We start from the raw sequence: 72,089 nt of genomic DNA on the forward strand, positions 1-72,089 counted from the left end.
GTAAATTAGCCTGAGGCTAACTCTGGTACGATGCATTAAATGGCAACATTTATGTTTTAATTGTACATGGTCCCTTATAAAATAAACTGAAACTGAAAACTGAAACTAAACAGTGTGTATTCTTCTTTGAAGATAGTGTTCCTCCCAAACTTCCGCTTCAAAGACTCTGCCCTTTGCGCTGCCATCAGCCGGTTGTTGGGCATTTTGGGATCCCCTTTAAATGGCAGCGGCAACTGATAGTGTCCATCTTGTAGTTTTATGGAGGTGTTCATTATTCCCAGAAATCTCAGATCCCCTTGAGACATTTCTTCCTTCTCATATGCACTCTCAGGAAAGTCATGGTTGAATTGCTGAACCAGAAGGTCACATACAGTTTCCACAGAAATCCGATGGCTGTAAACATATGGTTTACCTTGCTTATTGAGACATGTGTACTCATCATGGAGACCACTGACAACCCAGCCCAGCAGGGTTTTGGTTGCAAAAGGCCCATTGCCATTGCTATTTATCACCCTCCATGGCTCCATGAGTTTGGGCACATTAGTACCAATCAAAAGATTAATGTCAGCATCAATGCTTGGCAGAAATACATCTTTCAAGTGTGGCCATTTCTCCAAATTCTTCTGCCTTGGGATATGGTCTTTGACTGGAATTTCTTTCTGTGGGTAAACATTAGGAAATCCATAGAAGTTTCCCCCCTTCCAAACTGCTTACTTCTAAGCCACTGATGACGATGCTGTCAGTGGGTTTCTCTTGACCCATGGTTCGCAAAAGGATCCTATGATGTCTTTCTCTTGCATTCAGTCGTCTTCGGAGACTCTCGGTGCAAAATGTGGCGGAACTTCCTGGATCAAGGAATGCATATGTCTGGACAACATGATTGGAGTTACTCAGCTTTACTTGAACAGGTATGATAGCCAGTGTGCAATGATCGTCACTAGATCCAATGCCTTCCTTTTCCAGTGAGACCAATCCACTATTTATTGACCTTCCAGATCCACTGGAGTTCCCTTTGTGGTCTGTGACTCCATCATCTGTCTTCTGAATATGCAGGATGTCTGGATGTTTTTTAGAACACATAGTACAAGTAAGGCACCATTTACAATCTTTACTCATGTGGCCCTTTACCAAGCAGCCAAAACAGACACCTTTCTTCTTCAACATTTCAACACGTTCTTCATGCGTCTTAGAAAGCAACTCTTCACATGAAGTCAAGACCTGTGTTCCGTTACAAATTGCACAAGAGCTTGCAACATGAGATTTGCCGTTAGCAGATTGTTGTTTGGGGACATCACTCTCAGGAGGGTGTGACGACCATACGGTCTATGGTGACGACTGCGAGTGTTCCTGGGCGCAGCTGCACTGATTGCCTGATTGCCACCTAGCGGGATGAGCTCACCTGCACCCTTATTTATTGGACTTCCCTCAGTTGTTAGTGGCCCCGTGAGCATTAGGCTTCACGTTGGCCACTTGTTGTGTGTGTTTGGTTTTCTGTGATTGTGAACTTGCAAGTGCTTTATTAAAAGACCTATGGTATTTTGAATTCGGTTTTGGGGTATTTTTCTTGGTGTTGTTACGTCTTTGAGCCGCACGTAACACATGGGGGCTCGTCTATTAGCGATTAGTTGAATTGGTTGTTTTGTATCTGGTTTGCATTTGGTTTAGTCAGTGTGGAGGATAGTGAGTGCAGTGTGCGGGATTGTCCATTGTTGGAGATTTAGTCTTATCAGGTGAGTAAGCAGTGCTCAAATGAATGTGATTTAACCCTGGGTAGGTTTAGCGGCGTGTTTCATTTTGAGACATGTCGGGTTGTTTTTATAATACTGTTGTGGTGAAGGCGAGTAGAGCATTTCTCGGGAGCACTTCCATGGAATCGCAAGCTGTTGCTGATTGCCAGTCGCAGCCGGCGTTCTGCTCGTAATGGTGCATAAGTACCCCTCGCTTGTAACCGCATGAAGATTAGGTATAGCATAAGTAGGGTTTTGGGTTGTAGTTAGTTGGGGTGATCACTTATTTGTGCTTGTTTATGCTTTTACTTTCTCCAACATGAATGTCAGTACATTTGTTGAGATGCCGTGTGAGTCGTATTTGGACAGTTGCACTAAAGAAACACTGTTGCAAATTGCCTCCCATTACAAGATTCCTATTTCAGACACGGACCGTAAATTAAAAGATAGCATTAGGCTGTCGCTGAAAGGGGCCTTGCTTGACAAAGGAATTTTGCTTCAGGAATCTGGCCCAAAGTTCGCTCCGGGGACACCTGGAGGTGAAATATTGACGTTCGAACAGAGGAAAGAATTGCTGTTGTTGGAGATAGAACAGGAAAAATTGAGACAAGCTTCAGAAACTAACCGTATTTGTTAGGACTTGGACTGTTTTGGCCTCTAGAGGCCGCTGTTATTTCCTTTTCGTGTCATATTTATTTTGGCCTCTAGAGGCCGCCACTGTTCCTGTGTTTTGTGTTTTTTTTTGTTAATTGCCTGTTAGTCCTAATTATCTTCACCTGTGTCCTTAATTAGTTTGTGTATTTATACCCCTGAGTTCAGTCCTCTTGTCACGGAGTCTTTGTGCTGTTATGTTTATCTCCAGTTTCCTTTGTACTGTGTTTTGTGGATCTTCTGAGCTTTTGCATTTTTGCCTTTTTCTTTTTGAATTATACTCTTTGTTTTTGTTTTGCCCTGGATTGTATATAGTGTACATAGTATAAATAAACCTTTTGTTACTTTTTCTACTTCCGCCTCACGCCTCTGCATTTGAGTCATTCCCCTGGTGGCCTAGTGGGGGTTTGCTGGATCATCACACCAACGAACCAGGTTCGAATCCCAGCAAAACCCTAACAGTATTGCTTTAGAAAAGGCGAAGTTAGACCTGTAATATCGAAAGCTTGATTTAATTAAGGATGGTAAATCGGATGTAGAGGATTCAAAGGAGGTGTCATCTAGTTTGCGGTTGGTTCCTCAGTTTAATGATAAGGACCCTGATGTATTCTTTGTTTGAATGTGTTGCGGACACCAGGAAGTGGTCTGATGAGCACAGGTGTTTGTTGCTACAGTGTGTGTTACAGGGGAAAGCACAGGAGGCTTACTCCTCTTTGTCCTCGGAGAATGCAAGAGACTATTCTAAGGTTAAAGCTGCTTTTTTGTGGGCATACGAGCTTGTGCCTGAGGCGTATCGCCTGAGATTTCGGCAAGCAAGGAAAGAAGTAGGACAAACGCATCTGGAGTTTGCGAGAGATTTGCGCAAGCATTTCACTCGATGGTGCTCTGCCGGTGACATTAAAACGTTTGACGATTTGTCTGATTTGATGATAGTTGAACAGTTTAAATCCTCTGTGCCTGAACGTGTAGCTACCTTCATCTCTGAGCATAAAGCTAAAACTCCTGAAAAGGCGGCGGAACTGGCTGATGAATTTACATTAACGCATAAAAGTAGTTCTTATGATGTTGGTAAGCCTGGGTTAAGTGCAGCCCAGGGGGCAAGTAGACCATTGCCGGGGCCTTTGACGTCATTGCCAAGTCAGGCCACGGACTTAGTATGCAATTACTGTCGCGAAATTGGGCACTGGATGGTGGATTGTCCTGCCTTAAAAAATAGACCACCGCGCTCGACTTATAAGTACGTTAAACCAAATGCATTAGCTAGGTCTTTGCATTCTACTGAGTTGTGTGTACGGAGCTCGGGGGGGGGGGGTGACAGAGATTTTGCAAAAGATTGTTTAATGTCCTATTTGCCCTTTATTACTGATGGCTGTGTTTCTTTCCCAGGTCAGAACAGTGTTCCGGTGAAAATTCTGCGGGACACAGGTGCTGTAGATTCATTTATTTTAGTCTGTGCTACCTTTCTCTGAGCAGTCATACACTGGTGATAATGTTTTAATTCGTGGAATTGGTTTGAATACTGTTTCTGTTCCCCTTCACAGAATTAATATTCAGTCTGATTTTGTGCAGGGGGAAATTGACCTCGGGGTTTGTCCAGCCCTCCCTGTGGATGGAGTCCATATTATTTTAGGCAATGCAATTGCAGGGCACCGTGTTTGGGGTGACGCTCCTTCACCCATTGTGTCTGATTCCCCTGGTGCACCTGTTTGTGCTCCTAGTAATGAGGGGGAGAGCCCAGCCTGTGCAATGACAAGGTCGATGGGCAGCACTGATCATCATGTGGTGCCGACTGCTGTGCATAGGGAAAGTTTGGGGTCTGTGCTGGGTGTTCCTGATTTGTTTAACCTGCCCTTTCCGTTGTCAGGGGAGGAGTTGCGCAATGCACAGGCTGGTGATCCAGGGTTGGCTGATTTGTTTAAGAACATTTTGTCCCCCACAGATGCATTGGGAGCAGCGAGGAGGTGCTTCCTGGATAATGGGGTTCTCTTCTGTAAGTGGGTACCGCAAGGGGAGGTGTTTGTGGGGGATGCCTATGTCCAGGTGGTAGTTCCTGCTCAATTCCGAAATTCTGTATTGCAGGTTGTGCATGACCAGTGCGGTCATGGGGGCATGAAGATGTATGATCGAGTTCTTAGAACTTTTTTTTGGCTGCGCGTAAAAAGGGATGCATCCGAGTATATAAAGACATGCCATACCTGTCAGATCACTAGTAAGCCAAATCAAACGCTCAAACCCGTGCCTTTGCACCCAATTGTAGCTGTTGGGGAACCTTTTGCACACATTGTTATTGATTGTGTAGGCCCACTGCCTAGGTCGAAGAATGGTAGTAATTATATTTTTACATTAATGTGCTTGAACACTCGTTATCCTTTCGCTTTTCCTTTGCGCACTATCTCCACGAAATTGGTACTACAGGCTTTAATTCAGTTTGTCTGTTTTTGGCATTCCAAGATTTGTGCAAAGCGACCGCAGGTCTAATTTTACCTCCCGTGTGTTTGCTGATGTCCTAAAACAACTGCGCATAGAACACCTTACATCCACAGCATATCATGCACAGTCGCAGGGTTCCATTGAAAGATTCCATCAGTCTATGAAATCTCTCCTCCGCGCTTACTGCATGCAGCTGGATGCAGATTGGGAGGAGTCACTACCGTGGCTCACGCTGGCTGCTCGCGAAGTTGTGCAGGAGAGCACTGGGTTCAGCCCGAATGATTTGGTGTTCGGTCACAAGGTGTGGGGACTTTTGTCAGTTTTGGGGGATGTAGGTAAACCTGTTGTACTGCCCACCAATGTTGAAGGTTATGTGCTTGGGTCTAAGGACAGGTTGTCCAGGGTTCGGGATATAGCAAGAACAAATCTGGAGAGCGCACAGAAGAAAATGAAAAGCTTGTATGATCGAGCCATAGAGCATCGCTCTTTTGAAGCTGGGGATCAAGTGCTGGTGCTTCGTCAGTTAGTGGGGTCACCATTTGAGTCTAAATTTGATGGTCCATATTCAGTTATTCGTAAGGTTTCTGACGAGAATTATTTGGTGTCCACCCCATCTCGTAGAAAAAAAATCTACGTTGTATCATGTAAATTTGATGAAGCCCTATTATGAGTCTATGTGCACCAAGCTAGTCTTAACCTCTGCTCCTGTTTTTGCTGGAGAAACGGGTGATGAAATTGTCGATCCAAATGATGGCATTCTTCGTAGGCGTTTGAAGAACTCTGAGTGCTTGTCGCAGTTGGAAGGGATATTTTCGTACATACCTGAACCCCAATGGGGGGGGAGTTAATCCATCTGATACGTAAATATCCCGACCTGTTTGGAGACACTCCGTCTCAAACCACCTGGATACAGCATGATATTGATGTTACTGATTCTGCCCCTATTAGACAACGCTTTTATAGAGTGTCACCAGAAAAACGCAAAGTCTTGGAAACTGAAATTAAATACCTGATTGATAATAACCTTGTTGTACCTTCCTTTTCAGAGTGGGCGTCTCCATGCATCCTGGTATAGAAGCCTGACAAAACGATTAGATTCTGCACAGACTTTAGAAAAGTGAATAGTGTCACCAAAGGGGATAGTTTTCCTTTGCCTTGTATTGAGGATTGTGTGGATTCGGTGGGCTCTGCCAGGTTTGTAACAAAACTTGATCTCTTGAAGGGATATTGGCAGGGGCCGTTAACACCAAGGGCCAGGGAAATATCATCCTTTATTACCCCGTTTGGATTATATTCTTACACCGTTATGAGCTTCGGTCTGAGAAATGCGCCCGCCACGTTTCAGCAGCTTATGAATCGGGTAATTTCGGGGTTAGAGGGCTGTGCCGTTTATTTGGACAATTTAATTTTGGTCAGTGACACTTGGGAGCAGGGCCGTGCAAAGACCTTTGGAGGGGCACGGGCTCAACATTCAAAAAAGGGCACTTCGAACAAATTTTTCACACAAGTTAACTTTATTCAAAACTAAATTTCAGTTGCAACTGAACATTCTGTGTGTCTTGATAGAATATGTTGTGGACGTCGTCATTCAGCCTTAAGTTTTCGAAGCTGCTAGAATGTTATTAACGCTGTCGTTCAAACTAAAGTTTCCGAATCTGCCACGTTAATGAAATGGATGGAGCAAGCATTTTAAATATAGCCTAGGCGGCTTCATTAAATGATAAACAACCCTACGCATTTACTATTGTGTTCTAAGCTGCACAATATTGCATGTTCAGATAAGAAATGAAAGGAGACTTTCAGTGTGACCTTACCATGCCGTTCCTCGCACTGTCTCCCACTGTCAACCGCCTGCATGCGCTTTCTGCACGGAGGTTCACTGAATGCATGACGTCACGGATTGATGCCTGCATTTACATAGAAAAACGTTATTTTATAAATCTATAATTTCATATATTATTGTCAAATTGTAGAGAATATTGATGTTGGAGCTAACTTATCTTTTACAAATATTAAAAAAAAAAAGTCCCTATGAAAAGGGCACTTTGGACAGCAAACAGAAAAGGGGCAGGGGCTAGAGCACCTGTAGCACCGGTTCATTGCACATGGGTGCTTGGGAGTCACATCTGCAGAGGCTCAAATCAATGTTTGATCGCTTGATCGAGGCGCAGTTGACGGTGAACCTATCCAAATGTGAATTTGACAGAGGGACCGTGATTTACCTCGGCAAAGTTGTTGGTAGGGGTGAAGTGTGCCCTATTGATGCTAAAATTATGGCTATTCAACAGTACCCACCCCCAACTACAAAAAAAAGATTTGTGGAGATTTTTGGGCTTAGTGGGGTTTTACAGATGTTTTTGTAAGAATTTTGCCACCATGGTAGCACCATTGACTAATCTTTTGAGGGAGAGAGAAAAATGTGTGGACTCCTGGCTGTCAAATGGCTTTTGAAAATGTCAAGTCAATTCTGTGTTCTGCTCCTGTTCTGTCTGCCCCACGTTTTGATAAGCCTTTTGCATTACAGGTTGATGCCAGCAACATCGGAGCAGGCGCTGTTCTGATGCAGGAAAGTGTGGGGAAAAAAAAGGGCTCTGCATTTTTTGAAAAGGGGGGCGTGTGACAACCATACGGTCTATGGTGACGACTGCGAGTGTTCCTGGGCGCGGCTGCACTGATTGCCTGATTGCCACCTGGCAGGATGAGCTCACCTGCACCCTTATTTATTGGACTTCCCTCAGTTGTTAGTGGCCCCGTGAGCATTAGGCTTCATGTTGGCCACTTGTGTGCATTTGGTTTTCTGTGATTGTGAACTTGCAAGTGCTTTATTAAAAGACCTATGGTATTTTGAATTCGGTTTTGGGGTATTTTTTTTGGTGTTGTTACGTCTTTGAGCCGCATGTAACAGAGGGGCAGATGCATTTGTCACAGCAGTTACAAAACTACTTTTGCCTTTAAATGAAAGCTTGGAATCTGATGGAGGTTTGGGCTGCAAGAGCTTCTTTGTGGGAAGTGGCTGTTGAATGTCACCAAAGAGGGGATCTTGCATGATCCTAGCTTGCTTCTCAATGAAGGTAATAAGGTCAGAGAAATTAGCCTGTGTCTTTGTTCCAGGATGTCAAATGCGATTGACTGCCATCTTTCCCTCAGCTTAAGAGGAAGCTTTGAAACAAGAAGCCTCAGGTTGGAGGGTAGACTAAGCTCCTCCATGTCTTGCAGACTTCGAGACAGGTTGCAGCATGCTCGAAGGAAGAGTGCATAACTGGACAATGCTTTTCCATCTTCTGCCTTAATGTTACTCCAGCTCAAGGCTTTCTCCATGTATGCATTAGTGAGCTTTATCTTGTCACCAAAATGGTACTCCAGCAATCGTTTAGCCTCTGCATACCCATCATCTGCACCGACTAGTGGCCTAGTGGTAGCGTGTCCGCCTCTCGATCGGGAAATCGTGAGTTCTATTCACGGTCGGGTCATACCAAAGACCATCATAAAAATGGTACCTACTACCATCTGGCAAGGCACGCTGCAATATAGATGTGCAGGGGGAGTTAAACTCTTGTGGTTACCAGAGGACTAGCCCCCCACTGTAACCCTAGCTATGTAATAGGCGAGAGGCCGAGGGCTATGGAAACGGAGATCGGCGCCGCCCGATGCGCCACCATACAGAGTTGGGCCTGGTTAGTACTTGAGTGGGAGACTGCCTAGGAATACCAGGTACTGTAAGGCGTGGGAAGGACTTTAACTTTTTTTTTTAATATCCATCATCTGCACTCATGTGCAAATAGCTTCTCACTAGTTCCTTCGATTGGCTGGAAGTGGATTGCTCCAAGTAATATAAGCGGTCTTGATTACTTATGGCCTTATTTTCAATTCCATGCATGAATGCCTGCATAAAAGGCCTAAAGTTCCCCATCAAAAACAGGTATATCCCTAGTGGGAAGCAAAGATAGCCCCTGTTGCTGAATAAAGAGGTTTGCAATGTCACTTAAACCGCTATTCATATTTGGCTGTGCAGAGTGTGTGGTTGGATTAGCTGCTGCAATCATGAGGGCAGGGGTGGCTACTGCCGCAGTGGGAGCAGAGGTAGCTGCTACCATGATGAGTGGAGGTAGCAGCTGTAGGCTGAGACTGATTAGAAGGTGTTTGAAAGGAGAGTTGGGTTTGTCTTTGTGCTGTAAGCATCTGCAGAGGAGTCTTGGGGACCGTTTGTATATTTGCATATTCAATTGAAGTCTCTGGATCCAAATAAGTTTCCTTTACATTTTTTTTCCTTGTGCCTCCAGGTACAAATTCATGGCATTCATGGGTTCTGATCGACCAACAGAGCCTGCTTTTGTTTCCATTTGTTTTTCATAACTCTCCAGAACTTTCACCTTTGCATTTGCTGCAGCAATGTCAGTTTCCAGGGCACTCTGCTCCATTTCACTTTGCAGTTGCATCCTTTGCAGCTCAAGAGCATGTTTCTTCTTAAGTCCAGCAGCACGTTCAAGAAGAGCTGCCTTTTCTGCTTTAGCCTTTGCACGTGCTGATGACAGTGATGATGCACTAGATTTGGAAGAACTCCCAGAACTCCTTGACTTTCTAGATGTATTGGAAACACTGTCCAAAGGGGTAATAACAGGTAATGGCTGAGAAAGACTACCTTTAAATGTCTGCGCATTTTCAAGAAAAGATAAGAAGGACTTCCTTTTTGGTTCATACCATTTGACATGGTCATCTTGCCTTTCATCCTCAGTCAACACATCTTGCACAAGCAAATGAGCTTTGCCAAATTCATTCAGTGCATCAATAAGATCTTGAATGCCTTTGTCCATATCAGCAACACTGCCTTTGTCCATAAGTTCCTTTAACTAATTTTGTTTCCATGTACAAAAACTCAGTTTTCCCTTTCGGGTTGCAATGCGCTGACTCAACTGCTTTTCAGCCACGATTTGCCCATTAGCATCGTCTATAGGAAAATCAGCAACTTCAAGTTCAGGCGACTTGGATTGAGCCATGAGTTGAGCATTAGCGTCCTCTGTTGGTGAATCAGCAACTTCAACTTCAGGTGACTCGGATTGAGACATCTTCAAGCAATTTCACCAAAAGAGCTTATTTCAAATAAAGTGACATCAACACAGAAATTCAGTTTAAATTCAAGGATGTGTTCCAAAATCCAGTATATCCAAAGTGCATGCTATACACAGTCCAAACAAATCCAAATTCCATTGTCAAACAAATCCCATTTCAAGTTGAGTTTCCATGTTTTAAACACTTCATGAAAAGTTTTTTACTGTTTGTGAGTGTCAGTTTCAATTCAGTTCAAATTCAAAAGGTAGATGTTGTATAGTTGTTGTCACACACTTATCTTAAAACACTGTGTTCAGCTGTTGTTCATACCTTGTTCAAGATGGTGGAAGATGTTCAAGATGGAGGCAAACAGGTAAGCAGGTCACAAGCAGGTAAGTAGCAAGCAGGCAGAGAGGCAATGGCAGGCAAGCAAGCAAGGAGAAGGGGACAATGGCAGGTAGGCAAGCAGGTGGCACACAGTGAAGTAAATCCAAATTGTTTGTAATTCCAAATAAGGCTAGGTAATCCAAATATAATGGTTCAAAATAAAGGGTTCAAAGAAGTAAAACTATAGTACTTGTTTTCCAAGTTCAATGTTTCTAAATCCCAAAAGATACAGGCTTAAAGCAGTAAAAAAAAAAAAAATCTCACTACAACATCTTCCTTTGTCTAACTAAGACTGACTACCAAGTGGGAGGCAGCCATTTTTACCTGGTCAGGTGACCAAAGGCTATGTCAAAATAAAAGTCCATGGCCCAAGGCCAGCAAATCTTAACCAAAGTAAGAGTCTAAACCAGGGGTGCCCAAATTGATCCATAAAGGGCCATGTGGCTGCAGGTTTTCATTCCAGCCATGCAGCAGCACACCTGATTTGGCTTATTCAATCAACTGACACACCCACCCTTTAATCAAGGGTGGGTGTGGCTGCAAGTATTTGACTGTGTGAAGACAGTTCAGTTGATTGAATGAGCCAAATCAGGTGTGCTGCTGCATGGCTGGAATGAAAACCTGCAGCCACATGGCCCTTTATGGATCAATTTGGGCACCCCTGGTCTAAACTAAGGAAACTAAATTTGGCTCCAACACTCTCTCTCTGCACCGGTGTTCCGGAGATCACTCACCTGAGGGGGGGGGGAGACACAGACAAGGAAGTAGGAAACGGTAGGGCACCGCAGGTGTGGCGGGCCGGCTGGGGTGGAGCCAGCCCCCGCCTCCGTGGTGGGGGAATGGGGCAAGGACAAGGAACAGAGGGAGAGAGAGAAGCGAGGGGAGAAGGGGAGACACGCTGTCCTGCCATCGGAACGGCCGCCATATGGTCCTCCGCCAGCTTGATGGCCTGATACAGCGACGCTGGGCGATGGCACTGGGCCCACTCCACTGTTCCTTTCTAACGGCCAGCTGACCTCCTCCAGGCGCAGCACGCGGAAGTGCTGCCGTTGTTATTCCGGGGTGCGACCCACACGTTGGAGGACAGCCCTGCGGAGGTCCGCATAGACCAGCCGGCTGTCAGCAGGGAGCTGTAGTGTGGCCAGCTGCACCTCGCCCATTAGCAGGGGGAGGAGGCGTGCTGCGCGCTGTTCCACTGGCCAACCCCACACCTCTGCTGCCTGCTCAAAAAGAGCGAGGAAGGCTTCGGGGTCGTCATGCGGACCCATCTTCGTTAGGGTGAGGTGGGGAGGGTCTGCAGCAGTGGTGGACCCCGCCGACGCGAGCCGGTACCAGAATGCCTGGCGATCTTCCTGTTGCACCAGCACCAGGGCTTCGAACCGTTGTTCCTGCTCCTTCCGGAGGGTGATCAGCACCTGGTGTTGGCTCTGTTGGGCCATGGCGAGGGCATGGACCAGGTCCTTGAAGGGGGAGGACTCCATGTGGCCGTTCCCTTCTGCACTCATTCCTGGGTTTCAGCACCACTGTGGTATCTGACCAGGTGGGTGGAGCACAGAAGCACGGCAGGCTAGAACTGAGTTCACAAAAACTCTTTTTATTCTTAGCTTTTCAGCTTTCCCACACTCTCCCAGCCACACATGTGCACACACACAAGTGTTCTGGTTGGGGAGAGGGCTCCCTTTCTCTGCTCTCTCTCTCCTTTTAAAGGGCACGGTCACTGGGGAAGACACACAAACACAGGTTAATTCCCATCAGGTGCAATGATTCCACCACTTACCTTCCCTGACTCTGCCCTCCATTCACAGACCAACACTTGGCCACGCTCCCGCTGTCACAATGTGTTAAACAAAAAAAAGTTTGATATTTTAAATCCTTCAAAGTCTCCAGTGTTACATCACCTTTTCTTTTAACAACACTCAGCAAGTGTTTGGAAACTGAGGACATGAATTGTTGAAAGTGAAATTTGTTCCCATCCTTGCTTGATATATGACTTCAGTCATTCAGCAGTGTGGGGTCACTGTTGAAGTATTTTTTGCTTCATAACCCACCACACATTTTCAATGACAGGCAGACAGGCCAGTTTAGCACCTATGCTTTTTAACTATGAAGTCACACTGCTGTAACACATGCAGAATTTGGCTTGGCATTGTCTTTCTGGAATAAAAAGATGTCATCTGGATGGCAGCATATGTATGTACCTTTCAGCATTAATGGAGCCTTCACAGGTGGGCAAGTTCCACCTGCCATGGACTCTAACACACCCATTACAGATGCTAGCTTTTGAACTTTGTGCTGGTAACAATCTAGATGTTCCTGTTCCTCTTTCACCCTGAGGACACAATGTCCATGTTTTCCAAAAACAATCTGAAATGTGGACTCGTCAGACCACAGCACACTATTCCACTTTGCGTCAGTCCGTCTCAGATAGAAAGCTACCTATAGGAGAAATGTCAGCCATTCTGAAGCTGAAAAAAGAGTGAAAATCCATCAAAACCATTGCACAAGCATTGGGCTTAACCCACCTGAGCAAGATTTCTGAAGAGAAGTTCTAAATATAGATGCTGCAAAAAAGTTCTTGTGCAAATTATAAGAACTTGGGGGGGATCCCCAGAAGTGAGCTAATAAAAGTGGGGCTTACAGTATTTGAAATAATCTCTCTTGACTGAGTGAAACAGCTAAAAGCTGGAATTGGCCAAACAAGGCTCATGTGTGCACACAGTATAGAATATAATCAGCCTGATCAATGGCGTGAACAGACAGTCCATCCATCCATTATCTGTAGCTGCTTATCCTGTACAGGGTTGCAGGAAAGCTGGAGCCTATCTCAGCTGACTATGGGCAAGAGGCAGGGTACACCCTGGACAAGTCGTCAGGTCATCACAGGGCTAACACGTAGAGACAAACAACCATTCACACTCACATTCACACCTAGGGTCAATTTAGAGACACCAATTAGCCTAGCCTGCATGTCTTTGGACTGTGGGGGAAACCGGAGCACTCAGAGGAAACCCATGCAGACTCAGGGAGAACATGCAAACTCCACATAAAAAGGCCCTCGTTGGCTGCTGGGCTCAAACCCTGGACCTTCTTGCTGTGAGGCAATACTGCCAACCACTACACCACCATGCCACTGTGAAGAGACAGTGATGTGGTTTATTGCTATGAAAAAAGCAACACCTCTGCAATTACCAAAGCTCAAGAAGCAGCATGGCAGAAAATATACATCTGAATAAATGTGTAAGTACATATAACTAAAACAAACAAATAAATAGCATAAAAAGAATTTTGTCAGGGTGCAGGCACTTATGGATGCAGTTGCAGGGGAGAGTGGGTGTATTGCAAACTGGCAGACAAATCCAAATCATGCACATATGGTGGTGTAGAGGACAGGCTAAGGGTCAGTCGATCAGCAAACAGAGTGTCAAAGGAGTAGCTAATGTTCAGAGTTTGAAATGTAAACAGGAAGCAAGGGTCAAAGTCACTAAAGTCAGGAATGAGGAACAATGGCTTGGTATACTCAGGAACATGTATACATAATGATACTTTGCACTGGTAGTTTGTGAAAGCGATCATTAAGTAGCAGTGGTTGAGGTGAAATGGGAAACAGCTGTGGTGATGGTTAGAACTTGGGAGAGGGAGGGTGCTGTGGTGCTTGGGAATTGTAGTCCATGGTGGCCATGTTTGGACGCCACTATGAACTCTGATTGCTGGCACTATCAGTGACAGAACCCCCCGAGGCATTCATTCTGGGAGCGCTTTTCTTTCTGGGATATCCTCTTTTCCTGGGTGCTGCTTTCTCAGGATGTTTGGCATGGAATTCTTGGATTAAGAGTGGATCCAGGATGTCCTTTGCAGGCACCCAGCTGTGTTCCTCTGGACTGTACCCCTCCCAGTCCACTAGATACTCCAGGTTGCCCTCCCATGACAGGAATTAAGGATTTTGTGTACCTGGCAAATTGGTTGTCCTTTCAGTTCTTGAAGTAAAGAATGTTCAATAGAGGGTGTATTGGTGATGAGGGGTTCCTGAATGGCAGGTTTAAGACATGATGTGTGGATTGTGGGTGACAGGCAGCAATGTTGTGGGAGTTCTAGTCTGTAAGATATGTCATTGATTCAGCAGAGGAGTTTGAAGGGGCCTATGTACCTGACATTGAGTTTCTGACATGCATTGGGGTCCTGTAGGTCCTTGGTGGATACCCAGACTCTGTCTCCTGGTGAGTACATGGGTGTCTCCCCTTTGTGCTTGCCGGCATAGAGTTTGTATCTGCTGCCCACTTGTTCTAGCTGCTGGTGGACACTCTCCCATACTTGCTTACTCCTTTGAAACCACAAGTCCACTGCCAGAATGTGTGTGGATGAATCGTCCCACAGGAATAACGGGCTGGGACCCAAGAATGCTTTTTTGTTTATTTGTCAGGGACCACATACAACAGACATTAAACTCAAATATATGACAAAAGCTGTATTGTACCAGAGTATAGCTTTTAGCTAATTTCCATCCATAGCCCCTGCAGCAGGTAGACACAAGAACAATAGGTAGGGTAGGGCAGGTAGGCACATTGAAAAGGTGTGAGCTGTGTGGCTGAGTGTTTAATGGAGTTTTGAGCATATTTTGCCAAGGGGAGGAAGTGTGATCAGTCTTTGGGGGTTTCCAGACAGAACATCCTCAGGAAGCACCCAATTTCCTGATTGGCACATTCCACTTGCCCATTAGACTGTGGATGGTGTCCCGAAGTTAGACTTGCCAACACCCCTGGTTTGTCCATGAACTTAGCCCATAACCTGGAAGTGAATTGGCATCCCTGATTGCTTACTATATTTTCAGGGATCCCATAGTACCTGAAGATGTGAGAGAAGATGAGTTCAGCTGTTTCAAAGGCAGTGGGCAAGCCGAGCAAGGGAATGAGTTTCAGTGCTTTGGAAAATCAATCAATGGCCACCATGATAACTGTATGATTCTGTGACTTGGGTAGATCTGTGATAAAGTCTATGGCCAGATGGGACAAGGGTTTTTGGGGTGTAGACAGTGGCATGAGTTTACCCGCAGGCAGAGTTCGAGGCACCTTAGCTTGTGCACAGGTGGAACAGAAGGATACAAACTTGTTTATGTCTGACATCATGTTCTCCCACCAATACTTTGTCCTGATAAGCTGGTAATTGTGTTGGCTGTTGGGGTGTACCATGGCAGGAGATGAGTGTGCCCAGGTAATGAGTCAGCCTCGGAACCATGGTGGGACGAATATGAGGCTGGGAGAACATGCTTCTGGAGGGTTGTGTGGCTGGGCTTGTGTTAGTTCTTTGTCTATTTCCCATGAAATAGCATTAACAAAGCACTTGGGCAGCAGGATATGAGTGGGTTCCTGGTTAATGGGTGTGGAGGTGGGAATTCTGGACAGTACATCTGCTTTAGTGTTTCTGGGACAGTATGAGATGGTGAACTGGAAGCATGTAAAGAAGAGTGCCCACAGTGCCTGATGTGGATTCAGCCATTTAGCTGTCTTTAGGTATGCAAGATTCTTGTGGTTAGTGAGAATAATGAACTGATGTATGGCCCCCTTGAGTCAATGCCTTCACTCCTCTAGGGCTAGCTTAATGGTGAGAAGCTCCCGGTTACCGATATCATAGTTCTGTTTGGCTGATGAGAGTTTCTTAGAAAAGAAGGCCATGGGGTGTCAAGTCAAGTCATGTTTATTTTTATAGCGCTTTGAACAATAGACATTGTCGCAAAGCAGCTTTACAGAATTTTAGTGACTTGAAACATGAGCTAATTTTATCCTTAATCTATCCTTAGTCTATCCCCAACGAACTGTGGTTATGGTGGATTGGTATTTTCACAGGCTATGCGCTTCCTGGTTCCTGAGTTGCTATGCACTTCCTGGTTCCTGAGTTGTTTGCGATGAGTCCTTTTTTTCCCATGAGCATTGGCATTAATTACTAATCTTTTCAAAAAAATATTTCTACAAATAATTTTCCAGTATTATCTTCATTTTTATTGTACTGTCGCTTTCCTTTTTCCGTTTTTTTTCTTTTTTTGGAAGAACGCTGAGACCGGAAGCTTTTGTTTTCTTTTTTTTTCCTCCTGCGTAAAGACCACAAGCGGAGGCCATCCACATCGGATCTGCTTTAATATCAACAGATCGTCGATGAAGGTACGTGAATCCTTTCATCATGGCACACCTTCAGCCTGTTCAGTGTGCTGAGTGCAGGATGTTTAGTCATTCTTCCTCCGTCGCTAGCAATAGCTTTATTTGTGATAAGTGCAGATTAGTTAGCTCTCTGACGGAGAAGATTACAGTGCTAGAAGCGTGTATCCAGGCTTTAGAGAAGGTCAGTGAGCGTGAGAACAGTGTAGTTTCTGTAGAGGAAAGTCTGGATGCCCTAAGTGGAGTTAGTTATCCCCCAACTCCGGCATTAGAGCCCTTACAGCGGGGTGAATGGGTGACGGCTTGGCGGCATAAGCGTAGAGCCAAAGCCAAACCAGCAGCTTTAGTCAGGTGTATACCAGGAGCCAGGGTGCTGGACATAGCAGGTAATCTTAGGGTCCTAGGCAAGCACAGGTTCTCAAAGATAGTTATCCATGTAGGAGCTAATGATGTACGCCTTCGACAGTCTGAGGTTACTAAGAGTAACTTTGTAGAGGTGTTTAAATTAGCGAAGGCGATGTCCGATGCTGTAGTATGCTCTGGCCCCATCCCAATGCGACGTGGCGATATAGCTTACAGCAGGTTATGGTCACTGAACTGCTGGCTGTCCAGGTGGTGCTCTGAAAACAGTGTGGGCTTTATAGATAATTGGGCTAATTTTGAGGGCACTGCTGGCCTGTTAGGGCGGGACGGTATCCATCCCACTCAGGAAGGTGCTGCTCTCATTTCCTGCAGCATAGGTCACAGTCTCAGAACAGGCCTAGTTAATTTCTGACAATCCAGAGCCAAGGCCAGGGAGCAGACGAACAGGCTAAACCGACTGTCTGCTAGCTGCACAGAGTCGTCACTCAGGGTCCACTACATCGAGACTGTGTCTGTTCCCCGAGCTCAACAAAAAGGTAGAAATATTCAGAGAGTTTGTTCCAGTAACCTAATCAATATAAAATTAGATCATACTGACTGTACAGCTGCTGCCAGCACCTTTGATCTAAAGGTGGGGCTATTAAATATTAGCTCTCTTACATCTAAAGCGCTAATGGTTAATGAACTCATTACTGATCAGGAGTTTAATGTACTGTGTTTAACTGAAACATGGATTAAGCCAAATGAATATATAGCATTAAATGAAACGAGTCCTCCTGGATACAGTTATATACACCAGCCTCGTCTAACTGGCAGAGGAGGAGGTGTCGTGGTTATTTATAATGATTATCTAGGTGTAACACAAAAACCTGGTTATAAATTTAATACATTTGAAGTTCTTCATACTCATATAATGTATGTAGCCTCGAAAAATAAGTCTACCCAGTTAATTCCATTGCTTATTATTTACAGGCCCCCGGGGCCATATTCTGAGTTTCTTTCTGAATTTGCAGATTTTTTCTCAGATCTGGTTATTTCCTTAGACAAAGCTTTAGTTGTCTGAGATTTTAATATTCACTTCGATAACCCAGAAGACCCTTTAAAAACAGCGTTTGTATCCATTTTAGATTCACTAGGAGTTAATGAGAACATCATAGGACCGACCCATAATGGTGGTCACACCCTCGATCTAATACTAACATTCGGGTTAAACGTAGACAATATACAGTACTCATACTTCCACAGTCTGAAGTTATCTCAGATCATTATCTCATCTCATTCAAACTATGTCTGAGTAATAATATATGCACCTCACCATGCTACTGTATTAAACGTACATTCACATCAACTACTGCACAGAGCTTTATAAATGATCTACCAGAGTTATCAACTTTGATTGGGTCACTGTCAGCCCCTGCAGAACTTGATCAGGCAACTGAATGCTTAGAGTCAACATTCCGGCATACTTTAGATAATGTAGTTCCTCTTAAAAGGAAAATGGTCAGAGACAAAAAATTAGCACCCTGGTATAATGATGACACTCGCACATTAAAACAGACCACTCGAAAATTGGAACGTAAATGGCATCAAACAAAATTGGTAGTGTTCAAATTAGCATGGAAGGAGAGCTTCCTGAAGTACAGAAAAGCTCTTAGTGCTGCGAGATCAACATATCTCTCCTCCCTAATAGAAGATAACAAAAATAATCCTAGATTCCTATTTAATACTGTAGCAAAATTAACCAGGAATAAGTCCACTATAGACACATGCACACCTGCAGTATGTAGTAGCAACGATTTCATGAATTTTTTTAATGACAAAATTGAGAATATCCGACAAAAAATTCAAACTACTAATTTAAGGTCAGACAATGTAAGTGACCCTGTAGTTAACAATATAACTGTATCAGATCAGCAATTAGAATGTTTTACTCCCCTAAAAGAAACTGAATTACTTTCATTAATCTCAGCATCAAAAGCCTCAACTTGTGTACTAGATCCCTTACCGACACATCTATTCAAACAGATAATACCTGAAGTAATTGAACCGCTTCTAAAAATAATAAATTCTTCTCTTACGATTGGCTATGTATCCAAATCCTTTAAACTAGCAGTTATCAAACCCCTGATTAAAAAACCTGACCTTGATCCCTGTCAGCTGTCCAATTATAGGCCAATATCAAACCTCCCCTTTATCTCCAAGATCCTTGAAAAAGCTGTGGCACAGCAGTTATGCTCATATTTACATAGGAATAACATCCATGAAATGTATCAGTCAGGATTTAGACCTCATCATAGCACAGAGACAGCACTGGTTAAAGTAGTAAACGACCTACTGTTGGCGTCTGATCAGGGCTGTGTCTCGCTACTTGTGTTGCTTGACCTTAGTGCAGCATTTGATACCTCTCGATTACGTTCATTATGTCTTATATTAGATATGGTTAGTTTTTACTTTTTTATCAGACATCTAGTTTTAGGTTTGTTTACCTGACATGTTTCGATGTATGTAACTGTCGTCTTCCTCAGAGTGTCACCGGATGTTGTTGGTGACGCATCTTATCAGCTGATGTTTCCGAAGGTGTGACCTTCCTGTCTAGTTTGACAGGTCGGTCACGCCTTCTACTGTCTGTTCATCCCCTGCAAAATGGCACTCCAGGTATGGGAGAGCATGTATGCTCCCTCATCCCGGTTGATGGTCCTCGGCACAACAGGAAAATTACAAGTCAGCCATAACAGATCACTGCAAAAGAGAAAATCACATTATGGACTGGGGGAATGCCAGAGTCATCCGCACAGAAGATAATAAACATCAGCGCTGGATCAGGGAGGCCATGGAGATCTGTAAGCGAAACCCGAGGACCATCAACCGGGATGAAGGAGCATACATGCTCTCCCATACCTGGAGTGCCATCTTGCAGGGGACGAATCAATCTCAGGACTGACATGTAACTCAGAGGGACAGACGGGGGGAAGGGGAGAAAGAAAGAGAGAGAGAGAGAGAGAGAGAGAGAGGAAAAAAAACACAGGTTGTTGGGTATGCCCAGTGTCACCTGATGAGTAGGAACAGTATACATTTTGTGCTGAGTGGAAGCAGGGACTCTGGCAAAGCTAACTATGACAGCATACAGTGCCTTGAAAAAGTATTCATACCCCTTGAACTTTTTCACATTTTTCCACCTTACAACCACGAACTTAAAGGTTTTTTATTGAGATTTTATGTGATAGACCAACACAGAGTAGCGCATAATTGTGAAGTGAAATGAAAATGATAAATGGTCTTCAAAATTTTAAACAAATAAAAATCTGAAAAATGCGATGTGCATTAGTATTCAGCCCCCCTGCATCAATACTTTGTAGCGCCACCTTTTGCTGCAATTACAGCTGGAAGTCTTTTGTGGTATGTCTCTACCAGCTTTGCACATCTAGACACTGAAATTTTTGCCCATTCTTCTTTGCAAAATAGCTCAAGCTCAGCCAGATTGGATGGAGAGCGTCTGTGAACAGCAATTTTCAAGTCTTGCCACAGATGCTCAATGGGATTTAGGTCTGGACTTTGACTGGGCCATTCTAACACATGAATATTCTTTGATCTAAACCATTCCATTGTAGCTCTGGCTGTATGTTTAGGGTCATTGTCTTGCTGGAAGGTGAATCTCCTTCCCAGTCTCGAGTCTTTTGCAGCCTCCAACAGGTTTTCTTCCAGGATTGCCCTGTATTTAGCTCCATCCATCTTCCCATCAACTCTGACCAGCTTCCCTGTCCCTGCTGAAGAAAAGCATCCCCATAGCATGATGCTGCCACCACCATGTTTCACAGTGGGGATGGTGTGTGCAGGGTGGTGAGCAGTGTTAGTTTTCTGCCACACATAGCGCTTTGCATTTAGGCCAAAAAGTTCAACTTTGGTCTCATCTGACCAAAGCACCTTCTTCCACATGTTTGCTGTGTCCCCTACATGGCTTCTGGCAAACTGCAAATGGGACTTCTTATGCCTGTCTTTCAACAATGGCTTCCTTCTTGCCACTCTTCCAAAAAGGTCAGATTTGTGGAGTGTACGACTTATAGTTGTCCTGTGCACAGATTCTCCCACCTGAGCTGTGGATTTCTGCAGCTCCTCCAGAGTGATCATGGGCCAGGCTGCTTCTCTGACCAGTGCTCTCCTTGCTCGCTCTGTCAGTTTAGGTGGACGACCATGTCTTGGTAGGTTTGCAGTTGTCTCATCTCATCTCATTATCTGTAGCCGCTTTATCCTTCTACAGGGTCGCAGGCAAGCTGGAGCCTATCCCAGCTGACTACGGGCGAAAGGCGGGGTACACCCTGGACAAGTCGCCAGGTCATCACAGGGCTGACACATAGACACAGACAACCATTCACACTCACACCTACGGTCAATTTTAGAGTCACCAGTTAACCTAACCTGCATGTCTTTGGACTGTGGGGGAAACCGGAGCACCCGGAGGAAACCCACGCGGACACGGGGAGAACATGCAAACTCCACACAGAAAGGCCCTCGCCGGCCCCGGGGCTCGAACCCAGGACCTTCTTGCTGTGAGGCGACAGCGCTAACCACTACACCACCGTGCCGCCCGGTTTGCAGTTGTGCCATACTTTTTCCATTTTTGAATGATGGATTGAACAGTGCTTCTTGAGAAGTTCAGAGCTTGGGATTTTTTTTTATAACCTAACCCTGCTTTACAATTCTCCAGAACTTTATCCCTGACCTGTCTGGTGAGTTCTTTGGTCTTCATGATGCTGTTTGTTCTTCAGTGTTCTCTAACAAACCACTGAGGCCTTCACAGAACAAGTGTATTTATGCTGAGAGTAAATTACACACAGTAGGACTCTATTAACTAATTAGACGACTTCTGAAGGCAATTGATTGCACTGGATTGTATTTAGAGGTATCAGAGTGCAGGGGGCTAAATACTACACATCTTTCATTTTTCACATCTGCACATCACATTTTTCAGATTTTTATTTGTTTAAAATTTTGAAGACCATTTATCATTTTTGTTTCACTTCACAATTATGTGCTACTCTGTGTTGGTCTATCACATAAAATCTCAATAAAAAACCTTTAAGTTTGTGGTTGTAAGGTGGAAAAATGTGAAAAAGTTCAAGGGGTATGAATAGTTTTTCAAGGCACTGTAACTAAAAGGGGAGAGCCAGAAGGTAACACAGGCATGAGGGAGCCCCGGGAGATAAAGCAGCAGCCACTACACCGTCAACAAACTCAAGTGAGCAAGTGAATGGGGAGTTGACAGCATCCATACATCCCAGTTTACCAAAACACACTATGCCTGAGGACCCTCCAGATCTACACCTTTACCTCATAAAATTAACAAAAGGCTTGATTAAACAGATCTGTTTTCAGCCAAGACTTAAACACTGAGACTGACTGAGTCCTGAACACTACTTAGAAGGCTGTTCCATAACTGTGAGGCTTTGTAAGAAAAGGTTCTGCCCCCTAATGCAGCCTTCACTATACGAAGTACCAGCAGATAGCCTGTACCTTTTCATCTAAGTAGGCGTAGCAGGTCATAAAGGACCAGAAGTTCGCTCAGGTACTGTGGCATGAGACCATTCAGTGCTTTAAAGGTCAATAGTAGTATTTTATAATCAATGTGAAATTTGATTGGGAGCCAATGCAGTGTGGATAAGACAGGGGTGATGGGGTCATATTTTCTAGTTCTAGTAAAGACTCATGCTGCTGCATTTTGAACTAGCTGGAGCTTGTTTATGCACTTATGGGAACATCCAGACAGTAAGGCATTACAATAATCCAACCTAGAGCTAACAACAGCATTAACTATTTTTTCTGTATCATAGAGTGACATTACATTTCTTATCTTAGCAATATTTCTGAGATGAAAGAAAGCTATCCAAGTAATGTTATTGATATGAGTTTCAAATGAAAGACTGGGGTCAATAATCACTCCGAGGTCTTTTATGGCTGCACATGAAGAAATAGAAAGGCCATCCAGAGTTACTGTGTAATCAGAAAACCTACTTCTAGCTGCATGTGGTCCGAGTACAAGTACTTCAGTCTTGTCAGAGTTAAGCAGAAGGACGTTAATAAGCATCCAGTGTCTAATGTCCTTTACACATTCCTCAATTCTATTATGCTGGTGTCTCTCATCTGGTTTTGTCAAAACATACAACTGTGTGTCATCAGCATAACAGTGGAAACATACCATGCTTATGAATATCACCACCCAGAGGTAACATATATAAAGAAAAAAGCAGTGGACCCAAGACAGAACCTTGTGGAACACCAAACTTTACCTCAGTACGTCTAGAAATATCACCATTTATATCAACCTACTAATAACGATCCGTTAAATAAGACCTGAGCCAGGAGAGGGCCGTTCCCTTAACTCCCACAACATTTTCTAGTCTATCCAGAAGAATGGAATGATCAATGGTATCAAATGCTGCACTAAGGTCAAGCAACACAAGCAGTAAGACACAACCCTGATCAGATGCCAACAGTAGGTCATTTACTACTTTAACCAGAGCTGTCTCTGTGCTATGATGAGGTCTAAATCCTGACTGATACATTTCATGGATGTTATTCCAGGGCGGAGTCAGGGAAGGTAAGTGGCAGAATCACTACACCTGAGGTGAATTAACCTGTTTGTGTGTCTTCCCAGGAGCCGCGCCCTATTTAAGGAAGAGAGCGAGAGCAGAGCGGGCTCTCTCCCCAACCAGATGACTTATGTGTGTGTGTATGAGTGTGGCTGGGAGAGTGTGTTTGCGACTGAAAAGTGCAAATAAAAAGAGTTAGTGAGAACTCAGTACTGGCCTGCCATGCTTCTGTGCTCCACCCATCTAAACACTTGCTACACCATGTTTCAGTTAAACAAAGTACATTAAACTCCTGATTAGTAATGTGTAGGTACAGTCCCTTTTAGAAACTACATTTCCCATCAGCCCACTTCCGCATTGACCTGTGTCACGCCGGGGCGGGAGCACCAACGAGGGCATAAGACAAAGAGAAACGCCCAGTTCTTCCTCTTTCCGTCTCTGGACCGGTGGTCTTCAGACACAAAGACTGCTCGCTTCGCGGGCAAACCCGAAAACACCTCTTTCTTGCAAGATCCATCATTCAGCACAATTTCTTTGTTTACCACTGGCCAAGGTAAAAATCCAGAATAGCGCGAATTTTAAACTCAACTTGAGTTATAACCAGTTTATTCGTATTAGAAGTGACATCACGACTGCCGCTCAAACGCAGTTTTTAATTAAAAGTTGGAAGCGACCGGATTCCTTCTGACTAAGCGCTGTGCATATTATTCTGATCAGAGACTTTTCCTCATGAACGCTGAAGTTCGGACCAAGAATCCTCTGCTTTCCACGGAAATGACCCAAGTGCTCCGCTGGACCAGAAAGTTCTCTGTGCCTTCTACAGAAGCAGCTCACGTGTTTCACTACGGTGAAAAACTCAGTAAGACTAGGCATATTTTGGGCATAATAAAACTAGTTCTTAGGAATTAGCTTTATGAAGTAGTGTGAATTTAACTCAAACTGTTTAATTGTGCACACTGTAGGACACTTAGTGTGTTGAGTTGATCATTGTGTTCTACAATTGTTCTCTCTCCATTGTTTTAATAGATAGATTGCTGCATGCTTCTTTGCTATCTTTTCCAACACTCTTAGTTTCATTATTATCAAGATTTCAGGGGATTTGATAATGTTATAAGTAGGTGGAATTCCTTTGTCTCAAGGCAAACCACGAGGTGATTCACCTCCCCCCAACACCTCAGAACATTCCAAACTTTACAGCCCCCTCACACACACACACACACCCTTGCTCTCCCTCTCTCACACACACACACACGCACACACACACGCGCTCTTACACACACACACACACACGCACACTACCTCACTGTTTTACTGCTGATTTAGTATCATTGTTATAATAAATTCATTTATTAAACAAACTGTGTATTTATTTGTGTGCATAATATTTCCGAAGTCACCCAATCTCCCAAAGAATTCAAAAAGGTGCATATAAATTATGTAATATGGTAAGTGATCATAATTCGGAATATACCATAATTTAGCTGTTTGGTAATTTGTTATTAAGCACCAGGATTAATGGTATGATTCACTACTTTGAATGATTCACTATTTTGAATGATTCACTGATTCGATTCACTTCAAACGATTCAAATGAGACTGATTCATTTTAATTATCTCATCTCATCTCATTATCTGTAGCCGCTTTATCCTGTTCTACAAGGTCGCAGGCAAGCTGGAGCCTATCCCAGCTGACTACGGGCGAAAGGCGGGGTACACCCTGGACAAGTCGCCAGGTCATCACAGGGCTGACACATCAACACAGACAATTCACACTCACATTCACACCTACGGTCAATTTAGAGTCACCAGTTAACCTAACATGCATGTCTTTGGACTGTGGGAGAAACCGGAGTACCCGGAGGAAACCCACGCGGACAAAGGGAGAACATGAAAACTCCACAGAGAAAGGCCCTCGCCGGCCACGGGGCTCGAACCCAGGACCTTCTTGCTGTGAGGCGACAGCGCTAACCACTACACCACCGTGCCGCCCCATTTTAATTATTAACCTTCAAATTTAATGAGACTGATTTAATGAGATCACTTAACCTCCTAAGGCCCAAGCTGTTTTTTTACATGCATTTTTTATTTCTCTTTGCTATTTGGGCTTATTAGAACCTGATTAGAATAAAAACTAAGCATCATCTTTTGATAAGATGTACTTTTAGAGAAAAAGTATATCCACATATGTGGATTCTTGTTCCGAATTTCCATAAAGTGCTGTCCACGCATGTGACCGCTAAGCCTTACCAAATGCACCTACAAATGAGTTCATTAACCATTAGCGCTTTAGATGTAAGAGATCTAATATTTAATAGCCCCACTTTTAGATCAAAGGTGCTGGCAGCAGCTGTACAGTCAGAATGATCTAATTTTATATTGATTAGGTTACTGGAACAAACTCTCTGAATATTTCTACTTTTTTGTTGATCTTGGGAAACAGACACAGTCTTGATGTAGTGGACCCTGAGTGACGACTCTGTGCAGCTAGCAGGCAGTCAGTTTAGCCTGTTCATCTGCTCCCTGGCCTTGGCTCTGGATTGTCAGAAGTTAACTAGACCTGTTCTGAGACTGTGAGCTATGCTGCAAGAAATGAAAGCAGCACCTTCCCGAGTGGGATGGATACCACTCAGGAAGGTCAGCAGTGCCCTCAAAATTAGTCCAATTATCTACGTATAAAGCCCCCACTGTTTTCAGAGCACCACCTGGACAACCAGCAGTTCGGTGACCATAACTTACTGTAAGCTGCATCGCCACACCACATTGGGATAAGTAAGTTGATCTTTATTGGCTCTTTGCAGAGAAATTTGTCTTGAGCATACAAGAGCACTGGCGTCACACATAGCATACACATCAAAAGACACCAGAATCACTTTTATTGCCAGGTATCTGGACACACACAAGGAATTTGACTCCGGTTTCATTTACCTCTCATAGTACAAAACAGATAAAAAGTGTATACACAAAAACAAACAAAGAAAAAAAATGGTGCAATAGGTGCATAGTGCAAAGTCATCATCATCATTATTTGCCAGACTCAGGGTCCAAGTACACACACAGATTACACATGCCCAATATAAAAAACAGACAAACAAACAAGAACATAAACACAAACACCAATCAATTAAAAAAAAACACACATTCTTATAAAAGACATTCATACCAGTACCTCCACATTGGTGACTGGTACTGAATTACACTATAACTGGGATTGGTCAGCACCATTATAATGTCATTCTGTGACATGTTTAAGCGACATATAAATTTATATATCAGGTTCCTCAGTAAAGCTTTAAAGGTGCTGACCCCTGCATTACAGAACAGGGCACTAACACTACAGCACCTTGGTCTCCTGAGTAGAATCCTTAAACAGTCATTATAGGCTACCTGTACCTTCTGTAGACTTGCCTTTTTAAACTTTGCCCATAAGGGTGCAGTGTACAGTGGAATACAGTATGCTTCAAACAGTTTGATTTTTACTTCCTCTGAGCACATATGAAATTCATCTCATTATCTCTAGCCTCTTCCTAGCCAAAATATTAGCTTGGGCATACAACATGCGACACTGCCTATATATATCATCATCAGATATCTGGTCTGTAATGTAATGACCTAAGTATTTTATTTTCTTACAGACACTCAAAACTTGACCAGAAAGATAGAATTCTGGAAAACACAACTCTTTGTCGCCTTTAGTTCTGCATATTAATACCACACTCTTTTTAGCATTATATTGCACATCATATTTCATCCCATACTCAGAACATATATTCAGTAACTGCTGAAAGCCAGCACTGCTAGGAGAGAGAATAACTAAGTCATCAGCATACATAAGATGGTTTACCAGAGTATTACCAATCATACAACCAGTTTTGCATTCATTTAGTGGTTTAGATAATTCATCCATATACAAGTTAAACAGAGCTGGTGAAAGTAGCCCCCCCAGCGCATACCATTACCTACTGTACACCAAAGGAAGCAGAGACACTCACTACGTTTACATGCACATAGAGAGAATCGAATTTCTGCCGTTGCTCGACTGAAATCGAAGTTCAAAATGCCATGTATACACCTTAATTCGGCTGAAATTGAACCGAACTTGATTTCTCGGAATCGAGCTACACGACCTAGATTATGCGATTTCTGCCGAGCTATTTTGTGCATGTATACCCTATCGAGCTAGTTGTCAAGCTACTTCCAGAAGTGACGAGTGACGAGACCACAAGCGGGAAACACAACAGCCTCGGTCGGCATGACAACGAATCATGACAACGGCATGAATCTTTTCTTTTTGTGGCATTGTTTGCACTGTTAAAATTTAGCTCACTTACTGTATCACCAAATGCATCTGTACAGCTGTTGCATAGCTGTGAATTGTGTACATAAACAAGTCACTGTATTTGTGTGTGTGTGCACAAATACAATGACTTTATTTGTGTGTGTGTGTATATATATATATATACAAATACAATGACTTGTTTATGTACACAATTCACAGCTATGCAACAGCTGTACAGATGCATTTGGTGATACAGTAAGTGAGCTAAATTTTAACAGTGCAAACAATGCCACAAAAAGAAAAGATTCATGCCGTTGTCATGATTCGTTGTCATGCCGACCGAGGCTGTTGTGTTTCCCGCTTGTGGTCTCGTCACTCGTCACTTCTGGAAGTAGCTTGACAACTAGCTCGATAGGGTATACATGCACAAAATAGCTCGGCAGAAATCGCATAATCTAGGTCGTGTAGCTCGATTCCGAGAAATCAAGTTCGGTTCAATTTCAGCCGAATTAAGGTGTATACATGGCATTTTGAACTTCGATTTCAGTCGAGCAACGGCAGAAATTCAATTCTCTCTATGTGCATGTAAACGTAGTGACTGTTACCCCATTTGACCTGCATTCTCTGTTTAGCATACCAATAGGTCAGAATCCTAACAATACTCTCAGGGGCACCCCTTTGCCTCAATTTCTTAAAAAGCTTATAATGGTTAACTCTATCAAATGCCTTAGAGGCATCAATAAAACCAATTAAAACAGAAGAATTCTGCCTCATGTACATATGTGATGCCTCCTTCAGGGCATAAATACACATATCCGTACCAAGCTTTGCTTTAAAGCCAAACTGATTATGAGTGGTACCCAAATACTGACTAAGGCGATCCAGTAAAATCTTCTCCAAAATTTTTGACACTACAGTGGCTAATGCTATTGGCCTATAGTTATCCACACTACCAACCTTGCCTGCCTTATCCTTGATGACAGGCACTAAAGTGACAGACAACATAGACTCAGGCAACAGTCCATGAGTCATGAAGCCAGTAAAACAAATGTAAGTAATCCAAGTAAGTCAAGTATGGAATAGATAAATATAAAGTATACAGTGTGTACAGAATGAGGGTATGAGTGTGCAGATATTTTACAAGTGATATTACTGATATACGAATCTGGATTTTAGCTGTTCATCACAGAAAGGATTTTCCCTTTTGGTGCAATATGGTGCATAGTGCAAAGATGAAATAGTAAATATAAATAAGTATAAATATAAATATGAGTAACACCAACAAAAACATCAACAGTTACATTGAACATACAGTCCTATCTACTGCCTAATGTCAGTCTTTGCACAGCCCCCCCCCCCCAACACACACACACACACTCCACAAAAACACATCCTATAATAAATACACAACAATTATTACACCATTGCCCTAATATTGCACAGCCTTCTATCAGGAATTATTGCACTATTGCCCTAAATCAAATATTGCACAACCCTCTATCAAAATATTGCACAAACAATTAAAATATTAAAATCCCCCTATTAAAATATTGCACATCCCTCTAAAAATAATAAATAAATATACCTCCAACATACATGTCATCATATTCCTACACAGAGACTAGCCTATTGCACTATTACCCTACTTCAAACCTTGCAACTATTCCTGTCATCTCTTATTAATTAATTTGATGGACATAGGTACTAATGAAAATTTGTATCTGTTTAGCTTGCATGTTGGCAGCATATACCTCCTACCAGAGGGCATCAGCTCAAACTCATTATTTAAAACATGGGTTGGGTCAGTAGCAATCTTGAGGCCCTGCCTCCTAACTGTCTCCTCAAAAATTCCTTGTAAAGAGCATGAGGGTTGTATGCCCATTATTTTCCCTGCCCTCTTGACAAGAGTCTGGAGTTGTGTTCTGACTTTAAAAGTCAAGTTTCCAAACCATGTTGTGATGCCGTAGCGGATGACAGGTTCAATAGTTGCACTATAAAACAAAAGCATGTTGCTTTTATCAACACCATGGACCCTGAGTCTCAGTAAAAAGTGCAGCCTTTGACAGATCTTTGAGCAAACAGACTCCACATGAGTTGCCCACTGTAACTGACAATCAAAATGTATACTCAAGTACCTAAAATGTGATACCTGTTGGACTTCCTGTCCATTAATAAGCACTGGACTATAATCCCCCAGACCCCTGGGGTCAAAGATCATCTCTTTTGTTTTATCCACATTCAAAATGAGGTTGTGGTCCTCACACCACAGCACTATATCCTGTACCTCTGTGATACCCCCTAGGGTCTGCCTGTGCTGACAGAAGGCTCAGTAAAGCTGCATCATCTGAAAACTTAATGATGTAATTGCTCCTGTGTTGACTCTTACAGTCATTTGTATATAATGTAAAGAGGATGGGAGAACTTGCGCACTCCTGAGGAGCCCCAATATTTATTTCCTGTGAGTGAGACAGGGTGGAATTAACTTTCACTTGTTGCTGCCTACCAATGAGGAATGCAAAATACCACTTGATTAAATAGGGGTTCACCTCCATCTGATCCAGCTTCCTTAAGAGAATCTGGGGTAGAATCATATTGAAAGCAGAACTAAAATCCATGAACAGCAGTCTAGTATAGGCCTTGGAGTTTTCAAGATGTTTTAAGATTAAATGTGTTGTGGTGTTTAAAGCATCATCAGTGCCTCTGCTATTCTGGTAGGCAAACTGATAAGGAATCAAGAGATACTGCACCTCTTGTTTTAGGTTTCCTACCATTATACGCTCAAAAGCCTTCATTACTATGGATGTTAGGGCAACAGGTCTAAAATCATTGTTATCCTTTGGGCAAGGTTTCTTGAGTACAGGAATAATAATGGTTCTCTTCAAATCTTTAGGAATACTGTGTGTATCAACAGAAAGTTGAAATAAAGGGCTCCAAGCTGGAGCTAACTCACTGGCAAATGTTTTAAGGAGTAAGGCAGAAATACTATCTGGCCCAATGGCCTTTTTTTGTGTGCAACCCTCCAAATACCCTGGCCACAGCTTCTGGGTTAATTACATTTCTGGTAGATAGATCACGTGATATTGTACTCAATACACTGTTGCATTCTTCCAGCACCCCCTTTGCAGCGCAGTCAAACCGCCTATAAAAATCATTTAACTCATTTGCTTTTTCTAATTCATTCAGAACATGCAGTACTCCCCCTTTATTAGAGTATAGGTTGGTCATATCTTTAACTGCATCCCAAAGCTGTTTAGAGTTCTTATTTGAGAGGGCTTCCCTCATACGCAGGCTGTGCTGCTCTCACGCCTCCCTCATTTTCCCCCTTAGGTCCTTTTGAATGGCCTTGAGTTCTATAGTGTTGTTGTTCTTGAAGGCCTGCTTCTTTCGTCGAATGCATTGTTTGATTTCAGGAGTAATATAGTCCTTATTGTTTGGGTATACCTTAACAGTCTTTTTTGCCACCACTGTATAGACGCAAAAATTAATATACCCTGTGATAGCCTCAGCAATATTATCAATGTTATTTTCCCCATAAAAGACATTCCAGTCTGTGGCCAGGAAACAACCACTTAACTCTTCTTTGTTACCCTCCTGCCACACACTGACGGTCTTTATAAGTGGTTTGCTCCTTTTTAGAGCAGATTTAAAAGTTGGGATAAGTCGTATCATATTATGGTCCGAATTTGAAAGAGGTGGACCAATTTTTGAAGCATACGCATTTTTAATGTTGCCATAGCATTTGTCCAATATATTATTTTTCCGTGTGCCAGCAGTGACAAATTGCTGAAATCCAGGAAGAATGCAGTCCATATTGCAATGATTAAAATCACCCAGTATAAACATAGGTGCATCTGGCTTGCTCTGAAGCTGCTTATAAATGCAGTCGGCTACACGTGAGGTGGCAATTGATGCGTTACCACTCGGTGGAATGTAAACGCAAATGAAAACAGTTCCATAATCCCGGGATAGATAGAATGGCCTTAGACTCAAACACAAGAGTTCAAGATCAGGTGTGCATACTGAGCCCTTTAAAGTGTAATTATTGCACCAAGAGTCATTAATGTACATAGAAATTCCACCACCCCTAACTTTCCCCGAGTTACTGTTTCTATCCATACGGACATTTTAAAGCCTTGTACCTGAATCAGCTGATCAGGAACATCACACTGAAGCCACGTGTCCGTGAAAATCATGAGGGAAGCCTCACGGTATTCATGACAAACTTTTGTGTTGATGCATAGCTCGTCAATTTTATTCCTGAGGGAACGAACGTTACTCAGAAGTATATATGGCAGAAGAGGTTTATTCTGCCTTCAGCAAAGTCAATGTTGGATACCGCCTCTTCTCCCACGTTTCTGTAGCTGGCAGTCCCCCCTCCTCCTTAGCAATTCCTCTGGAATTTTGTCTAGCAGGCCCGGTTCAGGTGTAGCCTTCCGGCGTAGGGACAGCAACCATTCCCTACTGTGCACCTGTAACAGCTGATCGTGCCCCCCTTGAAGCATTGAACAGCTGGTGTCTTGTTGCAGTAGACCAGTGCAAGAAGCAGCCAGCAACACCAGTATTAAAAATGCCCCAATCCTCCTCTTCTCCATCATCATAACTCCATCAGCCCATACAAACAACACACAAGGCTGTATACACGCATACACGTCCATAGCAAACTTTCATACAGTGAAGAAAACAGTGAGGAAAACAAACAAACAGCCACCTGCCTCTCGCACCTGAGTCGCAGCTACCGGTTAAGCCGCACCACCGGAATGGGGCCAGAGCATATTATAGCATCAGACGTCACCTTCGCTAATTTAAACACCTCTACAAAGTTACTCTTAGTAACCTCAGACTAATGGTGTACATCAGGCCTCTTCAAATGGCGGCCCTGGGGCCAGATGCGGCCCTTGAGATGATTTCTAGTGGCCCCCGAAGTGTAATGTGATTTAGTTATTACACGCGAGAGTGAATATATTCCGTAAACACGTCCGTAGGCTATGGCGTTAAGATGCGAGGTCCAACATCGGATAGATTGCCTGCATTTTTGTATGCTGTACCGGCACACACCAGCAGATGGCACCCATTAATACTTTTACCGAAAGCCTCTGTTTTTTGGTCCAGAGCCGTGTGTTGCCCAGAAATCCGTTGGTTGGATACCAACCAACCAATCAATAATGAAAAAAAATGCAACAGAAGAAGAATCATTAGACCGGAAATATGTTTTAACAGACCAGACAAAGCAAACAAATGCAAGCACGATGTCTTTATCTACCCAACGAAAAAGAAAAGTTGACTCGGAAAACAGGCAGTTTAATAGCGAATGGACCGATAAGTATGCATTTATCGCAGTTAATGCTAAACCAGTTTGTCTTATCTGCAACGAATGCATTGCGGTGTGTAAAGATTTTAATTTGAGGCATCATTTCAAGACTGCTCATGCTAAATTCGACACTAGTTTCCCGCCGGGCTCCGTTGCTCGGAGGGAGAAGATATCAGCGCTCACATCATGTTATGAGCAAAGACGTCGAATATTGTTTCAGACCAGTACGGATCAAGAGAGGACAACGGCAGCATCTTTGCGAGTGGCATGGATTTTGGGGAAAAAGAAATCGCCGTTTACGTACTCGGAGACGGTCAAAGAGTGTATGCTAGCATCAATTGAGGAGGCCGTAGCAGACGAGAAAACTCGGAAAAACGTTCTGGACATCATCAAGCAAATTCCATTGTCTGACACAACAAATATGAGGAGAGTGGAGTGCCTTGCATCTGACATTTTCGAGACGCTTTTGGACAAACTGAGGAAGGCCGAGGTGATGTCGTTGGCCGTGGATGAGTCCACGGATAACAGTGACGTTGCCCAGCTGTGCCTTTACGTGCGTTTTTTTGATGGTGAATGTTTTCGGGAGGATTTGCTTGGATTAATTCCTATGGAGGGTCATACTACTGGGGAGATTTTATTTAACAAGATTACTACATTCTTCACTGAAAACAACCTGGATTTGGCACGCATAAACATGCTGCTTACTGATGGTGCTCCCTCCATGGCAGGCAGAGAACAAGGGCTCGCTGCGCGAATGACAGCAGTAGCTCCTCAGTTGCGATCGCTGCATTGCCTCATCCACCAAAGCCTATTGTGCGCGAAGCTCAGTGGCGAATTGAAAAAGTGCATGGACACTGTGATGGCAATAATAAAACTTCGTGCGGTGCAACTCTAGCTTACAGCACCGGTTTTTCCGCCAGCTGTTGATTGACATGTCAGCCGAACACAGTGATTTACTAATTCAGAATGACATTAGGTGGCTGAGCAAGGGAAATGCATTGAAACGTTTCAATGAACTACGAGAGGAAATACTGGTGTTTCTCCGGTCATCAGGATCGAAAAAAGCTGCAAACTTTCTGCCTATAATGGAAAACGAAGAGTTCAATGCAACTGTTTGTTTTTTGAGTGATGTTTTCCAACATTTGAACCAAATCAACACGGAGTTGCAGGGCAGGGGGAAAACAGTCGTTGAACTTGCGGAGAGACTTACTGCTTTTCAAAGAAAGCTCTCGCTGTTCTCAGCTGATCTGCGCCCAGGGAAGATGCTCCACTTCCCAGCACTGAGGACATCTGGCCTGCACATTACCCAGGTGATGTCGAGCTTTACTGACTCTTTGAGAAACAATTTTGCCACTAGGTTTAGTGATTTCAGCATCCCTACTGAAGTGCTGCGATTTGTTAAGGACCCTTTCAGTGTCGATGTCGAGACAGACTTTGGACTGAAAGAGAAGGAGGTGCTGTCTACTTTGGATGAGGGGTCTTTACAGCTCAAACTTATTGAAATCCAGTCAACAGATGAGCTGAGGCAGTCATTCCAGCAGGCAGGTTTTGAGAAGTTCTGGACCCATGCAGTCAGCCAAGACAAATTTCCATACTCAAGGAACCTTGCACTTTTTCTTTTGACAATGTTTGGCTCAACATACACATGTGAGTCATCATTCTCACACATGAATGCAATCAAAACACACAATCGCATATCACTTACTGACCAGCATCTCCACCACTCTCTGCGCATTGCCCTGACCTCATACACACCTGACTTTACTTCTCTGGCCAAATCAAAAAAATGCCATTTCTCACATTAAGATAACATGTGCCACTACAAAAAAGAAGAAAGATAATTTGAGGTATTCATATTGCTGTTTGGAGGGCAGGTAGGCCTGTCACCCTGGGTGGAGGTGTTGAGGGGAATTTTCAATTTCAGTGATGCTGAGCCTGATGTTTTTGTTAATTTTGGCCAAATCAAAAAATGCCATTTCTCACATTAAGATAAGATGTGCCATTACAAAAAAGAAGGGAGATCATTTGGATTTATTTAAAAAAAAAATGTGTTGTTGCTAATAGTTGTTTTTAGCTTTTTTTTTCCTTTTAGTTTACCTCTTAGCTTCTTGAGGTATCCATATTACTGTTTGGAGGGCAGGTAGGCCTGTCACCCTGGGTGGGGGTGTTGAGGGGAATTTTCAATTTCAGTGATGTTGAGCCTGATGTTTTTTGCTCATTTCATTTTCTGTGTTCTGCACAGAATTCTAATAAATTGAATATATCCGCAGCGATGTTTTGAGTTCATTGCTTTAATTGATACCTTGATAAGTCAAATTGCCCGGCCCCTGGTTTAGTTTCAGTTTGATGAACTGGCCCCAGTCCCAAACTAGTTGAATAGCCCTGGTGTACATCATTAGCTCCTACATGGAGAACTATCTTTGAGAACCTGTGCTTGCCTAGGACGCTAAGATTACCTGCTATGTCCAGCACTCTGGCTCCTGGTATACACCTGACTAAAGCTGCTGCTACCCCTAAAGGCTTAGCTAATTTCACATGCCATAGATAGAGTCTCCTACACCCAGAGCTCTTTCAGGTTTCTCAGTGGGTGCATCACTGAGGAAGGCAAATCTGTTCGACACATGAAGAGGAGAGGAGTGGTGCTTCTATGGGCGAGCCTCAATGGTACAGTAGCTTTGGCTCTATGCTTATGCTGCCAAGTCATCGCCCATTCGCCCCACTGCGAGGGCTCTAATGCCAGAGTTGGGGGATTACTAACTCCACCTAGGGCATTCAGACTTTCCCCTGCAGAAACTATACTGTTCTCATTCTCACTAACCCTCTCTAAAGTCTGGATACACACCTCCAAAGCTGCAGTCTTCTCTGTCAGAGAACTAACTAATTTGCACTTGTCATAAATAAAGCTATCACTAGTGATGGAGGAAGAATGACTAAACATCCTGCACTCAACACACTGAACAAGCTGAAGGTGCCATGATGAATGGATTTATGTACCTTAATCGAAGATCTGTTGATATTAAAGCAGATCCAATGTGGATGGCCTCAGCTTGCGGTCTTTATGCAGGAGGAGAAAAAAAAAGAAAGCTTCCAGTCTTGGCATTCTTCCGAAAAAAATTAAAATGCAGAAAAAGGAAAGTGAAAGTACAATCAAAAATGAAAAGGATACTGGAAAATTATTTGTATATAAAATAAAAACATTAGTGATTAATGCCAACATTCGTGGAACAAAAGACTCATAGCAAACAACTCGGAAACCAGGAAGTAAATCACACCTAGTAGTTTCGTCTTTTCCCCAAAGCACTGAGACAACACCCCTCCCACTCCAGTTTCAGAAGAATCCACCTCCATGTTGAAGGTTTGCAAAGGATCTGGGTGTTTCAGAAATGGTCATGTGGTAAAGACTGATTTGAGCTGGTTAAAAGTATACTCCGCCACCTGGTTCCACTGGAGATGCTTGGGATCCTTCTTTAGCAATGCGGTGAGTGGAGCAGCGATAGTACTGAATCCTCTAATGAACCAGTGATAAAAGTTGGCAAAACCCAAGAAACATTGAAGTTCTTTGACTGTGGTGGGTGGTTACTGCAGACACCTTGTTTGAGTCCATGCTTACAGCCTTTGCACTAATGATGTACCCCAGGAATGCAATTTGGGTTGTACGAAACTCACATTTTTCAGCCTTGATGTACAGCTGGTTTTCCAGAAGTCAGGTGAGTACTGATCTTACATAGTCTTGGTGAATGATTTCGTCTGGGGAGTAGCTCAGAATGTCATTGATCTAGGCAATCACATAGAATCCCAACATGACCCTGAGGACATCACTGATGAATATGCTGGGCATGCAAGAAAACCCATAAGGCATGACACAGTACTCGAAGTGCCGTGAAGAACTGAACACAGTTTTCCATTCATCACCCTCTCGAATACACACCAGGTTGTAAGTGTGCCTGAGGTCCAGTTTGGGGAATACGTGGGCTGACTGTAACTGTTCTAGAGCAGACAGGTACTAGTGGAAGTGGGTAGGGGTACTTTATTGTGATCTGGTTCAGTCCTCAGTAGTCAATACAGGGTCAGAGGCCCCCTCCTTTCTTCTCCACAAAGAAGAAGCCTGCAGATGCAGGAGATGTGAAAGCATGGATAAATCCCTTTTGCAGTGCTTCTTGAGCATATTCCTCCATGGCAGTTTGTTCTGGGACTGAGAGTGGGTATATGTGGCTGTGTGGAGGTGTAGTGCAAGGGAGGAGGTCAATGGCACAGTCATAGGGTCTTTGAGGAGGCAACCACTAGCCTTACCCTTGCTGAATACCTTTTTGAGCTCATGGTAGCAGGTGGGAATGTGTTCAATGCCCCCGAGTGAGGGGCTCTCCACAGAAGCAGAAGCCAGGGTGAGTTGCAGGCAGGGTGAGTTGGGACAGTTGCAGGCAGTATTGACAACATAAAGGAAACCACCATAGTATTGTAATCAAGGGAACCCCAGAACTATGGCTTGGTGGACAGTGCAGGTGATGAACAGTGAGATAAGTTCCTTATGAAATGCCCCAACCTGAATCTCCAGCAGTGCTGTGCAAGTAGTGATTAGCCCCTCCCCAACAGGTCCGCCATCTATCACCTTCAGACTCACAAGTCGTTGGAGCTCCTCTGTGGGCAATTCGAGCCTCTGAGCAGCCTCATGGTCGATGAAGTTCCCCTCTACCCCGGAGTCTATTAGGGTGGAAAGAACATGGGATGAATGTGAGAGGTTAACAATACATTGAGTTTGAGGAATCAGTGTGGAGAAGAGGCTTTGTGACTCACCAGGGTGGTGGTGTCACAGAGTGAACCGTGACCCTTATGAGCTGTGCACCTAGCATGCAGTCAGTCATCTACTGGCACTTTATCATCCAAGCTGACTTGCTGCTAGTGTCGCTGGTATTCTGCACATTACATTGTCACTACTGTTTGCATTGTATCATATTACTGGTCATTTTGTCATTTATCACTAATTGTCATAACTTTATTATCATTCTAACAACTGTGTTGTGTAGGAATGTGAGGAAAGGCCTACCAGAATTTTAATCAACAACAGTTTGTTTGTCATTCCTCATTCATAGTATTCCATTAAAATACATTCACCACTCATCTGTATTAACTTAGTCTGGTTTCCACAAATGCAATGATACATACTGGCTGTTAAAAACATTCTCACTTATTTGTTAAAACTTGGTAATCACCACTCCGTAAACAGTTCACCATGTTCATTTCAGCATCCACTTCCTGGTTCTGGGGGGGAAACTGAAGGACCATACCATTTACTGTAAATAGGGGTGCTTGGCAGGGAACTGAGGGAATAGTCCATTTTGGAGGGGTGTTTTTATAGTTATTGCCAGAGTGGGGTTTCAAATTGTACAGAAATGTTTTGAATGAATGGAAATGGTTTTGCTTGTTTGTTTATTTTATGTTTTCTTATTTGATTCATTATTTTGTAAGGATTTTGTTCACATTAAGTTAATTGATTATTTTTGTGAATGGTTTAAGCCAGTGGGAGGGGCTACAACTAGTTTTAGGCTGTATTAGGTCCCATGGCCTCAGTCTGTGTGTTCTGACTGAACAAGGATTGCCTGTAATAAATACAGTAGAGATAGACAAGAACTTTTTACAGAACTCAGGAAAGTGGGCATGAAAGAAGTGTCAGTGGGATCAATTTTAGAAATGGGGTCAACTGGGAAGGGAAAGTGTTGGCTTTTTAAATATCTGAAGGACACTGAACTCATCAAGAGAATCTAATGCAATAATGGAATGACACTCTCACTGCCGCATTCCCATATAGCACTGGCTCACTTCAAAGCCCTGCTGTTGAGCAAATTAAGCAACTGGGTTGTCTTCTGTTGTTCAGTAGCTCCTGTTATGGTCATAAAATACAACAAGCATTGCAGAAGGAGTCCCTTGCACTCCAATACTTCACCAGAGAACTTATCTGGTCGAGGAACCATCATGGAAGCACTCACAGTGGGCACAGGACGTGTCAGGAGGTCCTGTGAGACAGCAGCAGTTAGTTGCTTAATATGGACATTTAAGTCACTTAACGTTTGCTAGTGTTCTTCCAACAATCGTTCCTGCACAGAAAGAGCAGTTTGCTTCACCTCCTCTGCTGCATCCATGGTGGTGAAGTATCCTGTCAGGGTGCAGGCACTTATGGATGCAGTTGCAGGGGAGAGTGGGTGCATTGCAAACTGGCAGACAAGTTCAAATCATAGGACATAAGGCAATGTAGAGGACAGGCTAAGGGTCAGTCAATCAGCAAACAGCGTGTCAGAGGAGTAGCTAATGTTCAGAGTCCAAAATATAAACACGAAGCAAGGGTCAGTCACTAAAGTCAAGAACAAGGAACAATGGTTTGGTATGATCAGGTACACGTACACAGAATAACACTTCACACTAGTAGTTTGTGAGAGTGGTCTTTAAAGGGCATATCACGGGTAAATTCAGGAGCAAGATCAATGTAATTCTCCTTTTTTATATTAAACTTTGGTCAAATATCTGTCACATTTTGTGCAATTTTTTTACCTTGCACAATACCAGAAATATTCAGTTGAAATCAAGCCATTTGAGGCGAATTGGTCCGCCTCTGAAAAAACTTGGCATTTGGATTTCCTGGCAAATGTTGAGTTTCGTGACATCACGTGCGGGACGCCTCCCTCTGAATCCTACATCAGTGCTGATTTGTGTATGAGGAAACGACCTGGTGGTTTTCTGCAAATTTCTTCAACGTTATCACGTAATTATTAAAATGGTTAATGGATGTATCATAGGAGGGTGTAACAACACCCATCATGATGGGATTAGTACTCATCATTTTCCAAAAGACCAGACAATGAGAGAGAAAGGGGAGCGCTTCGTGCGAGGCACCCGGAAGCAGACGATGACCAACAGAGCCAAGGACCAACAAAATCAGCGATTCACAAGTTGACTGTTGCCAGGGTAAGAAATAAGAGAGACTATACTCTAAATTAGGTTTTCCTGTGTTTGTTTGGTACATGGATAATGTTATTTATTGACACACACAAAATTAAACAACACGAAAGCATTGGGCGATAATACACTTACTTAGATTAGATTAGATTGAACTTTACTGATCCCTTTGGGAGGGTTCCCTCAGAGAAATTAAAAAGATACCATCCACAGCCTGGTAAAAAGCAGCTAAAGTATCTAAGTAGCCTTGCTGTGACAGAGTGAATCCCCTCACATGCAGTGGCTGCCTTTGCCCTCGGAGGGATGTAAACACAGATGGTGATGCTAGCAGCTAGCAGTCCATGTTAACATCTGGTACAAGGTGTGTTAGCCATGTCTCCGTAAAAATAAATAAGCTGCTCTCCTGGTAAATCTGCTGGTTGTTCAGTGCGGATAGCTCGTCGACCTTATTCAGCAGTGAGTTCACATTCCCCATGATAATGGAGGGAATGGATGGTTTGTAGCGCCGCTAGCCTAGCCTTTAGCTTAGCCCCGGCTTTGCAGCCCTCCTCAGCTCGGCTGGGACTGGGGTGTCGTATCCTGTCTTGTCCTATTGTTTTCAGGGCCAGCAGCTACTCTCTCGAATAAGCGAGAAAACTGGCTCCTGGTTGTGTGTTAAAGTTAAAAATATCCATGGGATATGAAGAAAAACACACTATGTCTTTGTAAGAAGAGCAGAAAAGTAAAAAGGTGGAAAAAAAGAGGTTTAAAGAGCTAAAAACTACAGAGCTACAGGAGAGGCAGTCGTCTCACACAGCACCCAAGGTCACATTTTCTTTACATTTTACTTCACATGTATCGAGGGATATACGGCGTGTCAGGGCTTGAGATCTTGGGACCTGTCAAGCACATTAAATGTATATACACCCCTGCTTAGCCGATTCCATGTGTGTAGCTTATGAAATCTTTCTCCTACAGTAGCCAGTACTCTTCTAAATGAAGAAATATATCAATACATAATAGTGATTAGAAAAAATATGACTTATGTAACAATAGATAGATGAGCATTAATACATGAATCCATGGGTTTAGAAGCTCAGGCGACAATTCCATATTTCAGTGCAAAATCGCTAGCTGCTAAACTTGGTCTACACAAACTGTGCACTGAAACCATGCAAGCTCTCTCAGCCTGCTGGCGGATCTGCGCATGACGTCATGAATCTGGCTCCAGACTCCCTTGGGATTTTTCCAGATGCGTTTTGTTATTTTATTTTTTTCTGCTGTAGACAGATGGCCTTGTGCAAAATTACCCTTCTGGATGAGTGTGTAAAGGGACATACTTTCATATAAAAAAACATGAAATTGGTCCAGGATATGCCCTTTAAGTAGCATTGGTTGATGAGGTGAAATGGGAAACAGCTGCAGCAATGGAATGGCTAGAACTTGGGAGAAGGAGGGCACTGTGGTGTTTGGGAATTGTAGTCCATGGCAGCCATGTTTGGAGGCCGCCACGAACTCTGATTGCTGGCGCTTTCACTGACAGATTTAAATTGGTTCTGTAATCAAAATTAACATGTTTAATACACATTCGATCTCCAAGCAAAAAGGACAAAAAGTAAAGTATTTTAATTTAACTCCTACTCTGAGAGATTCACATACTTTTTCTGACAAAGATTTAATGTTGGATAATTTTGTTGGTTAATGCTAGATAATCACACTGAAGGTGAAATTTAACCCCTTCGGACATAAGATGTACAACTGTACACATGAAGTTCCATAGCATTTTTCCTTGTGTCCGAAGGGGTTACACAGAAATTGGCAAGGGTTCACAAACTGTCTTGCAGCACTGTATACAGTATATACAATGGGGGCAGACATGGCCTGAAGGTTAGAGAAGCAGCCTCGAGCCCAAAGAGTCGCCAGGTCGATCGGCAGGAAAATGTGAGGGGAGTTGAGTGAATGAACAGCACTTTCCTTTCCCTCTGCTTCATGGCTGAAGTGCCCTTGAGCAAGGTGCCTAACCCCCCAACTGCTCCCCATGTGCTGGAGCATAGCTGCCCACTGCTCTGGGTGTGTTTGTTTGTTTGTTTGTTTGTTTGTTTGTTTGTTTGTTTGTTTGTTTGTTTGTTTGTTCGTTTGTGTGTGTGTGTTCACAACTTCAGATGGGTTAAATGCAGAGGGAAAATTTCACTGTGCATGTGACAAAAATAAAGGCTTCTTCTAATATACATACATAGCTTTTTTACTAATAAATTCTATCTATAAAAATTATGTATAAGCAGATTGTATACAGTCTGTGCTTTGACTGAACTAGAAAAGAACAATTATTCCTGAGTATTGTTTCTGCCCAACTGGACTCTGAAAGCACAAAGCTTGACCAATAGAATTCATCAAACTATGCTACGTTTAAAAACTAACCTTGTGATTAGCTTCATTTGTGGAACCAAAATTGACAGAAATTAGCAGAGCTTGCTGAAATAAGCCTGGCTTATTGAGTTAGCTAACTTTGTAGAATACCTTATTGGTGCCATTTTAAAAGATGTTGCTAATGTTTGAGAAGATTTCACATACCACAAAGCAATCATGTTGAAGATGAAGAAGCTTTCTAAAGAAGAAGCCTTTATTTGTCACATGCACACTCAAACACAGTGAAATTCGTCCTCTGCATTTAACTACAAACTACAGGACTGCTTTAAACAGACAGTCTGGGACTTATTTGAACACCAGGCGCTGGAGACATTCACAGGAACGGTGCTGGACTATATTAAGTTCTTCATCGCGAATGTGACGGTAGATAAAAACATCCGGGTCTTCCCAAACCAGAAACCCTGGATGACCAGCCAGGTCCGCTCACTCCTCAGGGCTCGTGATGCTGCCTTCAGGTCAGGTGATAGAGCTTTGTACAGAGCCGCTCAAGCTGATCTGAAAAGAGGAATAAATAAAGCCAAGGCAGACTACAGGCTGCGCATAGAGTCCCACCTGTCCAGCAACAACACACGGGAGGTGTGGCAGGGCATTCAGGACATCACGAACTTCAGGGACTGTGATGCATCAACAGGAGACTGGAGTGTGCCGCTAGCAGAGGAGTTAAATCACTTCTTTGCTCACTTTGAAACATCTCAGCAGCACTCATCTGCTCCTGCCCTGCCCCCACCACCACACAGTTCCTACACCACTCCATTCACTGTGCAGGAGCACGATGTCAGATGGGTGCTCCTGGCAGTGAACCCCAAGAAAGCTGCCGGCCCAGATGGTGTACCTGGTAAGGTGCTCAGAGTGTGCGCCCACCAACTCGCCCCTACCTTCAACAGGATCTTTAACCTCTCCCTGGCTCAGGCAGTCATCCCGCCCTGCCTAAAATCTGCAACAATAATCCCAGTGCCGAAGAAGTCTCCCATCACCAGCCTGAATGATTACTGTCCTGTGGCCCTCACCCCGGTAATCATGAAGTGCTTCGAGAGACTAGTTCTTCAGCACATCAAGGACCACCTCCCCCCAGACTTCAACCCCTACCAGTTCGCATATCGCACAAACAGATCCACAGAGGACGCCATCGCCGTAGCTCTCCACTCTGCGCTAAGTCACCTGGAGCAGCAGCAGCAGAGCTACATCCGCATACTCTTTGTGGATTACAGTTCAGCTTTTAATACAATAATCCCGGACATCCTTATTAGAAAACTGAACACTCTCGGCCTCCCCTCCTCACATGTGCCTGGTTAAAGGACTTTCTTACTAACCGGCCCCAGACTGCGAGACTTGGCCCCCACTTCTCCTCCACCCGCATGTTGAGCACCAGCTCTCCACAGGGCTGTGTGCTGAGCCCCCTCCTGTACTGCCTCTACACCCACGACTGTAGTCCGACCCACAACAACAACCTTGTCGTCAAGTTTGCTGACGACACCACAGTGGTCGGACTCATCTCAAAGGGAGACGAGGCAGCCTACAGAGAGGAGGTCCTGAAGTTGGCAGCCTGGAGTTCAGAAATTAACCTCGCTCTGAACACCAAGAAAACCAAAGAGCTCATTGTTGACTTCAGGAAGCACAGCACCGACCTAGCCCCCCTCTACATCAATAACGTGTATGTGGAGAGGGTCCACACCTTCCGGTTTCTCAGTGTCCTCATCTCCACCGAGCTCTCCTGGTCAGTAAACATCACAGCAGTCATTAAGAAGGCTCAGCAGTGGCTACACTTCCTGAGAAACCTCAGGAAGTACAACCTAAATTGCAACCTGCTGCTGACCTTCTACCGCTCATCCTTCGAGAGCCTGCTGACATACTGTATTACAGTATGGTACGGCAGCTGCACTGCTGTAGACAGGGAGAGGCTCCAGAGGGTAGTTAAGGCAGCACAGAAGATCAATGGCTGCCCTCTCCCCTCCCTGATGGACATTTACACCTCCCGCTGCCTTAGCAGAGCTAAGAATATTATCAAGGACAGCTCCCACCCTGGGCGGCACGGTGGTGTAGTGGTTAGCGCTGTCGCCTCACAGCAAGAAGGTCCTGGGTTCGAGCCCCGGGGCCGGCGAGGGTTTGCATGTTGCATGTTCTCCCCGTGTCCGCGTGGGTTTCCTCCGGGTGCTCCGGTTTCCCCCACAGTCCAAAGACATGCAGGTTAGGTTAACTGGTGACTCTAAATTGACCGTAGGTGTGAATGTGAGTGTGAATGGTTGTCTGTGTCTATGTGTCAGCCCTGTGATGACCTGGCGACTTGTCCAGGGTGAACCCCGCCTTTCGCCCGTAGTCAGCTGGGATAGGATCCAGCTCGCCTGAGACCCTGTAGAACAGGATAAAGCGGCTAGAGATAACGAACGAGAACGAGCTCCCACCCTGGCTTTGATCTGTTCGACCTGTTGCCCTCAGGGAGGCGCTACAGGTGCATCAGGACAAAGACAAACCGATTCAAAAACAGCTTCTTTCCAAAAGCCATAACCGCCCTGAACTCAGATATGCTCTGACTTTATAGTCTATTTATTTTACTATGTGACTCTCTATGTGCAATACTTTTATAATGTGCAATACCTCACTCCATAATGTGAAACACAACACATTCACCTCAGGACTGTGCACCTGACACACAGCACATACACCTCAAGTCTGTGCACCTTACCTTACCTTGCAATACTTCATAAATGTGTAATATTTTATTTTATTTTATAATGTGACTCTCTCGTGCAATAATTTATAATGTGCAATGAGCAATACCTCACTCCATAATGTGTAACACAACACATACACCTCAGGACTGTGCACCTTACCCCCATTACACACTCCCCCCCCCACTCTACACACTGTTTGCACTGTTATTGAAGATGCTTTAATCTCATTGTACATGTGTATAGTGACAATAAAGGCATTCTATTCTATTCTATTCTATTCTAACCCTTCTGAAGCAGTGAACACACGCATGCACACACAAGAGAGCAATGAGCACACACACACACCCAGAGCAGTGAGCAGCCATACTACAGCACCCGGGGAGCAGTTGTGGATTAGGTGCCTTGCTCAAGGGCACTTCAGCCCAACCTCAGGCCAAGGCTGCCCCATGTTAACCAAACCTGCATGTCTTTGGACTGTGGGGGAAACCGGAGCACCCGGAGGAAACCCACACAGACACGGGGAGAACATGCAAACTCCACACAGAAAGACCCCCATCGGCTGCTGGGCTTGAACCCAGAACCTTCTTGCTGTAAGGCAACAGTGCTAACCACTACACCATCGTGCCGTCCCCAGTTAAAAGTAAAGTTCTCAGGTACAACATTATTAAACACTCAAATGGAAAAACCTACAGATCTGTAGCAACGACCTTAAACATCTCTGTCAGTAAAACTGGTTATATAATATTCAGGTGGAAAGTTCATGCAACTACAACTAATCATCCTCAGACAGGTGAATTTCACAAGATTTCATACCACACTCTGAGACTAATGATAAAGAGATAAGAGAAAAGCCAGTAGTCACTTGAAATGAGTTGTAGGATGACCTGAAAGCAGCAACAGTTACACAGAGAACAATAAGCAATGAACTGCACCACAGTAATTCAGCTGTTGATGTTTGGAGAAAGAAGTATTGTGTGTTTGAAACCAAGAACATCAAGAACACAGTGAAGCATGCTGATGAGAGCATCATGATATGGAGCTGCTTTTCTGAAAACGGTACTGGGGCTTTGCGAACATCACTGAAGGAAACATGACTGAAGTGATGTCCCAGGATGCATTAGAGGGGAATTCAATCTCATCAGCCAAGAAACTGAATCTGGGGAGAAGATGGAGGTTTCAATAAGACAATGAACTCAAACAGTACAATAACTATAGAAGGTCTTGCATGGCTGAGCCAATCTCCTGACCTGAATCCGGGGGGAAATTTATGAAGGATTTAGAAACTGAGAGTCCATCAGAGGGATCCTCATAATCTTGGGGACTTGAAGATGATTTTCTGAGACATGGATCAAAATTGAACCACAATTCTGTAAAAAGTGAATTACATCTTACTGTAGATATCTCCAAGCTGGAACTGCAAGCAACAGCTTTGCAAAGTATTAATGTTGTTAATCACAGCATAACAAACAATCTTTACCTACAATTTAATATGCGCATATATAATTACACAAATAATCACAGCATAAACTAATGTGATCCATACATAGAGTTTAAGAACAGGCAAAAACTCAATAATCAGAATTTACAGACAAATAATTTGTCATGTGGCAGTAAATCAAGCTGTTAGGAAGATTTTAGTGCTCTGAATATTTTTGCCTTATTAAGAAAAATCTGAACATTAACAGGAGTTTCAGTGCTAATGAGGATGTGGGCGCTAATGAGCTTTTTGATCACACTGCGCCCAACATAGCACAGCTGCTCTTATTCACTATTATTTACAGTTATATACAGAATTAATAAATTAACAAGTCTGTGTGTGCTGTGTGTGTGTGTGGGGGGGGGGGGGGGGGGGGGCTCTCAGTCCGATCTCATAAACAAGAAATCTTAAGAATTAATCAAAATCACGTAAATTTGGTGGGTTTTACATTTATTACTCTTGTTGTTCTCCTAAAGCCCTCGCTCTGTCATGTCTGTCTATTTCTCTCTCTCTCTCACACACACACACACACACGACTTTAATGTTTAGTAGCCATCACAACACAGGTTTCCCAAGTTGCCATAACAACCGGCCACTGTCATGGCTGTGTTCTAAACCTGTGTCCCACATTGATGCATTAAACAGTGGGGCACAATAGAACACCTCTGGTATCCCTTTTCCACCAACAGGGAATGGGTTCTGTTTTGACTCATGGACCAAGTTTTGAACTGTTCAGAGCATTTTGACAAAAAATTAATTGGTTCAGATCCTGAAAAGTTGTTTCCCAGCTGGAACCCAAATATTGCTGGTTTTTCCAGCGTGAACCGTGACATCAGTGGGCGTGAAATTAGTTTGGAGAGGAAGCAGAATGCAGTGATGGAGAACGCAACAGAAAAGGAAACAATCCAGAACGGCAGGCAAAATCGTAAAACGGTGAAACAGACTATCATAGACTCAGCAGAATCAAAGATGAGAAACAGGAAATCAGGGATCAGGAAACCAAACAAGGAAATAAGGCTTGGTAACGTGTGAGCAACACAACTCAATACTTCGCAAAGTAAGTGTGTTTTCACAGATTTTATATCGGCGCACTGATTGTGCCTTAATCCTTTGCAGGTGTGAGTCGCTTACGGAGCACGCCCAAGAGTCTATCTGAAGCGCATGCTAAGGACCACAGGTGTGAGACTCATGCACGAAATTAGTACAAAATTGATGTCGATATAAATATCCATCCATCCATCCATCCATTATCTGTAGCCGCTTATCCTGTGCAGGGTCACAGGCAAGCTGGAGCCTATCCCAGCTGACTATGGGCGAAAGGCGGGGTTCACCCTGGACAAGTCACCAGATCATCACAGGGTGACACACAGAGACACAGACAACCATTCACACTCACATTTACACCTACGCTCAATTTAGAGTCACCAGTTAACCTAACCTGCATGTCTTTGGACTGTGGGGGAAACCGGAGCACCCGGAGGAAACCCACGCGGACACGGGGAGAACATGCAAACTCCACACAGAAAGGTCCTTGTCGGCCGCTGGGCTCGAACCCAGAACCTTCTTGCTGTGAGGTGACAGCGCTAACCACTACACCACCGTGCCGCCCAGATATAAATATCTTATGCCAAATTATTATAGCATGTTACAAAAAATAAAGAAAAAATCCAAGTCCTCTTCTCCAATTTACGAGTCTGAATGCAGTTAATGCACGAGCCCAAGTCTGAGTCATCAGTGCTCAAGTCCAAGTCGAGTCCTTAAAATTAGGGCACGAGGCAGACTTGAGTCCGAGTCCTGGACTCGCATACTACAAGCCTGCTCTTTACTCTCAAAGTAATGAAAGAAACATTCTGAGGTTCATTTTTATCCAAGAGGAGGAAGCAGGCCCTTAGCCCCACCCATCCCCCCTTCCAGTGACGGCTTGCCCCCCCCCCAATCATAAATTAGATTAGATTAGATTCACTTTATTGATCCCACATCGGGGAAATTCACATGTTACAGTACAAGAAATTGTCTTACAGATAACAAATAAAACTGAAATAAAAATTAGACAAACGAAAGATTAAAAAGATTGACATATCAATTGCATCGATGAGAGATGGCAGAGGTAGTAATGGTGAAGTAGTGCAAATATAATGACAAACAGGTTATTGGTGCTACGTTACAAGTTGTGGGTGTTATCCAGTCTGACAGCAGCAGGTATGAATGACCTGCGGTATCTCTCCTTCTTACACCGTGGGTGTAGCAGTCTACTGCTAAACGAGCTGCTTAAGGCTCGAGCTGCTTACATGTCTAGTGATGTCCCTTTAAACATCCATATATTATTATTATTATTATTATTATTATTATTATTTTGTGTAAACAGCACCCACCTGGACGTTGTGACTGCACCCCAGGACACCACAGGACAGGACAGGACAGGACAGAATGGGACAGGACGGGACGGGCTCTGCTCAACACAACCTGATGGTGTGTTAAATGTCACACTGATGGATCAGAAAGATTTAAAATAATCTCTCAGCTATGCAGGAAAACTTTCTGAGTGTTGAACCCTGTGACAGGAAACGTGTCAGTTTTAATTAATTTTCTATAATGTCCACCATCACTTTCTTCTACCAATGACTCTGCTCCTTTTTTATCTCCTGCCATCAGTCTGAGTGTCACAAAGCAAATGAGATGAAAGAATGAGAGAAAAAGAGATGATTGCATGGTTTAGATTAGTGTGTGTGAGAGAGAGAGAGAGAGAGAGAGAGAGAGATGATAGCACTTCTGTCATATGACTCACACTGATATCATTTTCAAACACTGCAGGCTGGATGATGAACCCCATCTCTCTCTCTCTCTCTCTCTCTCTCTCTGAACCAGAATGAATCAGTGTCAGTGAATCAGAGTGAATAAGAATCAATCAGTTCATACAGTTTAACATTAAATCTTTATTTAAACTATATTAATTGATATATTACATATTTTAGAGCAAATATCTTTGATGTTACACTTTAATAATATCGCATGAAGAAGTCCAGACTTTATTAAGACTTGGCGTGAAGTGGCCCATAAAGACTGTGCATTTTTCTGCTTTATTCACACTCGATCTCACACTGTTCAACACTCCACTCTGAAACAGTGCTGCTGTTGTCATGGTAACCAGGAAACTTCGTTTCTGGCTGCTTTAACATTAATTCTTAGAAAAACAGGTAACAGTGCGGAGGAGTTTACAGGACAGATGCTAATCACTGGGGCAGAACATCAGTGATTAATTTAATATTGATTTACAGACACAGAACTGAGTCGCTGAACCGGACTCCTGACTCGTGACCGTGACTCGTGGAGATTAATTTAGATTTATTATATATATAAAAATTTGAATTGATATAAAGAAATAAAAATATGTAGCTGTGACATAGCTTTTCCAGAAGGAGTGGCTATCATGGGGCGTGGTCATGAAGGGGATTGATAATCAGTGGGTGGTAACACCACTGGACTGATTTGCATATGATAACATTTCAGTAGTTCAGGGAAACGAGTCACCTGTGACTATACGAGTGTGAACCAGAGGGGGCGCTACAGAGGCTGCAGCTTTATTTATTTTACAGCATGGGACAGACAGACAGACAGACAGACAAGTGGATCAGTAGTTGTGAGCCTTTATTTATTGATGCTGTGACAATCACATGACCTCTATCACATTCTCTCTTTTCTCTGTGTCCTAATTCCATGTTAAATCAGAATCTTCTCTTTTAACTCACTTTATCTGCACTTGTTTGCAAATTTTTTTCTTTCTTTAATGTCAATCCTGATGTTTTTCATTGAGCACAGAGAATAAGTCTCACACACACACACACACACACACACACACACACACACACACACAGTTAAGAAATCTGGAGCCCCTGACTGCTTGTTCCTCGCTGCGTGTGGAACCATTTGCTCAGAGGAGTTCCACCTTTCTGGGGCTGAAGCACATCGAGGTCAAGACAGAACATCATGGCACTCCATCTTAAAGTCGATTATCAATGATAAAAAATGTTCCGTCATTTCAAAATGCAGAAGTAGGCAACTGTGATTATGCGATGTACCCTAGCAACCGTGTTGATAGGAAGTGGACGAATGTGGTGAGTATGCGTGGAAGGAGTTGTGAGACAGAGCTCACAGCTTCTCATGAATCTCCTGCACTATGGACATAGATCTGGAGAAGCTCTTATTGTATTATATGCTGTAGGCTAGTGGTGCAGTGGTCATCATTGTTTGCCTCACAGCAAGAAGGTTCTGGGTTCTCTCCATGTCTGTGTGGGTTCCTCCAGGTATCTGGTTTCCCCCGCAGTCCAAACACATGGATTTGGTCAACTGGCTCCTCTAAATCCCCCAGAGGTGTGAGTGTGATGGTTGTGCATCTCTGTATAGCCCTGTGATAGATTGGTGACCCACCCAGAGTGAACTCTGCCGCTTCCCTGAACTCAGCTGGGATTGGCTCCAGCTTCCCCCTGACGAATAAGCGGAGTAGATAATGGATGGATGGATGATGCAGGTCCATCATGAACAGCTAGAGGTGATCATTACTGCTGTAGCGGTTCATCACTATTGAGCTCCTGATGCACTCAAAGTTTAAACATTAACAGTCCCATGAAGAACGCCGTAGCCACCTTTTCCAGTCTCTACAATACTAATCCCCCTCTTGGGACTGAAATTTATTTCTGAAATCAAACTCAGGCCATTTAGTTAAAAACAAAGTAGTTGCTAATGTTCAATCAAATGTTTTTAATGGAGAAGCAGCAACATTGGTGTATTTAGTGAATCTGAATAAAGACACACTGGGTTCCTCAAACTCCCATGGCACACTTCACGTCGCCTCCCAACACATGCTCTGAGAAATCCTCCAAGTGGAACCTTTCAGGAAACTAAAGAACCTTTTATCCAGAGAACCAGTGAAGAACCTTTATTCTGCATGTGTGAATATCATCACTGAGAAGAGAAGTGTTCTCTGACTGAGCTGTCGTTGGGTTTGAGTCTTTAAGAGGTAATAAATATGAGCACTGTTTCCGTGGGAACCGTTCAGAGCTCAGAGGCAGAAGGCTGATTACACACTCGGCTATTCTCAGGTTCCATCAACTGTTCAGGATTCAGGACGTGTTAAATATTGTGTGTTTTGTGTGTGTGTGTGTCCTGAGGAAATCCTGTTTTGTCTTTTGTGTGAATTCAGTTGCTGTCTCACCTCCATAAGGCTGCTGTTTATTATAATGTTCTCTCTGGGTCCTCCATCTGTCTCTCCATCAGTCTGTCTGTTTATAAAGCAAAACACACCAATGAAGGTTAAACCAGCTTAAAGAGACAGAGAGATGTGGTCTTTTATACACACACACACACTGGTCTCATTCACACCTGGGATTAGGAAAGTGTCTCCAGCGAGCACTCGTGATCACGTATCATACAGCTGGAGAACGGCTGTCACATGTTTACTCCTCTTCTCCCCGTGTGTATTTTCCCCAATCCTATCTCACATTAATATATGAACTGTTTCAGAGATTTTAAGCGTGTGCTCTGCTAACAAAACGTGTAAATGAATGAGACGAGACGGCAAGTGAAGCGCTGAAAAGCAGCTGTTGGGTGTCTGCTGTTACAGCATGGTGTTTATCTCTAACTCCAGCAGCACATCGGCTCCACAGTCTCAGTGAGACGACAGATTTACCTGTGAGGGCGATGACGCAGGCCATCAGTCAGTCCATTGCTGTCTGGGACACAGCGAGACACATTCGCATTTACACTCCAGATGTGCAGTGGCTGTATGTGTCCAAGATCATCTCCACATGTGGGTCAAGTGATGGGATCCCAATCTGGACGCTTTCACACCTGCACTGTACTGACCACTTACCATCTGACCGCCAATGCCATGTGTGAACAGGGTCTAACACACACACACACACACACACACACACACACACACACTAAATAACAAAGGAAATAGTGCACACTTTGTTTCTGTATGGTGGGGGATTGTGGCTAATTGGGGAATCTAATCATCTGCTTTCTTCATCATAATATCGTTGCACCATTTGTTGTGCCAGATGCTCTCTCTCTCTCTCTCTCGTTCTTTGGGCAAATAATTTTACTCCTGACATTCGATCCTCATCTACTTCACTCAAACTGAGACTTTTACAACACCACTTAAGATGGCAGTCAATAGAATTCATCCAATGGGAAATGGATGAAAGAGAGTGTTAAAAATAGGATTGGAACATAGCCAAGAACCCAAACACACGCACACACACGTCAGGAGTGAGAGATGGGTTTATATCCAGAATCAATCTACCAAACAGGCCTGTCTCACCATAAAGGACCAGAGAGAGAAAGAACTGACTGCAGCTTTTATTGCTGTGAATGAAGGGTCACAGCACCCCCTGGTGTCTGAGGTTCACATTGAGCTGAGTGAACAACAACTCCTGATCATTGCTCCAGTTTTCTCTCTCATACACCAATCAGCCATAACATTATGACCACTGACGGATGACGTGAAGAACGTTGATCATCCGTGTTATGGGGTATGGAGGTTAGCCCATATGGTCCAACCCCTGTAGAACAAACTACTGAAACAGTTAATACTGACACTTTTCTGTTTTAGCCAGCATTAGTTTACTACAGGAGCTCTTCTGTGGGACTGGACTATATGGGCTAGCCTTCGACACCCACGACCCTGTCACCGGTTCACCTTCCTTGGACCACTTTTGATAGATACGAAACACTGCATACCAGGAACACCCCACAAGATGTGTCATTTTGGAGCTGATCAGACCCAGTCTTCTCACCATCACTATCTGGCCCTTGTCAAAGTCACTCAGATCCTTACACTCATCCATTTTTCTTGCTTCCAACACATCAACTTCGAGAACTGACTGTTCCCTTGCTATCTAATAAACCCACCCCTTGACAGGTGCCACTGTAATGAGATAATCAGTGTTATTCACTTCACCTGTCAGTGGGTTTAATGTTATGGCTGATGAGTGTAAACTGCAGTTCAAAGAGACAAATATCAGTGTGGTGGCTTCCAAAAGAACAAAACTTTCTTTTCTAATGGAATGTTACTCTCTGATGGCAGATGATGACGTTCCCCTCAGTGTGGTGAGTGAAATGCCGAAAGTTTGAATAGAAATGTAGAATGAGTCAGGATTCGGTTCTTTTCCTTTAAAGCGCGCACACTCGAGCTCCAGACTCCACACGCTGGTGTAAAAGCTGACGTTAGATCAGATCCATCAGCGACATCTGATTCCACGCTTCAGTGGAAGAATTCAGACTGGAGGAAAATCTGATCTACAGGATAAAGGAGTTAGAACGTGATCATATGACCACCGTCACACATTTACTGACATTTAAACAAGAAACACTGCAGAATCAACAACATTGACTATTTCATATTTTACACAGTTCTGTTTATTTTTAGTTAAAATAAATAAATTCCCACATTGTCAGTGTGAGCTCCGAGGTTTGGAGTTTCTCTGTGTTCTGCATCACTGCCTCATTTCTACATCATCACAGTTCACCCTGCATTTCTCTCACAAATCAGTTCCTGAATCAGACTCTGACCTGGTAATGTTCAGATTACAGAAGTGTATAAAGTTTTAATAACGCCACAGGGATCCGAGCCGAGCCCATTTCAGTGCGTCTGTGTGAATCAGTCACGCTGTTTCTCTCTTCCCTTCTTCCACTAAACTGAAGAAACACTGTGTGGTTTTTACACGTCTGTCACAGAACATTTGGGTTTTAACCCTCTCCTCTCCTGGTTTTATGCCGACTGAGACTCGCACTGTTTTTCTGAGACGTGAATAAAAGGTGTTGGTGTGTGAAGGCCTCCAGGAGCTCCACTGTACGTCTGAGACTTGAACTCAATTCAATTCGAGAGCAGACGTGTAGAAATTAAGTCTTCATCACCATCATCTAAAAGTTTTGAGGGGTTTTTATCGTGACAGTTTCTGCACAGACGATGTCAGCGTTATAATCAGTAAGTGTGTGTGTAACACTGACAGGATTAAACTAACCTCAGTACAGATGTATTTATTCTCACAACACCACTGTTTATTAACCTCTCTCACACACACACACACACACACACACACACACACTACGGCTGGACAGAGACAGATGGCAGGTTAACGTAGCTCTTCAGTGCAGGGAGGGGCCTGATCTTACGCCCTGCCCAGCCACCCTTCCTCTTCCACAGTCCACTCGAGGGTCTGATCCCAAACCAGCGGTTTCTCCCTGCCTTCCCTATCACACGCTTATTATGGTCTACATTTGAAACACGGCCCACCGTCGCCACACACGTCTCACACACCTGCAGAGAGAGAGAGAGAGAGAGAGAGAGAGAGAGAGAGAGAGAAAACGTAATTTATTGGGGGGGCAGCTGTACCCTGTGGTGTGTGGGTGTAAAAATGCTGAAGCGTGCTGCATTCACACGGTGTAACTGAACTATGAAAACACAGGGGGGCGCTGTGGCCCACCTGCAGCGTGAAGGTGCTGCGAGTGGGCCACGAGAAATCATTTACAATCAATAAATAAAAACAAATAAAAGGTTTTTAAATTTTTCAATTGTATAATTAAATTTGAAATAACCAAAAATATTGATAAAATACCTACAATTAAAAAAAGCAATCAGAACTAAGAGCAAAGCCATGGGAGTTAAATCCCGTGTTGTCCCTTAATTATTTATTTGTCTACCTATTTATTTATTTATTTATTTATTTATCTATCCATCTATCTGACGAATATCTGGAACTTATCTAAGACCTCACCACTGGCAGGGAAAGAGTTAAACAGGAGGGGCAGCGATCAGGTGGGAAAAGGAAAGCGGTGAATGGACCATGAACATCAACAAGTGCATACTGAAAGATGTGGAAACGTCGGTCTGATTCAACACTCAAATGATATCTTCTGTGTTTCCTTTACAAGCATCTCCGATTGGATCTTTAAATAATATCAGCTGGCTTTTTCTCATGGTCTATCAGATGTATTCCATTCAGCGAGCATGATACTGAACGAGTCCAAGACGAGTGGCATATACAGTGGGGCAAAAAAGTATTTAGTCAGTCACCAATTGTGCAAGTTCTCCCACTTAAAAAGATGAGAGAGGCCTGTAATTTTCATCCTAAGTACACTTCAACTATGAGAGACAGAATGAGAAAAAAAAATCCAGAAAATCACATTGTCTGATTTTTAAAGAATTTATTTGCAAATTATGGTGGAAAATAAGTATTTGGTCAATAACAAAAGTTCATCTCAATACTTTGTTATATACCCTTTGTTGGCAATGACAGAGGTCAAACGTTTTCTGTAAGTCTTCACAAGGTTTTCACACACTGTTGCTGGTATTTTGGCCCATTCCTCCATGCAGATCTCCTCTCGAGCAGTGATGTTTTGGGGCTGTCACTGGGCAACACGGACTTTCAACTCCCTCTAAAGATTTTCTATGGGGTTGAGATCTGGAGACTGGCTAGGCCACTCCAGGACCTTGAAATGCTTCTTATGAAGCCACTCCTTCGTTGCCCGGGCAGTGTGTTTGGGATCATTGTCATGCTGAAAGACCCAGCCACGTTTCATCTTCAATGCCCTTGCTGATGGAAGGAGGTTTTCACTCAAAATCTCACGATACATGGCCCCATTCATTCTTTCCTTTACACGGATCAGTCGTCCTGGTCCCTTTGCAGAAAAACAGCCCCAAAGCATGATGTTTCCACCCCCATGCTTCACAGTAGGTATGGTGTTCTTTGGATGCAACTCAGCATTCTTTCTCCTCCAAACACGACAAGTTGAGTTTTTACCAAAAAGTTCTATTTTGGTTTCATCTGACCATATGACATTCTCCCAATCCTCTTCTGGATCATCCAAATGCTCTCTAGCAAACTTCAGACGGGCCTGGACATGTACTGGCTTAAGCAGGGGGACACGTCTGGCACTGCAGGATTTGAGTCCCTGGCGGCGTAGTGTGTTACTGATGGTAGCCTTTGTTACTTTGGTCCCAGCTCTCTGCAGGTCATTCACTAGGTCCCCCCGTGTGGTTCTGGGATTTTTGCTCACCGTTCTTGTGATCATTTTGACCCCACGGGGTGAGATCTTGCGTGGAGCCCCAGATCGAGGGAGATCATCAGTGGTCTTGTATGTCTTCCATTTTCTAATAATTGCTCCCACAGTTGATTTCTTCACACCAAGCTGCTTACCTATTGCAGATTCAGTCTTCCCAGCCTGGTGCAGGTCTACAATTTTGTTTCTGGTGTCCTTTGACAGCTCTTTGGTCTTGGCCATAGTGGAGTTTGGAGTGTGACTGTTTGAGGTTGTGGACAGGTGTCTTTCATACTGATAACGAGTTCAAACAGGTGCCATTAATACAGGTAACGAGCGGAGGACAGAGGAGCCTCTTAAAGAAGTTGTTACAGGTCTGTGAGAGCCAGAAATCTTGCTTGTTTGTAGGTGACCAAATACTTATTTTACCGAGGAATTTACCAATTAATTCATTAAAAATGCTACAATGTGATTTCCTGGATTCTTCCCCCCCATTCTGTCTCTCATAGTTGAAGTGTACCTATGATGAAAATTACAGGCCTCTCTCATCTTTTTAAGTGGGAGAACTTGCACAATTGGTGGCTGAATAAATACTTTTTTGCCCCACTGTATCTGATAGACCACAAAAAAGCCAGGTCAATAATATTATTATTAATTATTATATCTCACACACATATTCGCTGGAACAACTGCGACAGTTTACTGCAAGCATCGCTGAACAAAGAAATGGTTCTGCCTCATGCACAGCAGAAAACTCCCTCATTGGATATTCATATCAGTTCCGACGTGTGACGTCATGTTGTCTTGACAACTATGCAATATCGTAAACCATATTCAACACTCGTTCTCCGTCGGGTAGAGTGATGTAATACATGTAGGATAAGCAATATGCTAACAATATTGCATGCTATCATACCAAATGAATGAAACCCACTAGAAGGGAACAGAACACGTTTTTATTCCATCAAAAAAAGTGTCCTGTATATACAGTGGTGCTTGAAAGTTTGTGAACCCTTTAGAATTTTCTATATTTCTGCATAAATATGACCTAAAACATCATCAGATTTTCACACAAGTCCTAAAAGTAGATAAAGAGAACCCAGTTAAACAAATGAGACAAAAATATTATACTTGGTCATTTATTTATTGAGGAAAATGATCCAATATTACATATCTGTGAGTGGCAAAAGTATGTGAACCTCTAGGATTAGCAGTTAATTTGAAGGTGAAATTAGAGTCAGGTGTTTTCAATCAATGGGATGACAATCAGGTGTGAGTGGGCACCCTGTTTTATTTAAAGAACAGGGATCTATCAAAGTCTGAGCTTCACAACACATGTTTGCGGAAGTGTATCATGGCATGAACAAAGGAGATTTCTGAGGACCTCAGAAAAAGCGTTGTTGATGCTCATCAGGCTGGAAAAGGTTACAAAACCATCTCTAAAGAGTTTGGACTCCACCAATCCACAGTCAGACAGATTGTGTACAAATGGAGGAAATTCAAGGCCATTGTTACCCTCCCCAGGAGTGGTCGACCAACAAAGATCACTCCAAGAGCAAGGCGTGTAATAGTCCGCGAGGTCACAAAGGACCCCAGGGTAACTTCTAAGCAACTGAAGGCCTCTCTCACATTGGCCAACATTAATGTTCATGAGTCCACCATCAGGAGAACACTGAACAACAATGGTGTGCATGGCAGGGTTGCAAGGAGAAAGCCCCTGCTCTCCAAAAAGAACATTGTTGCTCGTCTGCAGTTTGCTAAAGATCATGTGGACAAGCCAGAAGGCTATTGGAAAAATGTTTTGTGGACAGATGAGACAAAAATAGAACTTTTTGGTTTAAATGAGAAGCGTTATGTTTGGAGAAAGGAAAACACTGCATTCCAGCATAAGAACCTTATCCCATCTGTGAAACATGGTGGTGGTAGTATCATGGTTTGGGCCTGTTTTGCTGCATCTGGGCCAGGACGGCTTGCCATCATTGATGGAACAATGAATTCTGAATTATACCAGCGAATTCTAAAGGAAAATGTCAGGACATCTGTCCATGAACTGAATCTCAAGAGAAGGTGGGTCATGCAGCAAGACAATGACCCTAAGCACACAAGTTGTTCTACCACAGAATGGTTAAAGAAGAATAAAGTTAATGTTCTGGAATGGCCAAGTCAAAGTCCTGACCTTAATCCAATGGAAATGTTGTGGAAGGACCTGAAGCGAGCAGTTCATGTGAGGAAACCCACCAACATCCCAGAGTTGAAGCTGTTCTGTATGGAGGAACGGGCTAAAATTCCTCCAAGCCGGTGTGCAGGACTGATCAACAGTTACCGCAAACGTTTAGTTGCAGTTATTGCCGCACAAGGGGGTCACACCAGATACTGAAAGCAAAGGTTCACATACTTTTGCCACTCACAGATATGTAATATTGGATCATTTTCCTCAATAAATAAATGACCAAGTATAATATTTTTGTCTCATTTGTTTAACTGGGTTCTCTTTATCTACTTTTAGGACTTGTGTGAAAATCTGATGATGTTTTAGGTCATATTTATGCAGAAATATAGAAAATTCTAAAGAGTTCACAAACTTTCAAGCACCACTGTATAATAATGTGAAATATTGCAGCTGTAAACAGCCAGGATACAAGCTGAACAATTCACTATTTACTTTAATTCTGACGTTCGTTACTTTATAAATTGGTGGTGGGGTGGGGATTATTAATTACCGCTGTATTGCTGAGTATTCACACAGACTTGCTCTGTTTATGAAATAAAATTATTTGGGGAAATCCTTCAGCTCAGAGTTGATCAGAGCTTTGGGACTCTCTGCTCCACTGGATAATTTGGGACCACCAAGCCAGTTCGAGGGCCAGTTCAGAGCTGGTTCTTCACCCATCAACGACCAAAGAACTGGCTCTCAGTCAGGAAAACTGGTTCCAGAACAGCACCAACACACTATTGTTCTAGAACCAAGAACTGATTACGTCAGGGGTTGGGGGCGGTATTATCACAACCAACTAAAAACACTGTGACTGCTATTTAAAAAAAATAAATAAATAAAAAACCTGCGAGTGTGGCATTTAGTCTGATGAATCCGAGAGTCGGTGAGCGTAGTTGTGTTTGGTGCCCGCGCTGCTGGGAATGCAGAGGCGTGTACAGACACACACAGTGATGTAATAACGTGGCTCTGTGGCTGCTCTCAAACGTGGAAAACAAACCAGGTCTCACACGGTTCACAAGTTTAATCCGGTCCAAACCGGCACCAGTACCAGCTCAGAATGAACACCTAACCCACACTGGAGGAAAGAGGGGGATCAGTGCACAGAATTGTCATGTGACTCTGTGGGCCGGTCTTACCTGGATCTGCTGTTTGGAAGGCAACTGAACGATAGCAGTTCCATTTACTTTACGCAGGAGAACACCGCACGTCCCTACACACACACACAAAGTTTGAGTCGCACACACACCACCAACCCACCCTCACAGTTTAGCAAGAGTCGCACACACTCACCTGCTGCGCGGATGTACTGCGCTCCTTTCCCTGGTTGGAGCTCCAGGTTGTTGATCAGAGTTCCGACAGGAAGTGCGCCCAGTGGGTGGGCATCACCCTCATTGGCCAACACAGCCATCCGGCCAATCACAGATGAGCTTTTAATCAGGTCACCAGCCTGCATGTTTTCTGTGGCGATGATCCAACGCTTATGGTTTCCCCCCGCTACCAGAGCAATGTCACCTGACCTGAGGGGAAAAAAACAACAGTGTGGCTTTGTAGCGAAAGAGTATGGGTGCTAAACTGGCCTGCCTGCCTCCCATTGAAAATGTGTGGTGGGTTATGAAGCACAAAATACACCAACAGAGACCCCACAGTGTTGAGTAACTGAAGTCATATATCGAGCAAGAATGGGGCAGAATTTCACTTTCAAAACTTCAACAATTTGTGTCTTAGTTCACAAATATTTCCTGGGTGTTGGTAAAGAAAAAAAATGCAACACAGCAGTAAACATGCCCCATCCCAGCTTTTTTTGTGTATACATACCTGCAGGGATCATAGCGCACTTCGATCACTCTCTCCTCGGTCTGAGTGCCCTTCTCTTTCCCTGGTTCAAAGCGCAGGCGGTGGAAGTCGATCATTCTGTACCTCTGTTTGTGGCCCCCTCCAATGCCCCGCCTACGGATCTTCCCTACAGGCCACACAGTGGAAAACAATAAAGTCTACACTTCTGAGTGCACTAACACTCCAGCATTCTAGTACACAACATTCCAACACACAGCCAGTCAGGATTCAGCTACCTCACGAGTTCACTTCTAAAGCTCCCTATGCCCTCTGTAGTGCACTATACTGCAGTCAGGAAGATAATTTAAAGTAAGACACCTAAATAAATTCACTCTTTCCTATGACTCCATGAAAATACAGGTAGTTATGATCATTTTCACCCACAATGTGATTGTGAATAATAAGCCTTTGATAATAAAGTGAAAAACACCAAAGTGGCACGATGGAGCAGATGGGAACTGCAGCGCCTTGTTGTGACGGAGATCGGGGAATCTCCAGAAACTGGACGTGTGTGCACAGCGTCTGACCCAGGACTTTGAAACATCATTTTCCATCAGTACAAAGGAAGAGAGACACGCCCAGTCACTTATTAACATGGCAGTTTATTTAGAAATGTTATGGTATTAATGCAGTGCTCCTTTGTGGTACTTTACAATAATGAAAAGGTTTTAAATTAATACTGACACCTAAATAATTTCACTCTTCTCCATGACTCCGTGAAAATAAAGCAATCTGGCAGACAGATGATGCACTCTACTGTACACACACTCCATTACTCCCGAGTGTTGAAAATGCTTGAAAACAAACCCAGGCTTGAACAGTGAGTGGGTACTCTTAGGTAGCTGGGAAAATATTTTATTTTAGCCTTCAAGTAGTAAAATAAGTAGAGTAGATCTAAACTAGCACTGTTCTGGTACACTGGCTGCAATCTAGTGACGACTTTCCACTACACTTGTCTCCATTACGTCACACCTGCCCGCCGTGGTGCATGAATGAGGCTGACTCTCGTGTGCGCGCCCTCAATGACTCACCTGCACAGGATTAAGGCGCAATCAGTGCACCTATATAAGGACCTGGAAAACACTTGCAGACTGTGAAGTACTGCGTTGCTAACACATTACTGAGCTTTAGTTCCTATTTGCTTATCTTGGTTTCCGATCCTTGATTTCCTGTTTCTCGTGTTTATTTCCTGCCTAGCCTTTGATTGTCCGTTTGTGCCTCACTCGACCTATTGCCCGTTTCACTGTTCGTCGGTTTATGCTCACTGATTCGGATTGTTTGCCTGTTTTCACTTTTCTTAATAATAAACTATCTTCTGCACTTAAGTCCGTCTCCCACCCGTTCCTGACAGAATACTTCGCCCACCTGACACACCAAGCGACATCTCTCTGTGCCACTCTGTGCTTTCAGGTGGTCACTGTTCGGTAGGCAGTCGCCGAATTGGAACAAAAACAATTTTATCTTGGCCTGAGTTATAACTTATTGACAGGAATTACTATTATACTAACGATTACGTCAGTAAAAAAGACAACAGCTGGTATTGGTAATTATTAATGTAAACAAAAGCAGGTGGTCTGTTCCACTCGTCCCTCCACCGTGTCCACTCGTCAGCTTGCTGAGATCTGAGCGGCACTCACTCACCTCACTGTGGTGGTCAGTGTGACGGTCCTGATACGGCTCAAACCAGTAAGGCTCCATCCCGAGTCCTACATTCTTCCTCTCCTCCAACTAACTCGTCTTCACCCCCATCATACAAGATATGCGCTGTGTCCAAAATCACTCACTATAAAGTGGACTCTATAGGGGAGTTCGCCGTTTTGTAGTGCTGTCTGCATGTATCGTTAGAATTATTACACCCTATATAGTGCACTCATAGGAAGCAGCAAAGAAGAAAAGTATTCAGCCTTGATTTACAACCCTGATTCCAAAAAAGTTGGGACAAAGTACAAATTGTAAATAAAAACGGAATGCAATGATGTGGAAGTTTCAAAATTCCATATTTTATTCAGAATAGAACATAGATGACATATCAAATGTTTAAACTGAGAAAATGTATCATTTAAAGAGAAAAATTAGGTGATTTTAAATTTCATGACAACAACACATCTCAAAAAAGTTGGGACAAGGCCATGTTTCCCACTGTGAGACATCCCCTTTTCTCTTTACAACAGTCTGTAAACGTCTGGGGACTGAGGAGACAAGTTGCTCAAGTTTAGGGATAGGAATGTTAACCCATTCTTGTCTAATGTAGGATTCTAGTTGCTCAACTGTCTTGGGTCTTTTTTGTCGTATCTTCCGTTTTATGATGCGCCAAATGTTTTCTATGGGTGAAAGATCTGGACTGCAGGCTGGCCAGTTCAGTACCCGGACCCTTCTTCTACGCAGCCATGATGCTGTAATTGATGCAGTATGTGGTTTGGCATTGTCATGTTGGAAAATGCAAGGTCTTCCCTGAAAGAGACGTCGTCTGGATGGGAGCATATGTTGCTCTAGAACCTGGATATACCTTTCAGCATTGATGGTGTCTTTCCAGATGTGTAAGCTGCCCATGCCACACACACTAATGCAACCCCATACCATCAGAGATGCAGGCTTCTGAACTGAGCGCTGATAACAACTTGGGTCGTCCTTCTCCTCTTTAGTCCGAATGACACGGCGTCCCTGATTTCCATAAAGAACTTCAAATTTTGATTCGTCTGACCACAGAACAGTTTTCCACTTTGCCACAGTCCATTTTAAATGAGCCTTGGCCCAGAGAAGACGTCTGCGCTTCTGGATCATGTTTAGATACGGCTTCTTCTTTGAACTATAGAGTTTTAGCTGGCAACGGCGGATGGCACGGTGAATTGTGCTCACAGATAATGTTCTCTGGAAATATTCCTGAGCCCATTTTGTGATTTCCAATACAGAAGCATGCCTGTATGTGATGCAGTGCCGTCTAAGGGCCCGAAGATCACGGGCACCCAGTATGGTTTTCCGGCCATGACCCTTACGCACAGAGATTCTTCCAGATTCTCTGACTCTTTTGATGATATTATGCACTGTAGATGATGATATGCTCAAACTCTTTGCAATTTTACACTGTCGAACTCCTTTCTGATATTGCTCCACTATTTGTCGGCGCAGAATTAGGGGGATTGGTGATCCTCTTCCCATCTTTACTTCTGAGAGCCGCTGCCACTCCAAGATGCTCTTTTTATACCCAGTCATGTTAATGACCTATTGCCAATTGACCTAATGAGTTGCAATTTGGTCCTCCAGCTGTTCCTTTTTTGTACCTTTAACTTTTCCAGCCTCTTATTGCCCCTGTCCCAACTTTTTTGAGATGTGTTGCTGTCATGAAATTTCAAATGAGCCAATATTTGGCATGAAATTTCAAAATGTCTCACTTTCGACATTTGATATGTTGTCTGTGTTCTATTGTGAATACAATATCAGTTTTTGAGATTTGTAAATTATTGCATTCCGTTTTTATTTACAATTTGTACTTTGTCCTAACTTTTTTGGAATCAGGGTTGTAAAAGAACTGGAAGCTGCAGCAGACACAAAGTACTGTGTATTGATTAATGTGGGAAATACACTCAGTATAATATGGATTTATCACAAAAACACATGCATGTGTTTATTATTTTGAAACCCACCAGCCGACTGATCTGGCATGTTTTAATTGTGCGACAGTAATGACGTAAATAACGGCGTGATGGACTAGTGTCCAAAAATGTTTTTACATTTTTTTTAAGAAGAAGAAACCTTTATTGGTCACATGCACACTTCAAGCACAGTGAAATTCATCCTCTGCATTTAACCCATCTGAAGCAGTGAACACACACACACACACACACACCCAGAGCAGTGGGCAGCCACACCAGAGCGCCCGGGGAGCAGTCAGGGGTTCGGTACCTCATTCAAGGGCACCTCAGCCCAAGGCCGCCCCACGTCAACCTAACTGCATGTCCAATGAGCCCACTATACAGTCTTCTATATAGAATTCCCTAGATAGTGAGTAGGGAGCAGTGAATGAATGAGTGATTTCAGACACAGCTCACATTCTATCATGAAAACATGTTCTGTCAGCGCATCTTCCAGGCAGGGGTTCCCCGATCTATGTGATTTCCGGTTTGGGCCATTCTCGGCAGAAGGGAAGGGAATTCCAGGCATCGCTTTGTGACGGGAAGTTTAAATGTTTTATTTTGTTGAGTTTTCATCTCCATACCTTGTGATTACATCCAAAATTAAAAGTTTGTTTTAAAATCTATAAAATGACACTGAGGAGACCTGTTCGTGTCAGTATCACTCTAACGTTCACTCCCTGCTCCCTAATCAAGTGCACTACCCAGGGCAGATCAGGAGCAGACCCGTGTTAGCTTTTTGATCAAAAGTCGTGCACTCAGACTGAGTGTGTATCAGTCTTACTGTCTCGTCACACACACACACAGGAGAGACAGACAGGGGGATAGATTAGGGATAAAATTAGCTCATGTTTTAAGTCGTTCAAATTCTGTAAAGCTGCTTTGCGACAATGTTTATTGTTAAAAGCGCGATACAAATAAATTTGACTTGACAGACAGGTGAAAGAATGAGACAGGTGTACCTGTGTAGTCCCTCCCTCCAGTCTTCTTCATTCCGATTGGCCGGACCGTGTATTTATCCGTCTGTTTCCACAGTGTCCTGTTCTGTGGGCGGGGCATGGTGGTGGTGAAAAAGCGAACAGCGTGTGGCCTCAGAAGTGTGGCCATGCCCACTGCACCTCCCACAGCAGGAGGAGTGCACAACTATGGGAGACAAACCAGACACACAAAATAAACATTTATAAACATGAATATGAAGTTAGACGCAACGTTTGTGACTCAAATTAAATTACATGTAATTATTTATCTAAAACAAAAAAATAAAGTTATAATTGTGACAGACAGACAGAGAGAGACAGACAGAGAGAGAGAGAGACAGAGAGAAACAGTACTAACCGGAGCTGAAAGAACCCTGGAGCTGAGAGAGAACGCTCCGAGAGCACGACACAGAGACACCACTGACATTTCACCCCGAGAACCTCAACTTGCTGCAGAAACAAAAACACACAGACCCCATACAAAGTCTTCACTCCGTAACCATGACACACTCAGTCTGGACCGGTGTAAAGTAACACACACTTCTCCAGAAATAAAATAATAACATCAGCTTTTCCAGGATTCCTGTGGGATGGGGTTCAGTTTCATGATTTATCACGTGACTGGGACGAGAATCACAACAACTTGTCCTGTTTTATAGATAAACACAGTTCTAATATGAATAAACACCATTTTTTCCCCATTCTGAACATAACGCTCATGTGTTTTGCATCCGCTTCTCTTCTCTCCTGTCTGCTCCGGTCGCTGGCAGTCACCTGACCCGTGTACGATGTGATTGGACTGAGGACACGAGGGCGAGTGAGACTGGGGGAAGACAGCGCTGCTACACTGAGGAAAGGACAAAGAGCCATCCATCACACTGACAGAGAAGTTCTTCAGAGTTGAGTGTGATCATGTCAAATCTCTGCATGCTGTCTGCGAGACGTGTAAAGTCGTTACGAAAAACACCCCTGACCCGGGCTGAGGGTCCTTCAGAATCACACCTGGAAAGCAGGTGACAGTGAAATTCATGAATTGTATTTTCTACAGTAAGTGACGGACTCCTGCCCTCCAAAAGAGCCAGAAACCAGGACGGAGCAGCTGGTCCTCGTTACAGACGGCACAGGGAGCCCTGCTCACTCAGTGCGTTTACATGCACATAGAGAAAATCTAATTTCTGCCGTAGCTCGACTGAAATCGAAGTTCTAAATGCCATGTAAACACCTTAGCTCAGCTGAAATCGAACCGAACTGGATTTCTCGTACTCGAGCTACGCGACCTAGATTATGCGATTGTAGCCGAGCTACTTAGTACATGTAACCCTATCGAGCTACGTAGTCGAGCTACTTACTTCCCTTCCGGAAGTGACGAGTGACGAGACCACAAGCGGGAAACACAACAGCCTCGGTCGGCATGACAACAGTAGTAGTAGCGAGCAGCAGAAGAGGTCAGGAGGAACAAGGAGAACGAACTTCTCGTTCTTCTTGTGAACACGGAACTGATAACTTTGTTTATACTCTTGAATAGCTCTTCTTCATGACGACAACCGGAAGTGTACCAACACGATGGGGCGTGTAGCGCCACCTGTGGCTCGGGTGCACAATGTACCTCACACAATAGCTCGATTTCCTTGTGTGCATGTAGGATTGGATTTCTCTGGCACCCTGCTGGGACCCTTAGCTCGATTACCGACAGCAGCTCGATTTGGATGTGCATGTAAACGCACTGAGTGTGGTGCTGATGGTTTTGTGCCCTTTAGTGAAATCAGCTTTGGATGAAGGAAATGGCTCTGTAATGCTGGAGTGGTTTTGTGGGATTGGGACGGGACAGCAGTGAAACTCCACTCCTGGGTCACTCTGTAACTCTGATGTACATGTGGTTCGATCTCAAACTATTCCACTGTGACATTAATGAAGTGCCCCTGGACCCGGAAGTGCATTCCATTAAACTGAATATACATCAGTCATTGAATTACAGAACTGTGTTGTATTTGAGCATAAACCTGAGACAATAAACAGATCAATCTTTAAAACGTGCGTTTAGTGATGTTTCATAAAACACCGAATTATTTCACTCTTTAAGCGACTGATATTACAAATGGCACATTACTTCGCTTAACTTCTCCTCATTCAGCCACAGGATTTAAAATCTCTTTTAACGCACATAACTAAATTTAATCGCATTTAATTTAAACAGAAGAGAAGAGAGGAGCTCCTCACCCTGATCCGCAAACCCTCGGCACACGGCGCCCGTCAGCAGCGCATCTGTGGGAAGCGTCGCGCTGTGATGACGTCGTAGATGGCCGCTTGCAGTGAGTGAGTGCCATCTAGCGGTTAACGTCCACACTGCAGTTTAATATTCGCAATTCATGATAAAAGAAATTCTTACACACCGCATACAGCCAAATCACACACACACACACACACACACCACCTAACTGACGGTTTGTTCGTAAATAATCCCACGTTATTTTTTTAAAAGCAAATTAAAAATAAGTGCTGGATTAAACACCATCTCTCATGTAAATAAACAAAATCTCGTTGTGCGGTGATCAGGTGTTCCTGAGACACGTTGCCTTGCACTTCTGATCGGGTTCCCGGTGGTGGGCCACGTTCGTTGTATGTACGGACGGATTCTGTACGATCATCTCATCTCATTATCTGTAGCCGCTTTATCCTGTTCTACAGGGTCGCAGGCGAGCTGGATCCTATCCCAGCTGACTACGGGCGAAAGGCGGGGTTCACCCTGGACAAGTCGCCAGGTCATCACAGGGTATCTCTATGTGTGCGGGGCAGAGCAGTGGGCTGTAGAGGCAGACTGTCACCCATGTCCTCTGCCTCCTTAAAGATAGCCTCAAAGTGTTCTGTGTTTCGTTTTAATTTCAAACTGTCTCGGACAAGGGAGACCGCAGAGAGCATGCCCTCCACTGTCTGGGTGTTTTTTTGCAGAGATGCATTTAGTGTTTCTAATTCACTGATCACATCTAAGGCAAGCATAAGGCCCAGTTGCAGTCATCTGATCTAGTGCCTCCAGTACTATCCCATATTGCCTGAGAACAGCACGAATAGCAGGTGAGCGTACAGTCCATCTTGTGGGACATAAAGGCCTAATGGACTGGACTGGCCCTCCTTCAGTTGCAGCAATGGCTTTAAATTTGTCTTTTAGCTTACCAGACTGACTAAAAAACATGCCAAGGTCACGTATCCAGTCAAGAGCGTTTCGCACAACAGGGGAGGCTGAGCAAGCCTGTTGTGTAACTAAATTTACACAATGAGCACCACACTGTACATATAGTGCTAATGGCTGTGCTTGTTGAATAACTGCCTGTGCGCCTGAGTATTTTCCAGACATATTTGAAGCACCATCGTACGCCTGACCTCTAAGGCCTGATATTGGCAAATTTAACCTCAACAGCACATCCAAAATGATCCTGGCAAGATTTTCACCTGTTGTAGAAGTTGTCTCGTACAACCCTATAAACTCTTCGTGTACCAGCAAATCAGTGTCAGCATAACGAAGACACAGGGCCTCCTGCTCCACACCTGAGATATCCCTTGTCCCATCCATAATGATGGAATACTGTAGCACTGGGACGGACCGGATCTCATCTGCAATTTCCCTGATAATAGATGGGTCATTCCATGCCAAATTAACAAATATCTGACAAATTTATGCTCGACCATCTCAGATTTCAATGAAATTTGGAGGGCTCAGAGATACTATTAAAAGAGGTTAATCCCCAAAATTTGAGCTTCCTATCTCCAACGGTTTCAGAGATACAGGCATTTGAATTTTTCGATTTTTTTGCATTTTGCTCAAAACATACATATTTCAAAGTGCAATATAATCTTTATTATGCAAGATAGAAACCTAAAATTTTGCACAGAGAGACTCAATGTCTTGTACTACAAGCTTCAACTTAGAATTTCAATGGTCATTGGATATTAGATGGTGATTTTAACAAGGAAATTAAAAAGACAAATTTGCATTTTTTGCATTTTTAATTTCTTCTGGAAGCTTGCCTGTGGCAGTAATGCTTATACTAAGAATGTTATTCAAATCTACACAGAAATATCTACCAATTTCAGTTTTACCAAGTCTCCACTATTCCTAGTTTGTCTGTAATAGGGTTTTGAAATTCGCCGATTTCTAAAACATGCCATTTTCAGTAGCAAGAAATCCAATGTGGGATAGCAGTTAGGAACTTGTAAAATTTTTTCAGTAATCCCCAAGACCCATATTTTATATTTCCAAATTTTTGTTCTGTGTCTCTCAAGTATTTTTAAACTACAGGGGTTTAAAAAATCCATTTTCACCAAATTCGAATTTTTGATACATTTTCATATAACTGATATTTGAGGGTTAATAAATGCTTCAATAAGGCTCAAGTAGGTTAGGAGACATGTTTCTTCCTCAATTTTAAATAAAATTTCAATTAATGCTCAGTATTAATTATTTGTAAATTGATTTTAATCTAAGACTGTGTAACATTAGCAATCAATGACCAGCTATTGTGTATCAGTCAACAGCCAGCCTTATCAATATCAACACAGCACAATAGGTGACCTTTGATACCAGAACAGGTGGCTCATATCTTATAGTTTTAGAGTCTGTAAACTGCATACTTGTTCAGATAACATTATATTGCTTGGATTATATTAAATACATTGTAATACAGAGCACTGAGAACATTTACCAATGTTATTAACTGAATGTGTTTCTTTGCAAGGATTGGATATTTTGAATAGTTGACTAGGGAATTTAATTGTAGTTGCTTTCAATTTGAGATCAGTATAAATGAGTTTGTTCTTAGACATCTAGAAATGGCTGAACTTCCTCCCTGTTCTATAGGAATTAACCCTCAAATATCAGTTATATGAAAATATATTTTAAAAAATCGAATTTGGTGAAAATGGATTTTTTTAAACCCCTGTAGCTTAAAAATACTTGAGAGACACAGAACAAAAATTTGGAAATATAAAATATGGGTCTTGGGGATTACTGAAAAAAATTTACAAGTTCCTAACTGCTATCCCACATTGGATTTCTTGCTACTGAAAATGGCATGTTTTAGAAATCGGCGAATTTCAAAACCCTATTACAGACAAACTAGGAATAGTGGAGACTTGGTAAAACTGAAATTGGTAGATATTTCTGTGTAGATTTGAATAACATTCTTAGTTAAGCATTACTGCCACAGGCAAGCTTCCAGAATGAGTTAAAAATGCAAAAAAATGCAAATTTGTCTTTTTAATTTCCTTGTTAAAATCACCATCTAATATACAATGACCATTGAAATTCTAAGTTGAAGCTTGTAGTACAAGACATTGAGTCTCTCTGTGCAAAATTTTAGGTTTCTATCTTGCATAATAAAGATTATATTACACTTTGAAATATGTATGTTTTGAGCAAAAAACAAAAAAAATAAAAAAATTCAAATGCCTGTATCTCTGAAACTATTGGTGATAGGAAGCTCAAGTTTTGGGGATTAACTTCTTTTAATAGTATCTCTGAGCCCTCCAAATTTCATTGAAATCTGAGATGGTCGAGCATAACCTCTTGTTGATTTGGCATGGAATGACCCAGATGTACTCATCAAATTGATAACCTCATTTTGACAATCCCAAGACGCGTGTACTCCCCTCTTTGCAGACAACCACCTTGTAAAAGCTGGATCATCTTCAGCTTTGTATTTCAAAAGCTGGTCAAGGTTACCTTGACGATGTTCATGCCCCCAAAAGGCCACTCCCTGCCTCGCCAATAGCATCTCACCCCCTGTTACTTTTAAAAGACGAGCTCTATTTTCTGCCTGCTGTGTACCAACTGCATTGCTCAACTGTGTGCTAATTGGCCTGTTCTCATATGCAACTGTTGTGACAGCCACTTTGTGACCCTCTGATTTCTTGTGTGAGGAAAATTTGTCACATGCTTTTTTCCAGTTTTTACATCCGGCACTTACAAAAGCTGGGTCTATGCTCTTGGCTTGTGCTGGTTTTCCAGTCTTAAAGTATTTCGAGCAGTGAAAACACAGAACACCATCAATACCCGGACTGATATGCAGCCAGGGATCCTTTTCATACCATGTTTTTTGGAATGACAGTGTACGGTCTTTGAACACTTGTTTTTGCAAAAGTTTAGGGTCAGGTTGATTTGGCTTTGTGTATGTCATCTGCATGTCCATCTCCTCTCCCTCTGCTTCAGCAGTCTCTGCTCCTGCTGTCTCATCTCCTGTCTCTCCTTCTTCTGTCCCTCCTTCTGTCTGTTGTCCTTCTATCTCTTCATGCTGTCTTTTTCTACTTCCCTCCAGCAGATCCTCTCTTTCAACCTGACAAGAACTTGCCTCACTGTCATCATCAGGAATTGCCTGCAGACCAGGATAATGTTAACATTTTAAATATTATAATTTAATGTTAACAGCTAACAGTTACTTTCAGTTGCTAAAAAGCATTGACTTTTGACGAGTGCTGTCAGTCGATTTAAAAAAAAATCTAAAATTTTAGATCAATCAAATGTGTTTATTTTCATTTATATTATTATATTATAATTATATTATAGAATTTATTTATTTATTAATAATTTGTATTTATCTAGGCTATTTGAAAATTAGATGATACTGTTAGGCCATTTATATCCTAGGCTACGTTTGAATATTCTGTTTGAAAGAAAATGTAGGCTACTGCTGATTATGCTGTTAAAGGGCGCTGCCACTGCCACTGAGATGAAGCACAATCTTCGTCGTTTGTAGGCTTATTTCTTGTCACATATGGGAAATGAAAGTTGGCACATTATCTTCATGCACACACATTCCCTCAAAATGTTACTTGTTTTAACACCATTTTGTATTTGTTGAGTTCCAGTTATTCCCACTTAGCGGGCTGGGCGGCCTGAAGCTGCGCCCTAACTTTCCTGCCTGCCTGTTGCGTGTGGGAGCAGCAGCCAGCCAGCAGCCCTGGACGTCTCTTCGCATTCTTTGCCTCACTTTCC

The 72,089-nt window shown here is 43.3% G+C and overlaps 1 protein-coding gene and 1 long non-coding RNA gene across 3 annotated transcripts; both read right to left on the bottom strand.

The window, feature by feature from the left end:
• Positions 1-29,006: 29,006 nt before the first annotated feature.
• Positions 29,007-38,154, bottom strand: LOC132888969 (uncharacterized). Of its 2 annotated transcripts, XR_009654988.1 has the most exons (4): positions 37,957-38,154; positions 37,707-37,825; positions 36,188-37,613; positions 29,007-36,016 (listed from the first exon to the last, which is right to left on the bottom strand). It is a non-coding gene; the product is annotated as an uncharacterized LOC132888969 (long non-coding RNA). The 2 variants fall into 2 exon arrangements; XR_009654987.1 differs by having other exon boundaries at positions 37,707-38,154.
• Positions 38,155-54,437: 16,283 nt separating this feature from the next.
• Positions 54,438-67,404, bottom strand: mrpl2 (mitochondrial ribosomal protein L2). The gene is made up of 7 exons (XM_060925056.1): positions 67,325-67,404; positions 65,466-65,557; positions 65,093-65,273; positions 60,484-60,628; positions 59,959-60,185; positions 59,805-59,878; positions 54,438-54,732 (listed from the first exon to the last, which is right to left on the bottom strand). The coding sequence occupies exons 2-7, from the start codon at positions 65,532-65,534 to the stop codon at positions 54,520-54,522; spliced, it is 909 nt and encodes a 302-aa protein (XP_060781039.1). The 5' UTR covers positions 65,535-65,557; positions 67,325-67,404; the 3' UTR covers positions 54,438-54,519.
• Between the last annotated feature and the right edge of the window lie 4,685 nt (positions 67,405-72,089).

This window comes from Neoarius graeffei, chromosome 7 (assembly GCF_027579695.1).
Source record: "Neoarius graeffei isolate fNeoGra1 chromosome 7, fNeoGra1.pri, whole genome shotgun sequence".
In the NCBI taxonomy this organism is placed as follows: domain Eukaryota; kingdom Metazoa; phylum Chordata; class Actinopteri; order Siluriformes; family Ariidae; genus Neoarius; species Neoarius graeffei.

Excerpts from the sequence above, each read along its gene's own strand:
- mrpl2 (XM_060925056.1), bottom strand. The coding sequence starts at position 65,534 with ATGTCAGTGGTGTCTCTGTGTCGTGCTCTCGGAGCGTTCTCTCTCAGC. Across the intron at positions 65,274-65,465 it reads CCAGGGTTCTTTCAGCTCCG|TTGTGCACTCCTCCTGCTGT; the intron begins GTTAGTACTGTT and ends TGTCTCCCATAG. Across the intron at positions 60,629-65,092 it reads TGGAGGGAGGGACTACACAG|GGAAGATCCGTAGGCGGGGC; the intron begins GTACACCTGTCT and ends TGTGGCCTGTAG.